At 41.4% G+C, this 72,089-nt stretch overlaps 1 protein-coding gene across 1 annotated transcript; it reads right to left on the bottom strand.

Annotated features, from left to right (window-relative positions):
* Window positions 1-21,191: 21,191 nt before the first annotated feature.
* On the bottom strand, window positions 21,192-48,821 carry lrfn1 (leucine rich repeat and fibronectin type III domain containing 1). Its single transcript, XM_088911006.1, has 3 exons — window positions 48,764-48,821; window positions 28,460-29,849; window positions 21,192-22,844 (listed from the first exon to the last, which is right to left on the bottom strand). Exons 2-3 carry the CDS (start codon window positions 29,827-29,829, stop codon window positions 21,938-21,940), a joined length of 2,277 nt encoding a protein of 758 aa, XP_088767132.1. The 5' UTR covers window positions 29,830-29,849; window positions 48,764-48,821; the 3' UTR covers window positions 21,192-21,937.
* Window positions 48,822-72,089: the final 23,268 nt, after the last annotated feature.

Here is a 72,089-nt window from a genome sequence, read left to right as displayed (position 1 = left end):
CCACCTGGATAAAAGGAACACCTATACAAGAATGCTGTTCATTGACTTTAGCTCAGCATTTAACACCATCATACCCATAAAACTTTTTACCAAACTCAGGGCTCTAGGTTTAGATACAACCCTCTTCAGCTGGATCCTAGACTTCCTCACCAGCAGACCCCAGACTGTCAGGATTGGCAACCTCACCTCCAACACACTCACCCTTAACACCGGTGCCCCTCAAGGCTGCGTGCTCAGCCCACTGCTTTACTCCCTGTTCACCCACGACTGTACTGCCAAGTTCAGCACAAACGCCATCATCAAGTATGCTGACGATACCACAGTCGTGGGCCTGATCACTGACAATGATGAGACTGCCTACAGGGAGGAGATAAAACAACTTGCAGACTGGTGCCGAACCAACAACCTATGTCTCAACATCAGCAAAACCAAAGAGCTGATTGTTGACTTCAGAAGACAAGGAAAAGTCCACTCCCCCATCTACATAGAAGGGTCTGCGGTGGAGATGGTGAATAACTTCAAATTCCGAGGCGTTCACATCTCTAAGGACCTTACATGGACACTGAACACCTCCAGTCTCATCAAGAAGGCACAACAGCGGCTGTACTTCCTGAGAAGGCTGAAGAACATACACCTACATCCACTGATCCTCACCAACTTCTACAGATGTGCGGTGGAGAGCATACTGACCAGCTGCATCACAGTCTGGTACGGCAGCTGCACCGCATCCGACCGTAAGGCACTACAGCGGGTGGTCAAAACTGCCCAACACATCATCGGCAGTGCCTTACCATCCATCCAGGAAATCTACAACACCAGAAGTATGAAAAAAGCCACCAAGATTATGTCTGACCCCACTCACCCCAGTCATAACATGTTTGTTCCCCTACCATCTGGCAGAAGGTTCCGGTCACTCCAGTCACACACAACTAGACTCCAAAATAGCTTCTTCCCCAGAGCTGTCAAGTTGGTGATGCCCCCACTCCCTTCCACCTTATTATGATCTCTCCTAACATCCTCCTGTACCCACAATGACTGTACTCCCACACCACTACACACACGTAAGCCGAAATTGTACTGTCCCCTCAATAGCCCAGTAAAACTGTACCAGTCGTAATAATATTTAATATTTATTAATTAACCATACTATTTTTGCACTGTTCCAAGAATTACCTTGCACTGTTTTTGTCCTTGTTACGACCCCAAGTGTCTAGGGGAAAAGGGGTGTAACATTTAGGATAATTCTTTTGGAAGCAGGGGGGGTTTTGGTGAGGGACTAGGAAGCGTGATAACAAGTGTAAGGAACTAGAGTGGTGCCAAAGGAAAGAAAATAACAAACCAAATGGAGCTGGCTAGGATAGTGAGGGAAAGCTAATCTGACTACAAAAGAAAACCCGAAACACACGGTCTTCGGCGTCTTCAACACCCTAGCTAACCTGCACTGACTACCCAAAATCATACAAGACAAACGGCACTCACCCGTACTAAACTCGTGTACTAATACAAAGTCAACTAAGTGTGTAAAGTGTACCCAACAACCTAAACTAACCTTATATACAAAAGTTCACACAAAAACACAAGTGAACCAGGAAGACAAATAAGGGAAAACAAGAGTAATAAACAGGAGCAGAGTACAAAAGAACACAAAAGTTGACCATGTAACACTGGGGCAAGGTAATGACAAAACAAGGATGAACACACAAACAAACGAAAGTACAAAGAAACTAACGTAAAACCAACAAAACAACAAAGCCGAAGCTATACGAAAATACACACACACAAAGCAAAACAAACCAACAAACGAACGAACGAAGCCGAAGCAATAACCAGGAGCGGAGCGAAGCGAAGCGATAACCAAAACCAAACAGGACCGAAGTCAAACGAAAGGCCTCTTCTTGCTGAAAACCTCCATGTTATATGCTGAATAAGATGTGTTCTGATTGGCTGAGAGCTAATTGATGATGACGTCATACTGAAAGTGTGGTGTAATGGTGGGCCAATGGGGAAGGGAGAACAATCAAGGGTCAACAGTGTGGACATAACAGAAAAAACACACACCGAACACACACTGGGACGTAACAGTCCTGTTATATTTTCTCTGTTTGCAGAATTTTGCACAGTTTTGATTACTTGATTACATGTTATTTATGTTATGTTATTACATGTTACTGTTATTGCTATTGTGTTACTGTCTATTGTCTTATCTTTTGTCCTATTTATATAATGCACCTGAGGGACTAATGAGAAACACTTTTCATTATACTATGCACCTGTGTAAGTTTAATGACAATAAAGTTGAACTGAATGTGATAACATGCTTTTGTGCATAGGGTAACTGCATGACTTTGTGTTCAGGAGCAAAACAACACACAACCACAAACAAAACACATAAAATAAAAGGTCTTCATGCTCTTGTGTATGAAAGCTGAAGTCAGTGTTCTCCCAGAATGTTCTCCCACAGGAAGGACATCTGCCTGTTTGGCCGTTGACTCAAACCCAGAGGGCTTTTCTGAGAATAAAAAGGACTATTTTTCAACATCTGTATTGGGAGAATTGGCCTGAACTGTTTTTATGATTCTTCCCAAGAACGTTAAACAGGGAACCAAATAAATAAAACATTAAAATTGCACAATGCATCATTAAGATATCATTTAGTACTATAATTCTGTACAATTCTGGTTGCCATAATACAAACATATTTCACTACTCTGAAGTCCAGGAGATAGACCATGTACATTAATGGACTTAAAGAATGGGTCAAAAGAACCGAGTCTCTCTGGTCTTGAAGAGATTAGACCTGATTCAAGTATTCAAAAAGGCACTGAGAAACTTAAGTCAGTGGTAGATTAGTAGATCCTTTACACAACGTCCTGTGGGACAAATTACCCAACCAGGTTATCAACGCTGACATCTTTCAAGAAGAGGCTAAATGAGATCCTTGAATCCATTAGCTAATGAACGAACCAAATGGCCTCCTCTTATTCATCAGCTTTCCCATGTTCTTACACACTCAAAGAGCTTTTTACACCTCTTGCGGATCCGAATCTCAAAATCCAAAACTCTGAGCTCTGTCAGATAAACATGCAAAAGAAAAAGTTACAGCATTTAAAAACCCAGGAAACTGTCCAAAGCTGCTTAAAGAGCTGAGTCTCTTGCCTCTGGGCGCCTCAGTCTAACCATGCCATTCATTATGTACTTACTGTATGAAGAAGAAGTTGCATACTGTACCTACCCTTTACTTCACCTTGTAAGATGTACCTTGTAAGGTCAGCCTCTGTCCTGTCACTAAATCATACAGACTCGTGGTTGGGAATTTAAGTTGTCACTGTTGATTCTGCCTCTTACTTGTCTTCACCCAGCGTGTGATACAGAGCGCGGAGTGGGAGATTATTACCGGGCCTGGTTCTCTTGCTGTGCCTCTCAGACAGCCGTGGTTACAGTGCAAAAGAGAAAACATAGTCTTGCACATATAACACAGCACAGGCCACAGGCGAGCTCAGGGAACAGCCACAGAGGTCTTGACCTAAATTTCAAGCAAAAAGTTTTTTCCTTCAGTTTCACGTTGATTCTCAAACCTGTACTACCTGTACTAAAGTCTGCAACTTTTTTGCAATAATTCGGTCTTGTCAAGACCCTCAAAACTTTCTCACATCTCCTAGACGTGTGGGACAGTGGTGAGCATTGCTGCCTTGCTGCTGTGGGGTCTTGGGTTATTATATGTGTGGAGTCTGTATGTTCTCCCCCTGTTCCCAATGATTTCCTCCAGGTAGCGAGGTCTTCCCACAGAAAGTCTTAATTATAGATAACTGTTTGAGTGTAATCTTGAAGTCCAGCTGGGTTTCAGCAATCACTCCTCATTTCACCATTCAAGTCTGAAAGAGAATATTTCAGGACCCAACACCGAGTTCAACCCAAAGGAATTCTCTACCAACAGAACAAACTAAAGAGAAATGCCCTGTTTAAAACCTTTCTCTCCGGTCACTGCAGAAGCACGTCCGTTTGGGGACAGCTTGTTCTCACCACCCAGTGCTGCTGGCTGTAATGAAAGCATTCTTTCAGGACCCTATGCAGACAACACAATCCAGGGATGAGTGAGGAAAACACGGGGAAAAAAGCTTGCGGGAGTCGGGAATGAAAACAGGGGGTGTGTCCTTGGTGCGCTGGTGTTCGGGGGAGGTGTGGCCGAGGCAAAAAATCCAGAAAAAAGTCCAAGGGAGAATCCAAAAGGAGGCAAAAGTCCAAAGCCGGGCGGTCCATCCAAGACAAACGGGGTTAAAAACAGGAACCGGGTCGGGACGGGCATGGGAATGGGAACAGGAACAGGAACAGGAACAGGAACTAAAAACTTGACTTCCAGGTCCCGGACTCACCTGGTACGGGAACAAATGCAGAGCCAGGAACGGAGTAAGCATCTGGCTTTTAAGGGGAACTGAAAAGGGGGCTGGAACAGGGAGCAGGTGTGGGAGATGAGTAAAAAACAAGGAAGGGCTGGAGCGTCCTTAAGAGGAGGGGTTTACGAACCTGACACTGGCTAAACCCGCCGTGAAATTCCCGAGTGTCCTTGGAGTCTCCCCACTCTCCTCGACACAGCACTCACAGCAGCGGCTGGCCCAGGTGTGCGAACATATACTGAACGGGACACACACCTCCGCTGACCTCCCTGTCACCACTTGCTTTTATTTAATGAATAGCTGAGCCACTTTCGTCCCTGGTAATGATTCAAGTCCTGCCACAACAACGTTTTCCCTCACCCTCTTTTTCCATCTTTATTTCAGCTTCCCTGCCGCTGTCTTGGCAGAGCAAGGCTGACGATTTTCTCAGGACTTTAGGACAGAGGTTCTCAAACATTTTGGACCAAGTACCACCCCTGATCAAACCAAAGCATCCAAGTACCACCTACAAGTCATCTTCTCATAGGAACCCCAGAAAATCTCGGTGACCAACATGAGCGCGCACGCACACACTCATACACACATACTGTATAATAAAAATAGCACTGAGCACTTACCATTTCAGTGAGAGGGGTGAGCCTGTTTAGTGGAACAAAGCCTTGCAATGTCAGGGATGAGGGCAGTGAGCTTCAAACGCAGATCTGGCTCAGCATCCATTTTGTTGCCGTACTTTGTCTTGATTGCGGTGAGAGCAGTGAAGCCAGTCTCACAAAGGTAGGTATTGGCAAAACGCATCAAAAACCACACAGCCTTTAATGAGAGAGCTGGGTATTCACTCTGTCTTTGGATCCAGAAATCCAACAGTGGCTGTCGTTTCAATTCTGACATCAAAGTCTCATCAGATGATGACTCGAGCAACTTCTCTTGCTCAGAACAGGTCAGATCCTTGGGTTTTCCTACGACATCAACATTAAAGGGGTTCTTGATCCACTCTGATGTGGCCTCATCTAGAAAAAACTGAGAACTGTTCTTCGAATGACAAGAGGTGCACTGCAATCACATCTCGAACAGCAGCATGAAGTGCTACACCATATGTGTGCAGACAGTTCTCCAAAGTTGGAAAAGCAGAGACATCACTTGCATTGATTTTATTAACAAAAAGCTGCAGCTTTTTCTTCTTAGCAGTGATCTTGTCAGACACATCAAAAATTATTAAAGAGGGCCCCTGCAGTCCCATATTCAGCTCATTCAAATGTGAGAATATATCAGCCAGGTAGGCCAATTTTACCAGCCACACTGGATCATCAAATAGACTTGCCAAAGGAGATTGCTTGTCGTGTAAAAACATCTGTACCTCAGAGTGCAGTTCAAAGAGCCTCATGAGCACTTTGCCCCTTGCAAACACACTGTGGTCTTGGCTCTTCCTCTGCCCCAGTGTAAGTAAATCCCACACTTAGATAATTTTGATTGTACCACCTTGTAGCCATTTTCCGGCTATCTGTGTCAGGTTCAGCAGCAGAGCTAGTGTCAGTGGCCGATGTGTAATCTTCCTCGTTCTCAACAGGTGTGCGTGATCTATCGGAGCTGGCGACAGTACTCTTGGCGTCTATTCCTTTCAGCCATGACATAATACTTGATTTTTGCAAGGTATTCATTTTTGATCAATTGTTCTGTTGGCGAATGTGGCGCTGTTGGAGAACTTTTTCCTGCGTTTCCACATAAAACACAGTCATGAGTCCTTGAGTCCTTTAAAGAAGTTTTTATTTCCTGCTCATGGGAGCAAAACACACAGAGATGCTTGGTGTATTTTCCCTCAAAGAAATTAGCCTAGACAAGTCCTAAAAATATCTTTTCTGTTATCTATCACACTTTCCTGTGCTTACAAGACTGGCAGTGTTTCAAAATCACGCACATCCTCCTACCTCCCTATTTGCTAAAGATAACTTCTTTTAATACAATTGGTCACTTACTGTAGGTTCATAGCACACATTCCTATACAATGGTATATACTGAACATACTGTAGTAGCCCTTGAGTCCACTCAGGTATTAGCACGCACTGTATCGATGTAGCTCAATACGTAGGCTGCATATTTGACACATAAACTAATTTTATTAAAATAAAAAATATGAAAACCTGTCTCAAGCTTTCTGAACCAATGAAGTAAATTATAGATGAAAAATGTACATAATTTTTCATTATTCAATTTTTAATTCCCAGTTTTTCATTGCACACAACACATTTCCAGGGTCATCTAGCGTACCACCTGGTGGCACTCCAAATACCATCATAGCCTAAAACTATGGACCTAAGCATTAATAAAAGCTCTTGCAAATGTATTGGGTTCTGTTATCTTTGGTTGCAACTTTTGATCTGACTGACTCAGTTTAGGGTTAAAACTACCGAGCGGTGCACCTCACCATCTAGGCACCGAAAGGTTTCAGACTAAAACATTTCCAGACAGGAGCACAAAATCATTCATCTTGAAGCTGACTTGGGCCCCAATATCCAGCTCTGAGCTTAAAAATGGTCTAAGTAGAGTGTGAATGCTTACCCCAACCCTAGCTGTTTTGGGTTAAAATTACCGAGCAACCCACCAACCAGTTCTACTCAAAAAGATTTCTACTACAAACTACAAGTCTTTGAGTCTTAGAATTTAAGCCTTGTGACACATGACCTTAAACTTTGCGATTATCATCCTTAAGTCATTTGCCAATACTACAGTGTGTTTCTTATAATGTTCCTCAATGGCATTTTAAACTATTAGAAAATGTTTAAATTCATTGCTTTTTAAACTATACTCACTAAGACCTTCCTAATATATCGCATGCATTAAAATATACAGTCCCTTTTTCTAAGGCTATATTAAAATCGTCATTTACATGCACAGTTTATAGATCTTAAAAGCCACGTCCCCTGAAAATAAACTCTGTTCTTTGGTTTTGTAAATATGCCCTTGTGAAGCATTGTATCACAAAGCACGTGGAATACATATATTCACTTAAACAGACAGCTTCCAAATGCTGCAGGATATAATCCTCAGGAGAGCACATTTCAGAAAGTTTATATGCATGTATATGTCCTCACTCCCCAGATAAATGCTTCCATTTTGGTAATAAGGTCATATATTTCTGCGTTACAGTGAGTAATTTGAATTCGACTGAAGGACAGTGAGGCAGTGCAGTGGGAGTTTAATAAGGCTCTTAGCAGAGCAGGCGCCTTCACTGGTTAGCGAATCTCAGGTTCACTTATTAATCTCCACAAGTCCTGTGTTGGCCTTAGGGCTGGTGTCTGGCCTCCGGAACACTGTTAAGCCCAAGCAGGACCTCGTGCCAAGACCTTCCTGCCCATTTTCCCCCTCTGCACTACTACAGTGCCCACTGCCTTTATCAATCACTGGGCAGACATGTGACAAGAATGTTTGGTCTATGTGCTCATTGAAAGTGGTCATTACTTCTTAACCTTTGCCTATTTATCTTCATTTATTCAGCTTCAGTCCTGTGAAGTCTAACAGCCTTGTTATTATTGTTGACTTAAAGAGAATGAAGTGGAGAAAAAAAATCAGTAGACTCTTATACTCTTAGTGGTTGGTGATTGACACTTTGAAAACATGGGTCATGAGCCATGGCCTGACAATGACCCAAAAGCAGTTACTGAAATTATTAGGCCAGCAGCCATAGCACCCTGCAACTCACAACCAGCAGTCCACTGAAGCTCAGTAGGTGTGAGCCTGGTCAGTACCTGGATTAGAGACCTCCTGGGAAAAACTAAGGGGGCTGCTGGAAGAAGTATTAGTGGGGCCAGCAGGGGGCACTCACCCTGAGGTCTTTGTGGGTCCTAATGCCCCAGTATAGTGTAAATAGGCTCCGTCCTCCGGATGAGACATAAAACCGAGGTCCTGACTCTCTCTGGTCATTAAAAATCCCAGGGCGTTTCTCGAAAAGAGTAGGGGTGTAACCCTGGCCAAATTTCCCATTGGTCCTTACCCATCATGGTCTCCTAATAATCCCCATCTCTGAATTGGTTCCATCACTCTGTTCTCCTCCCCACTGATAGCTAATGTGTGGTGACGGTTCTGGTGCACTATCGCTGCCTTCGCATCATCCAGGTGGGGCTGCACATTGGTGGTGGTGGAGGGGATCCCCATTTCCTGTAAAGCGCTTTGAGTGGGATGTCCAGAAAAGTGCTATACAGTATAAGTGTAAGAAATTATTATTATGGGCGCATGTTTGATTTTTAAAATACATTCACAGGCTCCACAGTAATAAATGTACCAAGCTAAGTGAAAAAAACAAAAACAATTCTGTGTTAAGGTTGTGCTTTGTTTTTACGGCAGCAATTCAACTGAGAAGCTTAAAAAAGCATTAGAGCTGCCTTTGCATTAGCCATCTTAGAGGTTGAGCTTGGCTGTTTTCACACTAGTGATTATGTTGAGAATTCTGTAACAAAAAGATGTTTTCTGCATTAGCAATTTGCTTGCTGAAAGTTAGGGTGACACTTCCACATGAATTATGCATGAGCATTGTTTCTGACTAGCGTGTCAGTTGTTGAGGGGCTGTTGAAAATGTAATGCACTGCACAACTTTAAAGGTGTCACCACAACACTTGATTGCCCTGATGTACTGTATGTATTCACCGATTTAAAACACACTGGACTCTCAAGGAGGTATGGTGGTGAGCACTGCATAGGCAGTGATGAACACAGAGCTATGTGACAAGGGTACGTTCCAGAGAGCTGTCTGAGATGGAGGAGCAGACTCGCTTCATTTGCAGCTTAGTTAAGCGAAAAGATTACTTTCGCTAATGCATACTTTCCATCCTCGTTTACCCTCGCTTCAGGTTCATACCACAGCTGCAAGAATGGCTGGGTCACTGAGGGTGAAATTCTCTCACTGAAAAATGGGCTTTGATTGTTCCCTTTTTTACAGGCTTTGTGTTCCCCTGGTGAACAACCACCAGGGTGTTGGTTGGTAAAACATGAAAACAAATAAATTACCCCTCACACCTCCATTTACAAATCTCACACTTCAATGAGTAGCTGTCAGATAAAACACTGTGATAATTAGAAGTCAAAAACAGTGAACTATACAGTACCTGCGCAGCATTGAAATTTGATGTCCTTTAAAGTGATCTGTTCTGTTCTTAACAGCTCTGTTCTCTTTACTGGTTTGTTGACTTAAGCTGGCTGAGACTTTGCCAGTAAAAGCAGATTCTTAAAAAACCTCATATCACCCCAGCCCTTATAAAATCACTACTTGTGCATCAGTTTCCTTGTTTATAAAAGTATCCTATGCTACTAACAAACAGTAATCTCTGGCACAGTATTTTAAAGCTTCATAAACCTAAAGATCTCTTGTAATCCTAAGTAGACAAAGCCAAAATCAAGATCTGTAAAGGAAGCAAAACGGTCATATTTCCACAAAATACAAACTCCAAGTAAATACGGCGTGAAAGACATTTCTACATTTTCCACCAGCCTCCCTCAAATGACCCATGCTGTACATACTGTAGAAATGGATTTATTTTTGTATGCGCTGCAGTACATAAGAATTCCACCACCACAGTACAAAGAAATCGAAAGTTCCCAAACAAAACCCATAAGCACAGGCTATAATGTGATTTCCTTCACACTGTCCCCAGAGGTTCCACAGCCAGCTCAGCCTGTAAAGCCATCGGTCTTTGGCCAATCGTCTCAAGACTATTACCAAAGCTGCCCAAGGCTCTGAGCGGCACTCGCACATTTTAGCACCCCAGTAAATGCGAAAGAGCCTTTATTAGTGCAGTCTGACTCAGCTGCAGTTATCAAGCTCGGAAATGTGGCCCTTGGGTGGCTGACAGACTGTGCATGGCATACAGATTGCTAAGCATTAAAAGGAAGAAAGATGAAAGGATTTAGAACTCACTTCTAAAAACGTACTGTATGTGTCGCTATTGCATGTACAGTATGGTACCCTCTGATTTAGTCATTAAACCGGCTTACAAGGACATTCTTTGGGATAATTAACAAGGCTTTAACAGAGAGGTCCTTTTTTTCTTTATTTCTTACCAGGTGCTGTCCATTGGCTGTTATTCACAATTCTTGTGAAATATGTTTAGTTTCTGGGGGCCTGAAGAGGGAATGTACAAGCTGCTGGGGCAATTTACTCACCTCTGAGAGACGCCAGGCCCTGGAGAGCCCAAAACCATGTATTCAGTAAGAAGAGTAAGACAAAAATCTACAATAAATGGAGAGCTATATTTAAGTCAGCTATATTTAAGTTGTTGCTAACTGTTGCTGAAAAGCTGGTCAACACTTTTGTCTTCACACAAATTGGTTACTGTAATGTCCTACTGGCTGGGGTACCTCAATCCACACTGGACAAATTTCAGCATGTCTAGAATTCAGTAGCCAGAATTGTTACCAGATCTTGTGAAAGTAATCACATTACACTTGTCTTGGAGGCCTTGAACTGGCTTCCTGTCGGGTTTCGTGTCAACTTCAAAATCCTCAAGCTCACCTATAAGGATGTGCAGGCCTTGGCACCTCAGTGTCACTATCAGTGTCACCATCAGTCACTATCAGTGTCACTATGGCACTATCTCACTACCCGCCACCTCGCAACCTTAGTTTTTCTAATCCTGTTCCTCGGTCTGTGCCCCCAGCTTGTCTTCACTCTGTGGGTGACAGGGCATTTTCCTGCTATTCCCCGGAGCTCTGGAATTCAAGCCCTAACAATATCAGAGAGTCACCTTCCCTGAGCACTTCCAAATCAAGACTCAAAACCTTCTATTTAGGGTCCTTATTTAACTGGTCCTGTGTCGGCTCTTTGCTTTCCTTTCTGTATTCCAAACCCATATTGTACAGTAATTGTAACATTGTACTGTCTCCCTCGCTTTTTTCCTTACTTCAAAGCACATTGAGAAGCCACTTCTAAAGGTGCTATTTAAAATAAAATGATGATGATATTATTATTAGTTCATTGATGATGTGTCCAGTTGAATCTGAGGATTATTTTTCAATGATTAAAAATATTAATTTGATAAAGTGACAGTAAACTCACTTCAAATGGTAACTAAGAGAACCTTTGACCCAGCACAGCCAAAAGCTGGAGCAGTACAGCATGTTGTCTCAATGTCCCTGAAGGGCTTCAGCTCACTTCTTCTCTCACAGCAGTTGATGAAGAAGCACAATTTCTCCTGCCTGCATCAGCAGCACAGCCTGGACACTTCTCACCCCTATCCCGCCCCTTCCTGCTTGGACAGCTCCACCACCAACAGCCTGGAAATGATAACCTTGACCTTGGATCTGCTGCCATGCTGCGGGGACACAAGATCTACATTTCAGAGATGCAAGGTGTGCCAGTCTCTGACATCCCAGCTTATCCAGCGGAAAGGCAAGATGTTTATGTGCTCTCCACTCAGAGAGGCGCACAGGCTTCTAAATCCCAATTTAGAAAGGCTCTACCTGGATGACTAATTGCAAAAACACTAAGCTGTGTGTCTCTTCACTCTATACCCTCTTTAAGGACCTGCTATTTTTAACTGGGAAGATATGTAGTAAAATGCCATTAACAGAACGAGGTGTCATGCAATATCCAATACTACTCCTCTCACGAAGAGTCAAATTAGTCAGCAAAAAGGTCGAAGCTTTGCAGCTGATCACATTCCAAACAGCATTAGGACAACTGTCCTGAGCCTAATTTGAGCCCTACCCGACAAGCCCCAGGTGCATATTTCAGACAGAAATTTCTGCGCTGTCCGTTTTATAATAAAACCCTCAAACAGCTTATCCCAAAGAGGTTAGATGTGAATCAAGTCAGCTCCTTGATCGCCACTATCCATGATGATTGCCCAAGCTTGCAATGACTGTAAAGAGCTGAGCTTTGCCATGATGGTAAAGCCAGGTGCCCCATAAAGAAGCTATTAAGTAAAGCTTCAGAGTCTTGTGCAATGACATATGTTGTTGTTTTAAGAAAATCCAACGTATGCAAATGGCACGAAGCGGCAGCATTTAAAACCAACTCAGAATAATCAGTGTACATTTCAAACTGCTGTCTTTTGACACAAAAGATGAATGAGCTATACATCAGTACTAAAATAAACAACTGTGACAAAGTAAACCTAGTCAGAAAACAATTTCCACATACATAAATAAAAACTAGAACGGTTTTTAGAAGCATAACTGAAATCCTGTCCCCAGCCATATCTAATCTTGACATTAGGCGCCTCAATTGCGATGCACATGACTGACAAGCAATCTGGAGGTTAAACACACCCTTCCCATCTCTGATCAACTGCCCTGAAAGAGCATAAACTCTATATTTATCGACAGAGCACTGCACACTCAAGGTTATTACACATACCATACCATAGATATCGTTGACATCTCTGAATAAACATGCCATATACTGGCATGATTTATCATCACCATAATGGTGAGACATAGGATTTACACCGTGTCCATTTACACGACGTTAACACTGGAATCTGAAATAACTCACTATGACATTAAATAATATAATGTACTTGTACTTGTATTTTAATTGCGATTCATCTCGTCAAGAAAATTACATTTTTATGGCGATCGTTTGATGACAATAAAGTTCTTAAACATAAAAAAGATGAAAGGAGGGGCAGGCACCACGCTGGGTAGCTGCAATATGTGTTGTCTAAACCAGGGGATTTGGGGGTGTGGGTTGAATTATCCTGTTTACATTTTCTTCTTCTACTTTAGTTTGGAAAAAAACGTTTCTACCCGATTCGCACAGTTAGGTAATCCGACAGAGCCAACAACAGTTATGTATGGAAGTTACTAAATTAGTTTCTATCAGAATACATGAACGATTTTTCTCTAAACTCAGTTCCATGGCAACATTGGCACGGAACCAATTGGCACGGTTTCCTAGGGACCTGGCAACCCATTGGCTAATTAGGGCTACATAAGGGTCTGGATAGATAGCGTACTTCCGGGAACTCGGCGCATACTGTTCATCTGAGCTAGGGTAAATGAGCTGTATATGAACATTTTTATTGTTTACTGGACGTGAGTCGTACTGTATCCTGTTCCTCCACATATAAAATGTATTATATGTAACACATAAGGGCTAAAGATCTCTTGGTGTGCTTTATTATGGGCTCCCCTGCCGTGTGTAAAGATAACTTTCATTCAGGCTTCAGGCGGTGGCGGTGGTACACGCATTGAACGTACCAAGAAACCGAGATAAACGCGCACAAACAACTGCATACTTTTTATCCATATCGTTATAAGCAAAGGTACAAACATTCACGCAAGAAGTGCCTATATCTTGAAAAATCTTCAAAAGTCTAGAGAAGCGACTCAGCAATGGGGGGAATACAGATTTTCAGGGGAAACTGAACTGGATACGACACCGGACACCCTGATACTATCCGACTGGGAGTCGGTTTATACAGTAATTTAACTCGCCGTTGAGCACCATTCAAACGGGATTTACAGCTGCCCTGAACTGAAGACATCCTTAGAAGTAAGACATTTAACCCACCTTTTTCGTGTGAAGGTCACTTCACGGTTCCCAGCCGCAGTCGGGTTTCTGCTGCTACTCCGGAGAACTGGCAGCTGCGCAGCCGTCTGCGGATTCTGCGCAGCAGCGTTACGCTGCTCGATTGCTAAAGGATGAATCGTTCCTCTCGATATGCAGCTGACGCCTTTATACAAGGCTCTTCACGATCAAAAATGACACCTTCATTTCACAGTTGTCTACGGACGACAAAGAGTTGTTCTTTTTCATTTAGCGATTCTCCCCTTGAACTAATTTGCTATTTTATTAGAGGTAGTGGAACTGAAAAAAGAAGTAGTCCAGGTCGTTAAAAGGTATGTGTAGTGAAAAAACAAATAAAAGATAATAAAAGGCTACGGAGGAGAAAATATAGGGCATATGAGCTTAACTTATTTAAAAATACCATTTAGCTGACGTTTCATCTGTAAACCATTAGTTGCACGCTTATTTTAGAAAGGTGAAGAAACGCTCCGAGTCATCTGAGCTCTTGTAAATATTGAGAAAACTGACAGTTCGAGTGAGAACTAAATGTGTACTCCAAAATGTCGGGTTGCTATTAATACGTTTCTTCCTTCCGACTGCTTCTGCATTCCTCTACTTCTAAAAACCTTATATAATAGCTACTGCTGCTAAAATCATTAATAATCAGTCTTTTCCTTTGAATCACAAAGTCTCTTGGCATTCAAGTCTTTGAAGTTCAAACCTGTTATATTAATAAAAAAAAAATTACGATAACATAACTAGATATGACATTAATTGTAACTGTTCAGAATTAATTAATAATGATGTTTCTATAGGACGATTCGACCTGCGTGTTCTCATATAGATACATAAAGGTTCTTCTATCGGAGGGGACTCATATCGCCTCAACGAAGCCCAGCCTCTGCGAATCACAGCAGGAAGAGAGAGAGGAATTACTTTACTAACTGAACTGAGTCTGTAAGATTGGAAAATAGGAACAAGTAAAGGTTTATTCCACGCTGAAAAAAAGAAGAAAAATACAACATTTCAGCTGTGGAGTCTTCTTTGGGTGTGAGTAGAAAGTCAGAAAGTTGTGAGAAAGAGGAAAGACTGGAAATGAGTGGGATGACAGCGATAACACCCCTTTGCTTATGAACAATGTCCTACTTAGGACCTTAATAATGCCAAACATTATTTGATTAAATAATCACAGTTAATGAATTAAAAAAAAAGTTTATAAAGAGAGACGATTAAATATTCCTTATTGCTGCATTACAAACTCTCCAACTTTGGCATACTACAGTAGTTGCAGCAGCAACTAGTGTTAATATCTTCAAATAAGAATAGAAAGAAAGAGGCTGTTGGAACAGACAGGTAGGAAAGTCTTTGTTAGCTGTAGGTAGATTTAAAAGACCAAATATATTTTTAATTGAGCCGCCTTCTGTTCTGAGAGAAAAGACGCACTGTACCTTACAAAGCATTATTTTAATCAGCTGTCTGAATTAATCTGCTTAATTAAAGTAAAAGATATACCTGACATGAGCCGTGTGGGCAAAAAAAATGCTGATTCAAGTCAAACATTAATTAGACTAATCATTGCTAATGAATCGTTAAGAAAAAACTGTCAGTGAAAGTGGCATATTAAATATTATATTTTTTCACATGGCAAGCTCTTATCTGCTGGAAACTATTGGAAGATACCTCCTTCTTTTATGGGCTTGGTTCTGTGCAGAATACCAGTGGGTCAGTTACCTGAGAGACTCTTTTCTTGGACCTGTCTTCTGTGCTTTCCTGCTGGCTTCCGTTGTTGTCTGACAGTGTGTGATCTGTGTGTCTGGTTAAACGGAAACTGCAGTCCCAATTTCTCAGACCGGTTATTGAATGTCAGTAGCAAAATAAATTAATTGACGTTTTAGAAAAAATTTACGAATTTCGAATTACGCACAAAACTTTGTGAACTTTGTGAGTACTGTAAGTCGTCATGTTGTCACAAACTCACATCTGAGTTCATGTGAACTGCAACATGAAGCCCTTCCTGCTCTCTAGTCCCTGTACTGACTAATGTAGTGTAATGTATGAGCGAATACATCCAGGTTGTGCAGGAGACATTTCACCACAGAAATGTTCCAATGTGATCTTCATGCAGAGTTAACAAGCAAATAGTATTTGTCGGCAAAACCATCTGAAGGTCGAAAGCAATATTTCTATTGGATTAAAAAAGCCGTTTTCACATGCCTGCTTGTTTACAATGTCAGGACTGCAACACGTCACCAGAAGTCTTGTTGACTCATTTTGAATTGCAGAACATAGCGCTATGCATACCTGGAACTTTTGTCTGTTTTGTGGTGTATATTGGAGATTTTCCACATTACTGTGTACATTTTATTTTCATTGTGGTTTGAAATGCACTCATCAATGCTGATTCTTTCTAAACCCCAAAATATAGAGTGTTGCAGTTCCCCTTTAAGTGGAAACAGCAATACCAAACAGAGCAAATTCCTTATTGTTATTTCATCTTCTGCAGGGACACTCAGCTGGGTAGTTCTGTACCCTGAAGGACACACAGCTTTAAAACAACTCTCAAACCACATCCATATAAACAACATCCCTCTGTTTGACACAAGAACTACAAGAAATAAACTCCAATACTGTCATAAGAACATGAAGTTTGAAACAAATGGAGGCCACTTTTATCTGAAGATCTCATCCAGCCATTTCCTAAAAGAAGCCAAGGGCTCAGCTTCTGTAACACAGCTGGGTAGCTTGTTCCACACTACCACAAGACTGTGTGAAGAAGAGTATTAAATGCACTTCCACTCATGGCCTCAGGTGCGTGTCTCACTGTCCATTCTGAAGAATCTTGTCAATTTCTTTGAGGATTTTGAATAATTTTAGAATCATATCATTTCCACTAATTTCTTTGTCACCTGTAGAGTCACCTTCATTCTAGTTTTACAATTTTGAACTCGGACATTGAACTCATTATAGATTTGCCACTAGTTTTATAATTCTGGGAAATAAGAAGTGCCTGTTTAAAAAGAAGGAAAAAATGAAAAAATGGGGAAAAGAGGGTAAAAATGAAACACAACCACTGAAGTGTTTTTCAAGACACAAACACACACACTCAATGTACTGTTACTGCCATTTCTTACAACGAATTTGGTGTAATTCTGCTATGCTAGTGGTGTTTGTTAGATCTGCAAACAGACTGTACACCTTCCCTGTTTGAAAGTCTTAATACTTGTGTTGTGCAAACAGCACAGATTTCATATGCATGCTAAAGTAATATTCAACAGCCAGCCCTGTAATCTCTGTTTGATGATCTGAACTGGCAAACATGTATGCCTGCTTTCAAAACGAAGGCTTTCATCAGCTGCATTGCGCGCAACCCTTTCTGCACACGCTTCAAAGCCAGGGTCACATTTCTCATCGTGCCATGACGTTCAGCGTCAGTGCATCAAGACCCTCCAGACTGAAGACCCTCGCAGTCTGGGATACAGATTCTGGCTTGAATTACACAGGCAGGACTTCAGTCTTTTCTATGAAATGCTACGGTCTGGCCGGTTCTGCTTGTACAATAGTTGAGGATGATGCCCAACAACGAGAGCTTGACAAGCATTGAACAGAAATAAATCTGTGGATAAAAACCATAAGTGCATGTGGAAGGCAGCCTTCCCTTATTGTCCGTAAAGCCATTTCAAATGAGGTTTGTTCTACTTCCAGTGTAAAGCACTGATTGACAGATGTGGGGCTCTGTAGTGAAATCCCAGCTGTGTGAAATCTGGGCTGACTTCATGTCTGCCCACGAAACACAGTGCTGTATGTTACCACCTTCAGCCCCCTGACTTTGAATCAATTATTCATACATTCATCCTCCCAGGATGCATCAACCAAGAAAAATTACATGCCTTGGAATCTCCTCACATAGAGTGCGATGAATTTTAACCCGTGGGAAGCACAGCATAAACCCTTTTGAATTTTTGATGCGTACTCCTGCTTTGATCCTCACTTGAGTGGGAGTGAGGACTGGCTTTTGGTCATCACTTTGGATAGGCCACTACTACCCGAAAGGAGACAGAATCACTCCAAGCTGCTAAAAGATAATAGTTTAATTAGAAACGCACCCATCACGGGGCTGGAGCAAAAATCCAATATTTTTCATTGCTATGACTACGCTCCCCCATGCAGCCTAAATATACCTTAAAAATAAATATACTAAAATAACAAAACACAATTAAAACTAATCAGACCCGACCCGAGTCCGATACTACTGTACGTGTGACTCTCACAAAATTAGATTCATGAAGGATCAGATTGGATTTCGCATTGGTAATCTGTGTCAAGCCCTCTCTGCTCCCTCTGCAATCTTTTTTTCTTTTGTCATTTCTGCAACTCATCTTGACATTTCCATGTTCATGTACTGGAAGTGAAATCTTGACATGATGTTTCTTACAGTGTTGTTTTTATAAGGCCTGAGTCAAGCCACCTCTCTGCTGCCCATTTACAGCATGATGGATCACTGACCTTTCGCTCTCTCATCACAGAAAAGCCTCCTCCTTACCCTGTTAAAGAATGAGCACTCCAGTCTTGACACCAGTCCCTGAAAATGAGTACTAATTGTTCATTAGCTGGTGCTTATTTAGAATCAAACACGGAGAAAGTGATTAAAACAGCGATTCTAGAACACACATCATTAAAAAGTACCAGAAGTGCCAAGAAACTAACTGAACCCTTTGTTCGTTGATTTGACCCGCAGACACATTGTTGCTAGTGAAAAGGAACTGTGTCTAAAAACTCTACATTTTGACAGTGCAAATGATCAAAACCCTTGCCTTTCTTGGTGAAACAAGCAGCTCACACTGTTTATTTTAGCCTAGGGTCTGTGAGGATGGTTTATCACGGCCCTTCTGTATACGTGCCATGATCGTAGTCTCCCATACTTTGCAGATGGCTCCACCTGTAAAAGTTGCTATGATTTTCTTGTTATGCTAAATAATGCTTTTATCATGGCATAAACCACAGCAAACGTCCACAACAGGTGCTGTACACTTTGTATGGGGCGTCTTCTGGTGGTGATGTTGTTGCCTATGTAGTTTTTGTGTTCTACAAATTGTCAGTAGCTGCAGTCGGCAGGTTTTGGTCCTCTGCTGCCCATTTCTCTTGACTGTCAGTTAAACAAGCTGAACATTTAGATGCCAATCAAGTAAAATTCATCATGCTGCTATGGCATGGACAGATAGGAAGTGATGGATGGGAGATGGTGAGACAAGCACTGCACTCTAGAGCTACAGGTGCCCCATTTAAATGCTCTAATAATTTCAGGACTTTTCCATTTATTATGATGAAAAGTGTCACCAGAGCAAAGTCGCACACAGAAGGATAAACTGTTCTGCTTTTAATTTGGTGCTCACCTTGTAATCTTCATTATGGGTTAAAAAAACAACTCACCCCCTGGAAACATTTGCACTCTTTTTACACAGAGGACCTTAATAATGGTATTAATAATGAAATTACATATCAGGGAACTACTCAGTGTTATGGACCCTTGATACAGCACCTAAAATAAAATAAATCCTGGAATGAGAACACAACTAATTCAAGCATTCTGTAAAAAAAAAATAAGCTGTTTATGTTATTTAGCGCCGTGCAAAACCAATCGCAGCCTCGTTCAGCAAAATGCATTTTCACAGCGCTGAGAATTCCTGTACAAACAGCTGCTCACTCCAGTTTGTTTTGCTGTGCATCACTAGTGACAGATCTCTAGGCTCACCCCCAGCAAACAAATGCAAGTCAGAGGAGGTGTTAACCGGGGCACAGTACCTCTTCTCCACATAAGGGAAGAGGTTCAGTAACACACATTACATAACTGTACTGTCGGACGTCTTTCAGAATTGGATTACAAACAAGCTCCAAGGTGTCGGGGATGACAGCAGACCTCTGGCAGCGTACCAGTCAGTGAGCACAAGCCCGGCAGAGAGAAAACGGATCACATTCGTTCAACAGAGTAGACAAGAGGAATATTTATGGGTGGTTATCAATAAATCAGTAGAAGCTGTCAACTCGTGGCTGATCACTTTAACACAAGTTTTGTGATCAGGAAGATACTAGCTCAATGTTCCACTTATCCTTTGTGCCATTTTAACAATAATAGCATAATACTGTAAGCTTCATCCCACTTCTGTCATCAATCTTAAACATCCTAATGCCCTAAAAAATCTTTTGTAAGTTTGTCAATACAGCAGAATTCCGCCATTTGAGACGTTGCAGAAGGACTGGCTGAACAGCAATGTGATTTTAATCACCACAGAGTTGCTGTGAATGCCCCTGTGGTGCAGGCATCAACAGCATAGGAGACTATTAATAACTAAATTCCCAGTCTTTTTGAAGTTCTTCACAGTCAAATTCCAGTATCCATTACTCACTTACTGTACATGTTTAAACAGCACTTTTCAGTTTCCAAGAGCACGCAGGGCGTTTGCACGGAATACGCTGTCAATGGATTTCCCCTGATACATAGAATTGCCGTGAAATAAAACATCAACTAAGACTGAATTATTAATGTCGTTTGCGTTTGTGGGTCCACAACTGTGTGCTTTTTTGCACAAACCATCCTTTAAAATGCAGCTTTCTAGCAGGGCAAATGAACATCTTAATTTTTCCCCGTTTTCACAAGAGGTTAGAATTCATGGCGTCTCAGAAATCACGAAGTGTAAAATCTTCCCGTCTTGCCTGTAAATAGAACCTGGGTGACAAAACAAGGGATTTTGCTTTGGCACTTCCTACAGAGGTTGTAACCCCCCTTATTTCTGCTCTCCCGCACTCAGAGTGGGTGCGTGCTATCAACCAGTCACGCAATGTGATGGAATCTTGTACAGTATAACGCTGTGAATCGGATTGTGAAAAACAAGACGGGGAGATTACTGCGCTCATCTCCCTCTATGTGATCAGCCACAGCCTGTGGATTAAGAGCATGCGAAACTGCCCTGGAGAGATACCAGCTATGCTGGGACAGTTCATTATACCTACTGCTGGAAAAACTCCATTATGTCAGATTCATAATTGATAATGTCACAGAGAACGAACTAAATTACATTTTCTTTTTACAAATTAGACTGTGCTTTACCTTTCAGTGATTCAGGGCATTTTTAATTCACATCAGTCAGAGTCCTCCTTCAAAAAGAAATCATTTTCTGAGATATCAAAACCTTTGGACCCAATCTCATTATACTAAAACTGGGCATTCCGGCATGTTACAGTACATGTGGTACTTAGTTTACAAACAACCTGTAGTGTAGAAAACAAAAAGAAATAATGCAGACTGCGGGTAACCCACACAAAATCTTTTAATACCCCTTTTCAAGGTAGAGGTGGTTCAAACTTTCAAATATTAAATAAAAGGGGAAAATGTGATGGCACAGGTTTTTAATGTAAAAACTTGTGATCAACACTCAAATGCCTTTTTAAAAGTCATGTGCCTTATGACTTATATATATATTTAATACACGTACACAGATATTTTTATATATAGATTTTTTGTTGTTTTTTTATCTAGACCAGCCAGATACAAGATCCATCGGTATCTTACAGTAGCAGTTGAGAACGCAATGTCCAGCGTTTTTCATAATCCTTCTCTCCTTTTCTAAAATCAATTTGTGTCGGTATGTGTATCGAATTAGTAGAATGATTTACTCTCTTTTTTTGTCTAGACTGGTGTAATACTTGTCCTTGGTATGTCGTGTCTTCTGTGCATGGGTCCAGAAAGAATTTCACGGGGGGGATCACAATTTCATTATGCTCACCGGGTGCAGCTTGGGTACTTTGTGTGTGTGTGTGTTTTTTTTTCCATACATAAAAGGGGAAACAGTCATTTCCGTTCACCACAAGCCTTTGTTGTGGTTGTACAAAGAGAAACAAAATCCCCAAAACTCATGTGAAAAGGAACAAGTAGACCAAACTTAGCAGCATCCCCATTGGTACATCTGTGTGAATAAGGCACCGCTGCATGATGAGTTGGCATTGGCCTGTGAGCCTCCTCCACTGACCAGAAGGAGCTGGATTATTGGGGGAGCCTTCAAACTGTGCTCTCCAACATCCACTCTGTGCTGCTGAAGGTCACCCTGCGGTTGGCCAGGGGCGAGGAGTCCACGTTTAGCTGGGTGGAGGACATGTGTCTCCTCGTCCGTGCCCTCCGGGGGTAACTGTGACTCTGAAACAGGGAGTAGTCCCCGTCGAAGGAGAACCTGTGCCGAGTTCTTGCAATGTCTCCGGGGAGGAGGCCCATGTTGGCCAGCGCACTCTTTCTGTCCCTGATCCGGGGGGCCTCCTTGCTCCCCGCGTTGGGGCCGATCAGGCAGAGGGACATGGTGGAGCCCATCTGGCTGCTGTCTGTGTGGGCCTCCTCTGAGGACAGCACGGCTGCTGTGGAGTGCTGCACGTCCAGGCTGGTGCGTCGCTTCTTCTGGTCGGGGGGGAGAGGAGGCAGCTCCACCTCCAGGGTGGCCGTAGTTGGCTGGGGGCCCTCGCGCGTCTCGCAGTCCACCTTTAGCACCAACATCTTACACTCTTTGGCCTCCTTGGCACACAGCTCAAGGCCGTCCTCCGCTTGCTTGGAGGCCGAACGCTGTATGGCATTCTGGCTGCCATTGGTCTGTGAGCAGACGTTGCTGACCTTGGCTTTGCAGTGGTCATCCTGGTTGCTGTAGACCTTGTAGCGGATCATGAGGATGATGATGAAGACCAGCACGGAGGCCACAATGATGCCCCCTATGATGATGATCATGGTCCCTCCCAGGAACTGGCTATGGATGAAGCGACACTGGCTGGTCTCACTGGTGGTGCTGAACTGCACGCAGCCCACCACCCTTGTGGCCGTCAGGGAGGTGATCCCATCATCGTAGACCGCCAGCACACACAGGTCATACTCCCGGCCCGCCGCCAAGTCGTTCACTAGGAATGTCTTGTTGGTTGGTGGGATCATCCTGCAGGAGAGAAAAAACAAAACAAAACACACAAATATGAGGAGCGTCTTCTGGTCCAGGGGTCCAGACCCAGTCCTACAAAGCCAGACTCTATGTTACAGGGCTTCTTTTAATAATCGGCTGCCACAGACGTGTAACATGCTTATATTAGCTAAGATCCAGAATATATTTAAACAACAAGCACCAGGCCAACTGCAAATGACAAACCCTGTACTGATTACCATTAGGTAGAATCCTCTCACAAACAAAAATGAATTCTATTCACACTATAAATCAGGGCTGGAGTATATTAAAAACAATTTTATAAACAGAACCAGATATAATGCATTGAGAACTATTGTATGGTTAATAGGGCATATGAGAGTTTTTTTTCACAGCAGATCTAGGGACAGGCTAGTAACACAAAATGTTCTGAATATCAAGGAAACACAAGGGATGGAAACCAAAGAGAACTTGAAGTGCAATGTGACCGCAGGTCTTTGAAGTAAAAAAGGTTACAGTGAAAATTGGAGATAAGAACTACTGACCCTTTCCAAAGGAGAATAGAGACCTGCGGATCTGACTGTACAGCAACACACATTTTAATGTCAGAAGACATTATTGCAGAAGACGTCTGGGTAAATGTCAGCACAAGACAGTGGCATGCTCAGCCGCTTAAGGATGGCTTGAAAAAAACATGAGACTAGGAAGTGAGACCACCACTTCCTTCTCATCACCGTCTGCAGGTGAACAAGTGAGATGGTCTGGTGAGGAGGTCTACAGCCAGGCCGTGAAGGTGGAAAAAGAATGACAGCAAACGAGACCCCCCCTGACATGCACAGGACATCACACCAGATGGTAGAATAAGTGCACCCCCACAGTGAGGGAGGGAGCACCGACACAAACAGGAAAGGACTGAAACGACAGAAACAGGAGATGAGAATTTCAGATCAGGACCCCCCCAAAACTCCTGCCCCCCACCCCCACCATCCCAATTTCCATCCCGAACTCCTAATTTTGAACACTGCACAGGCGGAGACATGGGACAGCCGCTGTGCAAGCTGTGAGGAGGAGGGGGCGTTGAGTAGGGTGCTGCGTGACAGGCTTTGTTGGTGGGGGAGTGAGAAGGGAGAGGCAGTGGGCTGCCAGCTGTGAAGTCATCTCTGCTTGTATCTATTGCAGTGTAATAGATAAATAGAAGGTATCCTCTGTATACCCTAGGCATTCAGCAGGTCTGACCTCACCTCCTCATGCCTGGGTCTCAGATTCTAAGGCAGGCAGCCCTGGTCCTGGAGGACCTCTCCCCTGGTTTTCTTTCTGACTCCGTTCAATCAGCTCATTACAAGCTTAATGGGACCAGATCAACAGCTGGCGATGCCGCCAGCAGCTGAGGCTTTGAAGAGATCTAGAAAACCCAGAGAGACACTGCTCCTCCAGTACCAGGATTACACGCCCCTGTTCGTAGGGAAAATGTGTGGAATTTATTTGGAACAAGTGAAAGAACACAACAGGGGGAAATACAGATGGGATTTACATGATCTGTGATGCAACATCTTGTATTTCTCATTACAAAATGTTCCTGGTGTTTTTTTTTACCCTGAATACCATTTGAAAATCCTAATAAAATAATAATAAAATCCCCATCTTTAAGAACAGGGAATACGCACCTTGTAGCACCCTGAAGCATATCTATGGTATATAAAAATTATACTTGATGGGGACTTGTTTTTCTCTTAGCTTTTTAAGTGCAATGATGGCACAAACTTGTCTTCTAAAATGTTCTTTCTCCCAAAAGCAACTTGCTGATTGATTTTTTTAGCTACATTTTAGCTACCTAGGATCTCCCACAGACTCTTCATTACCGATCCTGAGGCATAAGCTTCTATCACACGAGCAGGCTTCATGTAAAAAATGCCTCCTCCATTTTAATGGACCTTTCCCTACATTTCCACCTTGTAAATGCCCTCTCATTTGTACTTCAACTTCATTCGTCGTTGATCCCAAAGAAGTCCATGTGATTGGTTTTTGACAGCTGCTAAAGACATTGCCAACTCTGTTCAAGACTGAAGGGATTCAGTTCTCTTAACCTCTTGATGTAGAATGTAGTAGGCCGTGGTTCGTGTTTGTGACATGGCAAGGAAACCTGCACATGGACCACAGCTTGGGAACTGCTGCTTTAGAGGAAGTGGGAGACCTATGTTCTGCAGTCAGGCTTATTCTTGGCAAGTTTCTATTTGTGTTATATACATCTTTGTACACAGAAACATATGTACATAGAGATTCAGAAGCAACAAGGGCACTTTTATGAAAAACAGAACAAGTCTCTAAATCCAGACCATACTGAACCATTCTATAATTTCCTCCCATCCCACATCAGGTAGGAGAAATCTGTTCTATTTTCTTGCTGCTCCGAGGTCTATGAGCAGGCAGATGGCAGGCTCTGTAACCCCCAGCAGTCTGCAGCGCCGTGGCAACGAGCTGTGAGCCTGCTTGATGGATAGATGCCGAGGGTCTGCTGAAATGCAGGAGCAGATGGGCCTGTCCCACACCAGGAGCAGCGGCTGGAACTCATCGCCGTGCCTCGTGGAGCCATACAGACGCCGCCAGCCGCAAGAAAGCAAGAGGAGAGGCTGCGGCCTACTTCCACAGCAGCGGGGGGAGCAACGTGCAGCCGCCGTGGCATCGGGACATCTGGACAGCGGGGAGGCAGGAGCTATTTCGGCTCTCTCCTCTGCCCTGCACCCCACTGCCGGGAGGCACCTGGTTTGGTTGCTCTTTAGTAGCGTGGGTGTAGGCACACAGACTGTACAGTTGTGGAAATGAGTACTGGCGCTCGGGCTGTTCTGTGATTTATGGAGTGTAGTAAATATTGTTTGCTAAGCTGTTTATCAGAAGACATCTCTTTTAGGTTTATTGAGCACTCATTTGTGCTAGGAAGCTGTAGTCTGGACACTCTCTTGAACAAACTACCTCAAGATACTGGGTGTCAGTACTCAGGTCTGTATGTCTCAGTGGTGTTGACATGAATAAAACAATGGTATAGTATAACAAAATCAAGCGGATAGTAGTCTACTATTTAAGATGTGTAATTTCTCTAAACTGACCCTCCACATACTGTAGATCTAAGAGTTGAATGGATCTGAGCAGACATTGTTTCTTTGAATCTGTTCTTCTAGGTTTCTAAGTTTTACAATACTTTAACACACAACATCACTGGGTCGCTGTCAGTCCTAATTGTGTATTCTGTATGGTCTTGGCTGCTGTACACCCACCTAGATAGCTGCACTTCCGTTCAGAAGTACTGATACTCTACAGCAATGTGCAGAAAAAGTGGGCTGGATTACAAGAAGACCTCCTGGTCCTATCAACACCATGATACTGTGAAAAGCATTCACTGAATTAACTTCACAAACCCTGTTACCCTAACCTCCCCCGCTGTCTGTTCATGCAAATGACAGACTAAATCAGATGAACGGGGGAATTAAATTAGCAGACACGGTCATCCATGCTGTCATGTGCTTTTATTAATAGCTAAGAAACAACAAACCAATTTGAAATAGAGGATTACTGGCTCCACAGTATGCCTAATGCCGTCTATACACTTAAAGGGATTTGTTCATAAGCTTTGGGGACAACAAAAATGCCAAAGGCAGATTAAAAATAAAATACTATTTGTGATGGTTATCCAATCAGGAAGTGAGGGATACCTCTTTCTGCCGGATTAATGCATTTGCTCAATGTTCACATCCTCTAAACGCTAAAACCGTTGGGAGAACAAGCTGATTAGTGTCACCTGCAGGAGATGCAAGCCAAAGTCTGGCCAACAGACCTCAGGTGCCAAGCAAAGGGACAGCTCAAACATTTGTCCCCTGCAACCTGAAGGGGACTACTGTATGCAAATAGTCAAATACAGCACGTTTGACTGTACGTCCCTCTGAACTTCTTATTGAATTATTCAGTTCAGGATGTATTAATACAATAGCAATACTTCAGTATACCTCACACTAATTGCATCCATTTGTAAGATAATGGAAATTATATTATATCATATTCGTGCATCCGTCTTTCGGATGAGATGTTAAACCAAGGTCCTGACTCTCAGTGGTCATTAAAGATCCCCAGGCATTTCTTGATAAGAGTAGGGAGTTATCTCAGTGTCCGGGCCAAATTTCACCCCTTGGCCTTTACCGTGGCCTCCAAATTGCCCCCATGTATGATTGGCTTGCACTTGCCCTGCGCTGGACTGGCGCCCCGTCCAGGGTGTACCCTGACTTACGCTCGCTGCTTGCCGAGTAGGCTCCGGCTTCGTATGGTATAAAGCGGTTTGGTAAATGACATGGCATGGCATACAGTATTCATGCATATTTGCATGGCATGACATTGGCAATACTTAGGTGTTTGTAATGTGAGACATCATTTTCATGCTCTGGACAATGTGGGAAAGCAATAAAAAGGGAAAAACATGTAATTATAGTCAAAACTGTAGAGATTAAATCACGGGCTACTAAGTTCAAACTGCACAATGCACTAGTTAGGCTTTATGTAAGATTTTGGTCATCATGTTCCAGGGAAGAGCAATCTGTTTAATTCTGTTTAATTCCTACACTGTCAGGCCAAAGGAAATTAATCCTTTTAGAGAAGAATATGACAGAACTTTATACAAGTATTCAAAATCCTCAAAGCCATTGACAAAGTCAACCTAGCTGACTTCTTCTGAATTGACAGTGAAACGCAAACAGGAGACAACTGAAAACTATTGGAAATACATTTCGAACTGTCTTTACACAGCCCAGGTACCCAGATGTGCTGAAGCAGATAAACTGGCTGCCTTCAACAAACATCTGGTTGAAGTCCTTAGATCAATTTAACTACTAGCTACCAAATGGCTTCCTCTTGTTTGCAACCTTTCTTATGTTCCTATGAAAATCTGTCATCAAGTACTGGATTTGTAAATTAAATGTTTCTAAGTGAGACTGAGAAACAAAAGCTGTGAAGTGCTCAACACACTCAAGGCCAAGGCAAAATTGGGAACCACAGCTCAGAAAGCAGCCTGTTCACATTTAGCAGGTGATGTACTGTAGCACAGGACATGAGTTTGCTTCTTCTAATCATTTTGCGCTTTAACACGTGTGATTTGGCTTTTTTTATCTGAGCCCTAGGAGTTTAACAGGAGCTTCTGGATCCTGAGCTGGAGTGTTGTAACACAATTTCAACTCTGATTTTTATTTAAAACAATATGGCATTCATGTACTCCATGCTGTATATGACACAATCCACCTTTCACACCTAATTGATTGAGCTCCTTCTACCACTACCATGTTAATGCATTAAAGGTGTTGATGGGCTTGCCGTTCCAATTTAATATTTTAAGGTGACTATTTAATTGAAATGTCTTCCTTTAGTTACTGAATAATTTTTACTTTCACAAACTTGCTATGTTTTTGGCAACTCACTGATACCACACAATATTCAATATTGATAAAACTCTATGAATGGTATTGATGCAGAATTTCAGATTTCAGTAAAAGTCCAAATGTGAACATGATGGCTTCATATTCTCACTGGAATTAGATCAATAGATGCTACACTGAACAAAGCAGGAAAGAAACCATGCTATAGCAGAACCCCAGTCTCACCTGTACACCAACGTATCATCAGAGGAGCTGTTGTATTGGATCTGGTACATGCGGATACCAGGAATGTGGCGCTCAGAGGGCCACCGGATGACAGCGGAAGATGAGGTCAGCTCAGCAGCTACCACTCTCTTGTCCTGGTTCTTGGTGTCATTGGAGGACTTGGAGGAGGTGGTGATATCGGACAAGCCGGGATCGGGCTCCTTCATGTGGCTGGTGTTGTTGACGAAGAGGGGGAGAGGCACCATTTTGACCTCCACGGAGGCAGTGGCTATCCCTGCAGCATTGGATGCCACACAATTGAAGTGCCCACTGTCCTTCAGGGTAGTGATCAGGATGTCCAGGGTGCCGTTATCATAAAGGATGGTCCTGGAGTTGTTGTGGACAAGTTTGCCATCGGGGGAGCGCCAGTGGATGGTAGGGTCAGGATCCCCCACCGCTTTGCACTTCAGTGTCACCCCCTGGCCCTCTGTAACAAAGGGCTTGGAGGCATAGTGCTTGGTGATCAGAGGAGCTTCGCAGATAAACTCCTCCTCCTGGATAGACCAGAAGTACTTGTCCATGAGGTGCTCAGGGGAAGCACATGTCTCCAAGTCATCCTCCCTAGTGAGCCTGCGTAGCCACAGCAGCTCACAATTGCAGTGCAGGGGGTTTCCCCCAAAGCTCACTGCCAACGAGGAAGGGTTGGAGCCCTTGGCGTCTGTCAGGACTTGAGCGTTCTGGAACAGGCTGTCTGGAGGCAGCTTCCGGAGCCTGTTGGAGGTCATGTCCAGGCGCACCAGCTTGCTGAGCAGGGTGAACGTCCCAGCCTCTATGTGGTCGATGAGGTTGTGGTCTAACGTAAGCGTGTTGATGTTGGTCATCCTGGCAATGGCCTCCCAAGGCAGAGTCTGCAGGTTATTGTAGGACAGGTCCAGGTCTTCAATCGTGCCCAGGAACTCATCAAACGAAGCAGGTGCCACGTGGTGGATTTGATTGTTCCCCAGGATGAGGTGGCGGAGGTTGATGAGACCCTTGAAGTGATCGTTCTTGATGGTGCTCAAGCGGTTGCCATCCATGTGCAAGGCACGCAGGGATCTGAGGCCCATAAAGGCATGGGGCATAATCTGGCTGATGGTGTTTCTGGACAGGGTGAGGTGCACCAGGCTAGTCATGTTAAAGAAGTCTTTCCTGCGGATGACGGTGATAAAGTTGTCTGTCAGCCGCAGCTCCACTGTTTTGCGGTCAATCGTGGGGGGCACAAACAGGAGCCCCGTTTTGGCACAGAGTAAGGTCAGAGTTGGGGAGATATTCTGGCAGATGCAGCGGCCGGGACAGTTATGTGCCTTCACCAACACTCCGAACACCAGCATACAGAAGACAAGCCTTTCCATGGTATATCAGCTTACTGTTCCTGTAGAGAGATGAAGAGAGGGTCAACCATCACACTAAATGCCATCTGATTTACATATGCATAGCAAGCTGGACATATGATATTTAAAATGTATCTCAGAACATTGTAAAAACAGCGGCAGGTGTTGGTCTCAGTCTGTTAGGTAACTGATGAAAACTGACTGAAGAGAAAGAACAGAGAATATAAAGACGTACTGTAACTTCAATAGCTTAGTGAGTCCTACTATAAAAAAATAAATCTTGGCCCTGTTGCACTTCTCTGTTCAATCATTCATGGGTCAAACAGGCCACAGTTATTATGATAATCCATTTTAATCAAGGTAAGAACAAGATAAAGATAAATTATCAGCAGAAGTTATTAAGCATTTATACAGGGCTTAGAGTGCTGATTAAAAATTTTGTCATTCCTCAGTGGCCTCGGTTTAGGAGCACTATCTCACACATATCTCACGACACCTTCCCTTTCTCTGATGCACATCTGGGATAGATGCTTGGTATATCACCTCCTTAACTATTAATTTAAAAACATCCTTCATCAGATTCCATTAAACATCAAACAGAGCTGTACCTGTTTTAATGAAGTCACGTAGGTCATGAGTAATGGTCACCTTTGAAAAATGGCCATCTGAATACCGGTTAGAACTGGACTGCCACCACCTTACGTGTGCAAAGAACTTAACATTGCATATCTGTACACTGCTTGGGTAGTTTAACAGTACCCAATATATGTACCCAATGTATATTTAACAGTGTGCGGTATACTTTATGGTGACATCTTTAAGAATAACAGTTTTGTAAAATATCACACTTGAAAAGAATTGGCCATAATGGGAAAAGAAAGCAAAGGAATCAATTAAATTTAAAATTCAGGTTCCTTTTGGAATAAATTAATTAAATGACGAAGTATCACAGTTGGTAAAGAGTCCTTCTCACCGCCAGTCATGGAAATTTCCTAAATTACATGTTCATGTGCTACCCATTTACTGTAATTACAGTAAGCCATTGACAATTAATTATCTTTTGTGTAAAGTTTTAATTTATGTATATTAAAACATTCTTCCCAGCATGCACACTGAAGAAGAAAGCACAAGTGTTTTTTTTTATGTTTGCACTGCAAAGATTCCCCTTTTAAGCTTACTGTGGTGTATCACAGTAAAAACAGACTAAAATGTAGTAAAGACATGCTAAAGCACAGAGCTAATAATAATTGCTTACACTTATATAGCGCTTATCTGGACACTCCACTCAAAGCCCTTTACAGGTAATGGGGATCCCCTCCACCCCCACCAGTGTGCAGCCCCACCTGGATGATGCGACAACTGCCAGAGTGCACCAGTACTCTCCCCACACACCAGCTCTCAGTGGGGAGGAGAACAGACTGATGAAGCCAGTTCAGAGATGGGGATTATTAGGAAGCCATGATTGGTAAAGTCTGGGAGAAATTTGGCCAGAATGCCTGGGTAACACCCCAGGGATTTTAAGTGACCACAGAGAGTCAGGACCTCTGTCTCATCTGAAGGACGGCGTCTTTTTACAGTCTAGTGTCCCATCACTATACTGGGGCATTAGGACCCACACAGACCGCAGGGTGAGCGCCCCCTACTGGCCCCACTAACACCTCTTCTAGCAGCAACCTTAGCTTTCCAGGAGGTCTCACATCCAGGTACTGACCAGGCTCACACCATCTTAGCTTCAGTGGATTGCCAGTTGTGAGTTGCAGGGTGATATATCTTGTGGTTTAAGCCCATTAAAAATAAAACTGTACTTTAATCATGTTGAACCTTCTAAAGTATCACTTTCTAGTATTAAAGGATGTGCTAAAAATGGAAATGCTGATGTTACTGTATGTTGTTGGTAGACAGTAAGACAGGTACGTGGGCTCATGTAGAATGGATGTACTGTATCTGTTAGCATGCAGAATTCTGCTCCTTGGGCGTCAGAGGCAACAACCATCAGATTAAGAAAGATGCAAATCAGCACTGCTGCTCATATCTGCGATTAAATTATGTATTGCGGTCAAGCACAGTCAAATTAATGGCAGTCAACAACACAAATATAGGGCTCGTATTAAAAAAACTCAAAACAGATCTAATTAAACAGCTCGAAGTCTCTGCTGTATATCCAATGGAAGTGCTTCATTTTCATGACTTGTCTTTTCGCTCTTCCCTGGTTTCACAGACAGTTCCAGCAGCCAGAGGACTGTGGTTTGACAGCTCTTAATTGCACAAACTGTCCTAGAAACCCATCGCACGGTATGGCCTGTGTGAAACACAATAAGGTGCCTCGTTCTGCATCAGTTACAAATCCCCAGATGGACTGGAACATGTAGAAACTTTTTTTTATTTTCAAAAAGTCAGAAAAAAACATATGCCTTTTTTTTAAAGGAAAATGAAGTTAGGCATCTAAATGACTACAAATCAGCAGGAAAAAGCAGGTTTAAGAATAGCTGTCTCGAAAGCCATTCAATGGACCTGTCGATTGATTGAAAGCCAAATCACTGAGCAGAGCCCCTCCCCACTGTGGGGCCTGGCAACCTGGCTGATGCAAAGCAATCCAATTGCACTGTGAAGACTGGCAGGTCTTGGGAAAAATAAATACATCTTTACTCAGGTGCCTATGATGAAGACAGCACATGAAATGCAAGAATTAAAAACAGGACTGATCCACGCACAAGAAATTCTCTGCAATGCCTAGGCCCGGAACAGGTTTGTTAAAACATCAATGCTTAACTGATAAACAAGTAAAGAAATAATACCTAGGTAATACAGTTTCACATTCTAACCCCTTTTTCTAATGATTGCTGAATTGGTAGGTTGCATAAACGCCTAGAAACTACTGATGCAGAAGAAATGAATCCTGGAACATTTGCACGCCTGTGAAGTACTGTAGGCAGTAATAAATAAAAGCTTGTGTAGTACACAGTCTTGAAACCAATCTACCTGGAGCTTTAGGGGCTCTAGTTTCTGAATATTTTTCAACTTCGTATTATTTATAACTACAAGTACTAATTACAGCTTGATTTGTAACCTTTCTTGCTAAAATGTGGCAATTAAAATGAAGAATTACTCAGGGACGGCTCATTTGTGACTAGAATAGTATTTCAAAGTTTTCTTTCCCAGGTGATCTCTCTGTCCTTTCCGCCTTGGAACAGAGCCTCGCTTCTGCTTATTGCCTCAGGCTCGTGTTTCCGCGCCGACTTGTGCGCGAAGAAAATCCCCAGTAGACACGCAGGGCTCCTCTGCTTTCCTATGTGAAAAGACGTCTTATTTTACTGTCATTACCTTTTCAAGCTGTTGGCTGATGTTTGACTTCGGAATGAGCCGTGGTATTCAGTGAGCATGGCAGACTCGTGGCTTGGAAATTAAAATTGGAAATGGGAGAGAGAGGAAAAAACCTACAACAGCTTAGCTTCCACAATGCTCAACTGTGGGATTCTTTGATGAGTCTCCCTTGTCCTGTAGGAGGTTCCGGCTCTTCTCTTGCCATTTAATTGGAGTGATCTCCTCTTCCTTTTGTACAATGGAATCTGTTATTCCGGAAATTAGACCATTGTGCCAGGAATCTGTCTGTTCTCAATCCTATTTTTGAAAGTACAGTATGTCAGTGAGTCAGCTTCAAACAGCTGGTAAGGGAGTATGGACTGGATATCCCATGACTGTTTGGGAAGAAGTAGCTCCTGTGTTCTATCAGGAACGGAACTAAACCTATTTAGCCCATGCGTACCTGGGTGCTTGTGCCATTGTTGACTTAGAAGGCATGCCTTGGATCAACTTTGCCAACTTTGGCAGTTCAGAATTCCCAGTACTTGAACAAAGTGCCCCACGTTCACAATGTGACAATGCTGGACAGCAGGATGGTACTTACTGTACCATCACCTTGTAAGCAAATAACAATAATAATGCTGATGACTGAATTTGGCTTCATGTAGTGTGCTCCTAGTGCAAAGCTCTGATTCGGAAAAGCACCAAGTTCTCCAAACATGAATATGCTAATGAGGCCACTGGCTCAAACACTTTCAGATGGTGGGGATCCAGCTCCTGCATCCTCTCCCACTATCCCATAGAGACTGGCTATTGATCTTACAGCCTCCCTGTGAAGAACTTCGTTACCATGGAAACCCTTTTGTAGAATTTAGGTCTTTGAAGTGCATTCAGACATTGCTCTCGTTCCCAAGAAAATAAGATCTTTTTTCTTGATAGAGACCGGACATGTTATGAATATTAACAGGGCTTGTTTCTTTTTTTAATTTGTCCACACTTAACCCGAGGCTCGACCCGGATTTGATTACGAGCTAGCCAAGAGGGGAAGACTTCCCCTCTACAGCGCATCTGTATTCGATAAGGACGGTGGGGTTTCAGGAATTGGTTTCTGTGGATCCCTGCCTGCAAGATTTGTGCAACACTTATGAGCAGTTGACCACCTAGCGCAGAAAAAAATCAGCAATGATGAGTGTATTTCAAACCACAGTGAAAGTAAAATGTAGACAGTATCGTGTAAAACCTCCAAGTTACAAGTTAAGAAAATAGATTAAATTTCCAGATATGCCCCATATTCTGTGATTCTGTGATTCGGAATGATGCAACAATACTTCCAGTGAGGTGAAGCAGCCATATTACATTGTAAACAAGCAGGCTTGTGAATCCATCTCTTTTAATCCAATAGAAATATTGCTCTCAACTTTGAGACAGTTTTACTGACAAATAATACCTACTTGTTAACTCTGCATGCAGATCACACTGGAACATTTCTGCAGTGAAATGTTTGTTGCACAACCTCTACGTATTTGCTCGTACATGGCATTACATTAGTCACTATAGGGACACTATACTGTAAACAAGCACCACCCTTCAGATGAGATGTACTGGGGTGTTACCCCGGTGTCCAGGCCAAATTTTCCCCTGCCCTTTACCAATCATGGCCTCCTAATAATCCCCATCTCTGAACTGGCTTCATCACTCTGCTCTCCTGCTGAGAGCTGGTGTGTGGGGAGTGTACTGGTGCACTCTGGCTGCTGTTGCATCATCAAGGTGGGGCTGCACACTGGTGGGGGTGGAGGGGATCCCCATTACCTGTAAACAGCTTTGAGTGGAGTGTCCAGAACAGCGCTATATACAGGTAAGTGTAAGAAGTTCTTATTAGTCAGTAAAGTGACTAGCGAGCAGGAAAACCCGCTTCACGTCACAATTCTCATTAAACTCTCGCTCTTGCTTGTGGTGAGACCAGCAGTTTGCAACAACATGGCATCTTACCGTACTTTCACAAAGTGCAGAGTTTGAAACATGTTTCAATACTGTCAATTAATTTATTTTGTTACAGAGGCTTAATAACCTGTTGTGACTACAGTTCCCCTTTAAATGTATATATACAGTATATATATTTTGGCCTGGTTTTATGAATAAGCAAATAGCACACTACTGCAAACTCTTTGAAGCAGTGCTGAACAGAAGAGACCTAACGACAGAGCAGAGCTCTGTGTCTGACAGTTCCTAGCCAAGGTGCTGTCTACTGTGGAAGTGAGGGAATTAGCACTGTGAACATGATATATTGTAGGTCAAAACAGTCATCACGGCATTCACCTTGCAACAGAGGACACGCCTCTTGACACAGGCCCACCTTGCAAAACCCAGCAGAAAGAGAAAGGATTTTCAGAAACATTTATTTTTATGTTTTGATTGATGGTGGCAGATAATGGATGCCAAACAAACAAAAAAAAACACGTACAGAATGCAGGCTGCTTATTTAATGTCAAAAGTAATATTTTCCTCATGTATTACAGCTCCAAAAATTAATTTACTAGCTTCCCACCATATGACAGTATTCCTGTTGAACCTCCAGCAAGCTTAAGCATTTTTCAACATAAAAAGCAAAAAAAAAAAGAAACCATTATGCAGAGCATCTGAAAGACTGAGATATAAGAATACACTTTGTGAAACTGTCACTCCCCTGGCGTAACGTCCAGAATGAAAATGCAGTGTTGAGGCCCTGTCTCATGGTAGCAGAGGGCTTTAGCATTCGGGAACAGACAGCTGATGAAATAAGAATGGAGAAAATCAGGAGAAAGGAATATTTATTCTTTCTAGAGTAAACCTGTCTCTGTCATCACTGTTTCTTTGCTGGCTATGTTGGAACACTAAAAAGAGACACTTAAGGTTTCTAAAATGCAAGATTTAGTACAAAGCAAATATTTCAAGCAATTTTCTCTAATATACTGTATATCCATTCTGCCGTTATCAGGAAACCACATCTTCCTGATGAAGGTCATGGTGACCTAGACCCTAATACTAAAGCATAGGGCCAATTCACCTAGCTAGCATGTCTTTGACACCCCCAAATCACAAATGGACATGGGCTGGGAGAACATGCAAACCCCACATGGAAGGATCTCAAGCCTGTAACTGATTCCAGGACTCAAGAGTTGACAGGCAGTGATACTAAATGTAATGCCACCGTGCAGTCCTGCTCAATGTTTTTAAAATGTGTTGTAAGGCAACAACAATAAAATTACTCATCTAAAACAAATCACACACAAAAACTATTTTTAAGTGCTGAAGGGCTCCTATGTTGATTTTGTGAGTAGCCAGCAAAATATTAAATTGCTCCTGGCCCATTCATGGTGTATCTCAGCAGAAATACGTTTCACTACAGTGTGCAGCATTTGATGTGCGGGAGCTACAGAAAACACCCATACTGTATGACTTGCAGTGGGTTCCCTCCACTTTTTTTAACTCAAGGATTTGAAAAAGTCAAGCTTGGCTCCTGCAAATCCCTCCACAACAAACCACCCCACTAGAACCATCAAGACATCCAAACCTTTATATCCAGTCCAGCCTGCAAACAGCACTGACTTCTGAAAACTGACAGCTCACCAATACCACTGAAGGCATAAAGGCCTTATGGAATTCTCTGTACGATCTTTTTCCACTGATATCTACTACCAACTTGATGGTACTCTTCCTATCCCCAAACAAGTTGATGGGCTTCATTAAAACGTGCCTGATTACATTGTTCTGATTACTTTATCGACTGCGTGCTTTCTGGCACTCTCATCTTTGAATCCATAAGAAGATCGAACATTCAATTCCTGTAGCATTTGAGACACTAATGCTATGTGGAAGAAATTCAGCGGTGCAGTAGCTATTAAGGGCATTTATATACTTTAAAGAAGTGCTCACCAAACTATTTGTCCTCCATGCTGTTATGAAATGTTTGATTTTTTTCAGCATTTATCACAAAAGAACCCTATAAATTTATTTTTTTAATCATGGCCTCATCTAATGCTTGGGGTTGTGGCTTCATAAGAAAAATGAGGTTTTTAATTTGCGGCTTAATTACATTTGGTACCCCAGAGACGAAACGTGACTTGAATTGCAGGGATTGGAGTATGGTGCGAAGAACACTGATGGTACAGGCCACAGAGCAGGAATTTGGTCTCTAGCAGTGACCTTTGGACTCTTAAAATTAACTTGTAAGATTTCTCTAGCAAAAAAAAAAATCCTCATCCAGCTGTTTCCTAAATCAAGCAGGCTTCAGCAGGTCTAGGTAGGTTAGGTCCACTGTAATTCTTTTTCATGAGTAGCCTTTTCTTGTGCTGATGCTCCTATTTGGAACGGAATGAGTTTATGTTTTTGCTACCAGCACGCAAAACTCCACACTTGCCTACCTTAAACGTCATCTTTAATTGAAGAGATCATTAACTTGAAATTCAAAATGGGGAACGCTGAGCTAGAAGAAGTAAAAGACTTAGGGGTTTACGGTGATTCACCATTTGCATCCTCTAGACAAAGTGCAAAAGCAATTAAAAAGGCCAACAAAATGTACACAGTTAAAAACTCAGAATTTATACAAAAGGGTGTTATGTTTAAAATGTATAAATGCAGAAAGGCCTAATTTAGAATATTTTATGTTATAGAAAAGATATTGCTTAGAATCTAGAATCTGTTCAGAAAAGAGAAAATGTATACATTCTGGGGCTCAGGGGAATATCCTACACAAGCTGAAGAAACAACATTTCTAGTCTGAACCAAGGAGACAAAGAGGGAACTTTATACAAGTATTCAGAATTCTCAAAGGCATTTACAGAGGCAATGTGGATTTAAATACCCCAGCTAGTAGGGTGTTGCAGAAATCAATTTGAGAGAAAGGGAAAGTGTTGACCGGCTTTACTGTTAGACTCTAAAGCAAGACAGGGTGCAGTCTGTCAATGTTTCAGAGATGGAAGAATGAAGATTTTCAAATATTCTGCAGGGTCATGAGGTCCAAAAGTCAATCCAGGATCGAATATCAGTTTGAAGTATAGTGATATTCACAAACAGGGTTACTGCATTGGCTTTATGTAAGTAATGGTGCAGAGTAGCATGACCTTGGTCTTGCTAAAGTGTAAGAGAAGGTGAATTTGAGTTATCCAGAGATGCAGTCAGAAAGTGCAGAGACAGCTGTTTCAGTGTCAGGTTTAGTATGGACATAGATTTGGGTATAATCACCATAGAAATGATAATTCAGACCATGTGATTTTAATATTTGACCAAGTAGGAACAGGGTGATGTGGAATAGCAGGTGCCCAGTACCAGTAGCCTTGGGGAATCTTGTAGTCTACCAGAACACTAAAATTTCACAATCTATTTTCTCTTAAGCAGTAAACTGGTTAGACAAGATAGAAAGAGTTCAGGCTGTGTCTTCTTGTTGTTAAAGCAACAATTCTGCTTTAAATTCAGATTGGGGCCGGTTAACAAAACTAGCCTTCACAGGAGTTGCACAGTCCTCCAGTTTCACATTCTCTTTAGAGTTGTAGTTGTGGGGGGTAGGAGGTGGTAGCTTCACAAGCAACATTAAAAGCTGCCTATGGCATTGCTTGAAGCATCACTTAGGCCACAGACCAGCTGGCCTGGGTTCTCATCAGTGCTGAGACCTCTCTGTCTAGCCTCCAGTGCACAGGAGTTTATTTCAGAAGGCCAACACACAGCTCAGCCAGGTAGTTTAGCTTGAGGGAAGACTTGAGGAAGAGTGGCAGTACAGTAGGTCTGTTAGCTGAGGCCAGAGTGAACAATCTTATCTGTATGTTTTGGATCTGCACGCTATTATGCTTATATATAGTGTCATGACTGCTGAACCTCGCAAAGCAATGTAATCAGAAAGATTTTAATGCAAAACTCAATTCATCCTTCATATCCAGCTGGCTTTCATGCAACAGCTTCTTATCAGCAACGACCTTTCTTTGGAAAAAAGTCCACATCAGTGCAGCTTCTATTTTATTTTTTGCATTACCCTGTCAATCTCCTTGAATGTTAACAATTGCAAACTACAGAAAAATGTTGGTGAGAAAATTATAGCTACAAACATGTAACGGCAGCCAGTCTCAGGTATGTAAATTATAAGTGTTTTAAAACAGGAGTACAATGCGATGTATCTTTTAATTGATATGTACTACTGCAACTGTCACTGGGACACCTGGCATGAAGACAAAAAGGGCTATGACTGGGAGATTTTATTAAACTGTTTGAAAATATTCTTGTACTATTTACCTTTGTAATTATTGGAACTCACAAGTTGCAAATAATTATTGAATTTGCCCCATTATTAGGCACTTTACTGTGTATATTCTTATGCTTATTATTTTACAGTACTGCATATTGTAGGTTTGTGACTTATTGTCTTCATTGCCTCATCGTGTTTTCTGTTTTGAATTCAGAATTGCTGTTCTGATTGCAGGCAGCTGTAATTAGCCAATGAAAACAAGTATTAGCATGATAATGAAGTGTTGAAACACTCAGAACAGAATGCAAAAAATACTTCTTAACCCAGGGAGTTGTACGAGTCTGGTCCAAACTCCATAGTGCCATTAGCGGAAGGGGCTATGTGAGATTCTTCATAAAAAAGCCTGTTGGTATTGTGGGATCATTAACTATTAAGTAGATAGTTGGTAACACTACTAACAAGGTACAGTACATACTTTTTTAACTTAAAAAAATGAAAATAAATTTGTAAAAAATCAGTAACAGAGCCACACCGGTATTATTTGTGTATAGAACTGTTTAGTTCACAAAAAGAGAGAAAAGTGTCATGTTGTGAAAGTTTGTGTGTGTTCTTTTATTTGTATGAGAGAGAGCTTAAAGAGAAAAAAGGTTTGGTTTACCCTGTTTTGGTTTACAATACTATACAATATACTATTGTTATAGGAGCAATAAACTCAATGTTGGGCATACAACAGGGCATCATCAGTGAACAATCAAAACTGCTACTCCTGTTAGATTTACTTAACGGGAAAGGTAATATCTGGGTTAATTAAAGTCTTCCTGTTGAGTTCAATAGTAAGATGGGTTCCTTAAATGATGAAACTGAGAGGGGAGTTACAAAACCTGCTTTACAAGCCTTTGAGGTTTTCCAACAATGTTGTTGTTTTTGTATTTTTAAACCTAAGAGGAGCCAGTTAATTAAGAGCCAACATTTAGATCCTGCCAAAGCTTTCATGCACTAATGGGTGCAAAGAGTCTCCATTTATCCCAGGCAGCTTCTTTAATTAGCTTAATAATCAATTCAACACATTATCCTCACATTTGAGATGTTGTGTTGTCCATTTTAGTGTCGCCGTGTGAAGATGCTTGAAAAAGTGCAAATTAAGATTTAGTAAAGAGTTTTCAGAAATAAAATAATGTTTTTTCAACAATTATGTTGATTTTTTCCACAAACAGTACAGCTCATGTTTTTGAAGTTATGTTATTGTTGTTTTACTTTTTCATTTGGTTAACACAAATTAAATCAATACTAAACTGGGCAATAATTTCTTACTCAGAAGTAATTTAGGGACAAAATCTCTTTTTTTCCATGTTGAGAAAAATAATAATCTCAAAAATAACAGTGAAAAAAAACTAAATAAGGTAGAGAGAACTGTACATAAAATAAACAGCAATCATTATCTCAACTCTGGAGTTAGTAGCTTGGGTATCATTCAGAGAAAATTGGATGTATTGACTGTGTCCTTGCTGGGTTTTGTGTCTGGAGACTTTCATGGCTTAATATAATTATTCAATTCATTTTAAATACAAACAGTTCTTGCTTCTTATGTAACAGAGGTTGTATCCAGTGCAAGCATACAGCAGTTCACTGTACCCTGAATGTGATGAAATCTATTCTATAGGCACAGTTCGATGTCCCCAAACGTGTCCCAACCACTTTGCTCACAGACTGCTATGAACACTGTCCATAAGTCATGTTACACATGGAAAACATTCAGTATCGTTTGAAAGGGTGTGGAGCCCTTTCATTAGAACCATCCCTGGAAGTAGGACAGATAATAGGACATAAACTTAATGTTTAATACAATTTGGATTTATGATATACAATTAATTGCTGTTGGGGTACTGACAAGAAAGCAAAAGAAAAATAAATATTAGTAGGCATGTCATGTATTTATGTGCTTATGCATGTGTGGGAGGAGCTCTATGTAAAATGCAACTGTATTTTTCCTTACTAATGCATGCCTGTAAGACACGAATGTAGTTTTTTTCATTTCACATTTTTTTTTTGCAGTGGCTTTAAAAAAAAACTATTGTAGCTCATTTTCCCTGCCTGAGGATGATGATGATGATGATAAGAGGAAAAGGAGAGCCCTGAGGTTACAGGTATACAGACAGATGCTTTAACACACTCATTAAAATACCTCCTGACTTACTTTGGGTGTCTTTAAGGTCACTGACTGTGATGAGATCACAGGGAGGCATGGGAGGTGTCGCATTATCACCTCGTATGAAAAGAATTGCTTATGTTGCGGAGATAATTGCTTACAGATGGTGCCTTCCACAAATCAAAGCAGCTCCTCTACCCTGCCCCAGATTTAACTCTTTTGCTGCTGCAACCTTCTCTTAAAGGACAAAAACTGAAGATCAATGGGAGTCCAGGTGGCTAAATTACCACTAGCTCTCTGTCACGACCATCATCCTTCCTCTTAAAGGCGCTCCAACCTTTTCCTATTTTAGTTCATTATGTGCACCTGTCCCTTGTTTTCCTTGTTATTATTTAAGCCTGGTGGTCCCGCTATTTCCCGGAAATCCTATGTCCAGGAGAGACCCGACGGCATAGGCTTCACCACGGCGTCCTGACCGCCTGAGTCCAGGGCTCGGAGAGCTTGGCCTCGTTACTGTTTTTATCCTCCTGGTTCCCTGTGCCTGTTCCCGTTCCGGTTTTAATCTTGTCTGTCTCGGATTGGATCTCCCGGCTCCTGGACTCTGGACTGCGCCCCGCTTTTCCCCTTTGGAATACCTCAGGACTTGATCGCCTGCGCCACGCCCCCTGAGCGCCAGATCACAGCCGTCACGCCCCCCTGTCTGTCATCCCCTCCTGCTCCTGCTGGGTTTCCCTTGAAGTCTTATTCCAGTCACTTCTGGATTATATCGTCTGCATAGGGTCCAAAATACACACTACTTGGGAGTCAGGACCGGCTCCCGTGACACTCTCCTCTTTTCAACAGGTGTGTACTGCACGTCATCAGCAGAAGCAGAACAGAGAGACCAACTCAGGCTGTGGCTCCCTATTCCCTCAGGGAGACCCCATCATCACTCGAGCTTTTTCCCTGGCATTTATCTCTCCTATGGTCCGCCAAGCGCAGCATGAAAGACAGCCTGCTTTCATCACCTGCCTCACCCAAGGATAACTGCAGAACAGAAAAAGAAGAGCTCTTCTCACCAGCAAACGTGCAAATATGAAAGGAAGGTCATGCGGAATAGGAAAGCAGTGACTGTGAACGGGGGGTGCTGAGCGAGACCGTGGGGATGTCTGTTTTATTATTAAAGGAAGAGCACGGTCTCTGCACTGTGCTTCAGACCTTTTTCTTGTCCAGATGACCTGCATTAACGAGACCTGCTCTGTTCCCAGCCACCGGGAAATAGAGCTGTTCGGCTACAGGCGCCAACACAGACCGTTTTTATATTTATTAATTCATCTGTGTAACTGCACTGCTTTCTTTGAACTATGCCTGTTGCGGGGGGAGGGGGTTGAAGCAGAATACCTTAAAAGCAAACTTTTAACGTGATGTTCTGAGATCTGAGAGCACAGAAAGCCCAGCTTCTCTGTGTACATATTCACAGCCATGCAAAACAAACAATTCAACTAAAATGACATCTGTACAGAGGCAACAGCACTTCTAGGATCCCATGCATCAGGCCATGGTGGGATTTTCCTGTTTTTTGTCCTTCCTATTGCTCTGTATTCTTTCACTTCTGTTACTTCTCAAATCGAAGGCTATTGTTCATGGCTTTAGAACATACTGTACTGTGCAATAAAGCATCTCACTGAAAGATCCGTGAGTTTTTTCCAAATTTCAACGTAATGTTACAAAACAGTTCTAAGGTTAATTGAGAACTGCAGGTGCTTAGAGGGGATTTTCATGTCGAGTGCCTGCACAGCCACATTTCCTTAAGAGTCAATTACCTCAGCATGAATGGAAATGGCTCACTTGGAAAAGATCTTTTAAAAACATTTCTCTGTGGATAACTGCAGTACCCCTACAAGCAATTGTTACATAATGAGGAGGTTATCACTGAAGCAATGCCAGCAGTTATCCTGTTAAAGAACTGTTGAAAAAATATACTTTCCTATCTATTAATACAAGAGTTCTCAATTCTGGTCCTGCAGGACCCCTGTGTCTCATTGTTTTTTATTCAAACTGGACCTTTAAATTACCACGGCTAATTAGTGCCTGTTACTCATCTGCATGTTTAGAGTTGGGCTTTATTTCCAACGATTTCTGCAAGCAGACTTTTATGCTGGCTCTCTTCAACTTGCTAATTAACAATTAAGAAACCATATTTCTGGCTTAACCACTCTTGATAAAAGGTCAACTAATGATGAAGACACAGGTAGGAATGACACTGTGTCAGACACAGCCACTGTGAGTCCCTGCTTTTCCTCCTGCTCAAGTCACACTGGTTATATTTAATAATAATAATTAATAATTGCTTACACTTATATAGCGCTTTTCTGGACACTCCACTCAAAGCGCTTTACAGGTAATGGGGACTCCCCTCCACCACCACCAATGTGCAGCATCCATATTTCATCTCACACACCTGAAATATGGGTCCCGACACTCTGAAATTTAATTATCACAGGGATCACAATACCCATCCCTATTACAAATCTCCTTCAACATTTTAAGCACTGAAAGCAAACCGTGAACAAAAGGTCTTGGAAAACCCAAATAAATCAGCCTGTGATAAATAACCTGGAGAAAAAACCAGCATACAGTGTTTGCCCAGGACTGGGACTGAGTAGCTCTATACCAGGAAATTTTCTGAGACTAGGGCCTGAGTGCAAGTAATAAAGAAGCTATACAAGCAGAGAGATCACACATACTATATATAGTGTTTGAGAGTTAGACGAGCTTTGAGACAAGTGATCACCATCATTCACATGCTTCTTGGTTCAAATCAGGGGAAAAAAAATTAGTTGGTTGGTTTGTAGTGAACAGATACAAAATGTCACTTTAGTCACTCAAATTTAAAGGGACGTCAACAATAACTGCAGAAAACTGGAAGCCCGAGTAAAAAAAATTCTGTAGACAACATTTTAATCACCAGTGCATTGGTGCTTGCAGTGACCACAGAGTTCAATCCAGGCTGCCTTGGGATCATGAACTGCACAGTCAAATCAATTAATTCAGTTCAAGTCTCAACCCTTCTGGTTATTTTTTACAGGAAGTACAGGAATCGTTTCAGTTGTTTGAAGACAAAACTGAGCATAATACTGCAGGAGACTAAAGAGTCAAAAACCTAGGGATTCCATGATAAGATCCCACCTATGCTAATGGGACAGGAATTCTGCAGTGCATTGGAGTTACTGGTCAAATCTGTCATTGCCTGCTTGTAACACCCATGCAAATATCAGCTCGCACCCCTGTATCTCCACGCAGTCTGACATAGCCACTGGGCTGTCCGCAGACAGTATGGGCGACATACAGTACACCCCTGCCCCTGAATAAATGGGCAATCACTGTCTTAAGGTCTGTGATTTTTAAGTCCTGACTAACCCTGCTCCAGCCCTCTGTCATTCTTGATTTTCTTCCTGCAGAGTCCCATCATTTGCTGTGCTTTACTACACGACACTGTGCTTTCGCTTTGCTGGCCTGCTAGCTTTGCTTGCTTGCCTTCTCAGCTTACCGTTTACTGACCTCCTGCTTGTCTCCTGACTGCGATCCTGGATCGTCCGTTGCTTTCTCTACCCCGAGATTCCCCGGCTAAGAACCTCAACCCACCTGACTCCGTGTTTTCTGAAGCCCCTTGGATTCTGAAGTGTAATCTCCACTTACACCAGCCTGGCCTCTTACTCCAGCAACTGCCTGGAAATCACCGGTCCTCTCCTTGAGTGCTGGTTCACTACACTGGTCTCAAAACCGAACATCTTTCAAGTCTTTAACTGTCTTTAAGCTTTTATCTTCCATTCCAAAGTCAACCGGCTACAGGATTCGAAAGCAGTCAAGTGTGCTTCCCACATCTGACGCATCAGAAAATGTGATCAATAATTTGAAAGCTGATTCAATCTCCTCGCCTGCTCTAGTGAAACAGACAACAATACCAGTCCCAAATAATTTCCACGCACATCCTAGCTTCTTTGACATTTCCTAGCAATGAACACAGAAAAACAAATTCCTTATGAAAACATCTCCAAAATTGTAGCTATATATCACATTTACAGTCAAGAACAGGAAAGTGCGTCCCCAGAATAAAAAGCAAACTGCTCAGTATCCTGGTTAGAACCTACAAACTGGCATCTCCCACAGCACAGACAGACAACAAGCCAGAGAAACAGCAGTACAACCCATAGAGTTCCCCTTCGGCCAGACAGCTCAGAATAGGCCCTCTGTGTTCCATCTGTGCTGACATGTGACAGAACAGTCCATTAACTTCAGTTTACATTCTCTGTGCTTTTTTACTGTCATTTAGTTTTTATATCAATTAGCAATTTGCCTGCAGAAAGAGAACATCAGAACCATTAAAAAACAAGCTGAACAGTGAAAAGCCGCTAGTAGCGTGAATAAGTATATGCTACACATGCAGAGATATGCACACATACAGTACATTTATAAACAGTACCTACAGTTTTCAGAAAGTGTCAATACTTGTAAATGCTGGCTGTTTTATTATTTGTGCTCTTTGAAACGTCAGAAATTGGGAACTCCGAAAAGCAACTCCTGTGTGAGCGACAGGCAAAATCCCACATGCTGCGTTAGCGGAAGGGAATGCATATCGCAGAAGGTTGAAGACATGTTGCCGAACGCTGAGTGGCGGGATTGCAGTCACATTCGGCAGCATGGCACTGCAGTGTTTCTGTGGCTCACCGCAAGGCGGGTTTTGGGGAATGATAACACCAGGCCCAAATATTACTGACGTGCCCCAGCGAGTGTGTGAGGTGACAGCTCCCGCAACTGCAACACAGAAACGGCTGTACTAAATCCAGGAAGAGACACAACTGGCAGAGTTGTGATAGAGCAACGTGGCATGAAAACAGAATACAGATGGGGAAAACGAAGATGAGTAAAAGATAAAATGGTTCTTAGATTCAGCTCCCCATGACATGCCGAGCCCTTAAAGATATTAAGATTGTCATGTAGACCAGGATCAAGAGACTTCACAATCAAGAAACACCCTCTAATTGACGACACCTTTGCTGCTTTTCTCCAGGAGCTCTGGAATTTTCCGGGCCTCTCATCAGGAGAGACTCTGATCCAGGCGCAGGCCCCTCCCTCGCGCCCCGCTATTTAATCAAGGCACCGCGTGCGCCCGCAGATGGGAATCGGCACTTCATTCAGCGGCCGCAAGCTTATTATCATCCACTGCCCCTTGTCCCCCCACCCTGCCTCCGCTGTCAGAGGCGGAAAAAACGAATGTAAATGGCGGGATTAAAGGGAGAGCCGGGACGTGACCGCCCTTGCAAGCAGCGGGGCCGGATCCCCGCTCCGCCGGCAGGTGTGTGCGCTCGACTGGCGGGGGGGGGGGGGAGGGGGCGCTTGCACGCCAGAGCCAGACAGCAGCCGATTGAGGGAAGCCAGGATTGTTTAGAGTGGTTTCCTGTGACAGGAGCCGATGGACGGTTGCCAGCGTTCTTCTGAACAGCGTACTATATCCCTAACTTCCTGGGCATCAGGAACCTTGGCCAGCAGTTTATTTGCTTTGTGTGTGCCACTTGGTACTGTGATGTATGATTGAGAAGAGGGTCTAAGTGGGGTTCTAACTGCCCCATTGATCACATTGATCAGGGGGCTTCGACCTCATATCCTTAATCACATTCTGCTATAGCCTCCTTGACCTGGGACAGCTTCGTAGCAGGTGGATACTTTAATCACTGTCAACCAGTGCACAACATCCCACATGAATCCTCTGTTGTCCTTTTTGTACAAATTTAGGGAATTGTTTTTTCCTTAATTAAGACAGTACACATTTCAAAAGAAAGGTATCCATCTTAATCTGACATTTTTCAATTTAAATGCACACTGCGTTTCTCTCCATGAAGATGCATTCAAGCAAACGCATTTAAAAGTCAATTAAGCACCTAATTGTGATTGACATTTTCGAGGTTAAAATGCTGTTTAACAGCAGAAAGGCTCTGCGAGACAGATGAGGAAAAAAAATCACAGGTAATACAGGAAAGCCCTTTCCTTTTCTTTTTACTAAAACAAATTTTATTAAAAGGCTTAATATCTGCCTCGACACTGCTCTATGGTCTTAACCTCTTCTCCCATCATTATTGGTCTTCTGTCTTTCAGTAGGTTGGTGTGAAAATATTACATAATTCTCAATGGGCCAAGAAAAACCTGGCGATAAAACCAGGCAATTGAAAAGTGACTTTAACTTGATTCTCAGAATACAGCAGGCTTCTGGGCTAGATTTTAGCCACTCATTAAGAATTATGCTTTTACCTGTATATACAGTAAATAGCCCATTTGCAGGAAAAACAGCATTTGATGCAAATAAATGAACAGAAACAAAAGCTCAGTTTGCGGCTCTCGCAGCTGTCAACCTCCCACTGCAAGATTAACATTGGAATAAGGTTACATTCATATAGTACTTTTTATCCCAAAGGAGCTGTCCTCGCCACTGATGTGCAGTACCCACCTTAGCCATTCTGTGCCAGCAGATCAGGTAGTTTTGTTTTATAAGAGCTTTTCTACTTGTCAGAGCATTTCAAAAAGATATTTTGTTTTTTAAAAAATGAGGAGATCGTTATTGCACTCTGTATGATTTTAATAAGTCCTAAAATGCCCAGGCTGACGATTGAAGAGTGGAAGGAGATTTCCCTCTTACTTTGTTAAAATAACAGGCATTTGAGCACCATTAGGCAACAGAATGGGAAACTAATGGCAGTGCTCACAGCCAATCCAGCATGCTTCTGCGTGAGAAATGAAAAAAACCGAAGTAATTAGAGTTTAATCTGGCTCCCTCCATAAAACGATAAATCAGCCTTAGTTTTTTAATATTATGAGCAACAGTAGCTGATGTCTTGCTCATAATTACATTGGGGAAAAAGAGACCCAACACACTATCTGCTGAGCAAATGATAGGCTTGAAAGTACTAAATATACTGTAACAGCATCTACGCCAGGGGTGAGGGGAGCACTAGAGATACGAATGCGCCCAGGTCTGGACTTGATGGGGGCCCAGTGGATGAACTGAAGGACAGAGGCAGTTGGGGTTGATCCCCAGACCTGCTTCTTCCTGAAAACCAGAAGTACACTTCTCTCCTGCTGCCAGAAAAGCAAATACAATCCAGCCCCCCCATTACCACCAGCATCCTTGGAAATTTAGAAATATGCAAGAGGGGATTCATGCAAACCATTCATGGAAATGTGGCGCCAGTCTTGAATGGAGTCTGGGAAGATTGCACCCACTTTTTAAAACAAATGGCATTGAAAGTTAATGAATAAATACATACTTTATGAGAAGCAGTATCAAATCAAGTCCGCAACATGCTATTCTTGCAAGTCAGCAGCCTGCAGAAAAAAAACATCACAACATTAGGAAGGCTGCAGATGGGGCGAGACTTTACTTCCAGAATGGCTCATGTAGTTACTGTACACTACTTCCAAAAGACTCACCGCAGTGGATCAGCTTCTACAGCATGATTTAGGGATGCTTTTCAAAATCTGAAATTACTTTTGGATGCATACTGTATACAGTATACAGTCTTACATTCCGAGAGAGAATGCACACCAGATTGATATCCTGGGAAAACTTTTGTAACATGAAGTATTGCTGTTATATAACAAGCATATTAACTGAGTTGATTTGGAATAAAGTATCGACCCCAAGCCTGTTGTAACTTTGATATCACTGCCTGTTTTAGCTACGCAAGATCAATGTTGATGAGTCAGTGATTGGAGTGAGACTGGTAGACAGGAAAGAGGTCAGGCCAGCTACAGAATATGCCAAGATGTTTATTTTATCTGTGGTTTGCAGTCCTGTGTTGTGTTGACAATGCACTGGCTATAACAGAAACAACTGAGAAAGGTGTAAATAATACAGTATATCGCTGTCTTATTACTGAAAAACATTCTTGCTAACATCTCGTTGGCAAGTTTGATTCATCAGTGTTGGGAACCCTCCAATTACATTATCATGGTGAATCTGCATAGTATTTTTGCAGTTTACCATATTTATAAGACAAAATATTCAGTTTGTCATTTGCTATTGTTTTGTAAATCAAGCTTTTAACACGATTTAACATTGGCTGTACTACCCTATATTTTACTCTGCTACTATTATTCTATATCTACTGTACATAAAATTTCACAAAGGAACTACAGTATGAGCTCAATGAGACCCTGCCTACAAAGAAATCAATCCCTGGCAGCTACCTTAATCAAAGCAAACTTTGCTTAAACGTACTATTTAAACTTTCAGTGAGCTTCTATGTGTTGCATATTTAACTAAAAAAAGCAAGCAAATGCCATTCTGATTTCAACTTTACCCCAGAATCAGGCCAGGCTGAAGAACTCTTCTATCCACACTGCAGGCAAGACTGAAATAAAACTTGTATTTTTTTGGCAATGGAGACTAAAAGTAGAAAATAAACCCTGGTAAACAGTCTCAGTGACATTGAATGGGAGCATAGGCGACAACTGACATTAAACTGCTAATTAAGGGATCGAGTTTTTATAAGGTATTAGCATGCTTGTCAAGCACCTAACTGTCATGTGTCTACTGCAATTCTAGCGCTTCAGTACAATGACCTTTTCAGTGCTGAGCAACATTAATAATGAAAATGTAACATTTTAGTATGTCGGTAATAAAATGCATGCTGACAATGGATCTGTCTAGTTCATCAGAACGAAGGAGAATGCTAATTGCATTCTTTTTACAGCTCAATCAGCTAATCACTCGCTGAAGGCCTAGTGACCTCAATCTAATGTACACAGGAATGTAAACACAGTATGCAATACCGAAATATATTATTTAGATGTGGTGTTCACATTTGCATGGATGAATATACAGTAGGCCTGCACCATTGCAGAATAAACTAAATTGCGTGGTTGCAGCCAAACTGAAAAAGGAATTCTTGCATGTAAATTTGAACTTGGAGAACACAGTGATGCTAAAGTTCTTGCTTAATGCAGACCGGCAGGGCAAAAAGATAAGCAAAACTCAGCTCGCATCAGTGAAACATGCAGAAAAACCCATTTAGAATTAATTTAGAATCAAAGCTTGAAAGCGATTAGCAGAACAGTGAATATGCAGTTGTGCATGTTCTTCAGAAACAGAAATTTGAAGAGTGACTTAATGGGTTCAGTACATGGAAATGTTTTTTTTAATTAAGCAATTTTCCCATGCTTTGGAATGCTGTGTAGACCTTTTTTTTGTGCTTAAAAATAGTACTAAAGCAATGTCCAGTCTTCCCACAAACTACAGTATGTGTTCTTGGCATAAATACTGTACCACCCTTTTTAACACTGAGATGAACATCTTGCTGCATGGGTCAGGCTTCCAAATACTGCAGTTTGTTGTATTGTGCTGCTTGAATACTAAATCAACAGGTGCACCGTGTCTATAAAAATTACATGCATTGTTAAACAAGCCTGAAGTTTCTTACAACTGGGACACGAGTCAAAGCATAGCCATACCATGCTGATCAGCCCTAGTAAGGCCAAAAATACAGTATGTTTCCAGTTTCTAAAACATCTCTCTAACAAAGGCGGCACAGAATTTAGATGATTTATGATGTCATAAAAGCAATGTTACCTGATTAAAACTAAAGTATGAGTGAATAAACGTGTGTCACACAAGTCAAAAACATTTTTTTACCAAGGGAATGTACTGAAGTCACAGAATCTTGCATGTCGATAGTTCTCACAGCTATGGTACTGATGATACAGCATCAATCATGTTTCTTACCACCCCACTGTTCAGAAAAGAATACATGTGAGTTGCTTTGGCTAAAAGCAATAAGTGTTGTTTCCAACACAAAGGTTCCTTTCTCCCCATGAAAACTGACCTCCAGCTTCACATGCACAGAATGCAGGTGAGGTCATGTCCGATCACATGTCTTCTGCCTCCTACTGACTGTGAGTATTGATGGGAGCAGTGTGTCTAAGTGCTTAAGGGAACCTAACAGATCACATTTCAATTGGAACGCTTGTGGTGAGTGGCTGGTAATGAAATGAAGCAGCTTTTCCGAGTAATTTTAAATGTATTTTAGTAAACGCTGTCCTTTTCACAGCACTCAACAAGAAACGGGGCTGTTAATTTGATTGACGTGTTATCAGCCACATTTTTTTTCCGGGAAGAAAAGCAGAATGGCAGTTATTAAAGGAGGAGTTGAATATCCTTCCCACACAGATAGAGCATGTCCTACATACTGTACGTAATCATTTTCTGCTTCACGTGTGAAACTGTCTTTAGCTGGGTCTTCAGCTGCAGGTTGAGGTGTTTGAACACTATCAGATACCAGGACATTCACTAATTCATTAAGTTTCAATGATATTATTTTGGTGGTGCTTATATGACGCCTGTTTAGACTTTATTTAGCTCTCACACATCCTGCCATACGGTCCCAGTAGAAAAGATGTAAATTAATTCCGGTAAAATAATAAATTTAAGATCTGCCTGTACTTCTGCAGATGATTTACATTGTGTTCGGTGATCTGCAGTAGAAGAGGTACAGTATCAGTACAGATATTCAGTGAGAGTTTTTTTATATGTTTATACTGTACATACTGTACTTACCCCCTTGCCTATCCTTTTGTGAGCAGCTCACCTATATATCTCTCATTCTCTCAGCTGTCCATTAGCTGACCACTATGTAAAAATACTGTATGCAATTGTACTCAAAGGAATACCATGGAATTTCAGTTTGCCTGACATGACAATGGCATTAATCACACTGCTGAATGCATCACAATCCATGAGTCAGTGATATAGAAACTAAGATACAACACATTATCCAGCATAGTCCAGAGTCACCTTAGAAAGGAAACTGTCTGGACTTTGGAATCTCTTGGAATGGTATATCACTGTAACATCATTAATACTTTTTACGCTGAAGTTTTAAACAAGATTACTGCACTGTGGTCACATTACTTTAACGTCTGAGTAGAGAGCACTGTCCGAAACATCATGAAACAACAAATTTTAGTCATTTACATCTACTCATGAGTAATGCAGCAGTGAGAGGAACCGGAAATTCTTTCATCCGTCAAGTTTATCAAAAGGCCACATCTTACCTTTTCTGTCTGTGAGAGGCTCTGAGTGGAATACTGATGAGTGCGCTATTTTAGAGAAGAGCTCCGACACCACAGATGGAGTACGAATTTAAATGCCCTAATTTGGAGAAGGGTGCAGTGTAGACATCAGGACAGGAGACAATGCAAATAATGGCATGGAGGAAAAAAATTAGACAATTATTAAAAGATCCAGGTGGAATGAGGTCTAATAGGCTCACTCAAAAGACTTATTTTAGCCATGAAGTGCTTTCCTCCAAGCAAACTACTTCAGACACCAAGAGAATAAAATAAATGTCTAAGTGTCAAAAGCTGTATGGTTTAAATGTGATGTTTAAAGAACAAAAAAATAAAAACAAGTGCGCTACTCATTAAAAGCGAATGAGAACCTCCTTTCACTGTCTCGCTGTCCTGGACATTTTTTCTCTTTTTGCTTCTGGGTTGTGGAAAACAAAGAAATAGGGTAAAGGAAATAATCAAACTTACTAGTGTAATCACACATCCAATGCAACAGCTGGGCTGCATTTTACTGAGCTTGAGAGAGAGATGTCTAATGGAATTTGAATGGGATAATTGCCTTTTTGGCAAACATGATGCAACAGTGACAGAGACAGAAATGAGCCTGGCTACACTGTTAAGCATTTGGCTTTTCGCTCTTTGGTCTGTGAATATTAGCATTTCTTGCCACACACCGACATTCTGAAGTGCTCTTAGCAAGGACATGATCAGACACACCATAAACGCGAATACCACATTGCTCAAAACCCTCACTTACTGCCAGGGCTTGCAGTTACTATGTGCATTTTATCTAGGCCTTCTGACTCAGCTGTTGACCTCTGGACAGTCTCACCTGAGGACATGGATGAAGGTGCTCATCAACTGCACAAACATCTCAGACCCCAGTGTTACAGCTGTGGATAGTTTCTGCCAGCACCACATTCCTTTTCTAAACATTCAGAATAATACCAATGTACAGAGCTAAGACCAAGGGCCTCTTGCATACGGCTAGTGTAAGGAGGCCAAATGCACTACTTGGCTTCATGGCTTTTAATCTAGGGGAGTGTGTTTGCTCCAGTGAAAGCAAAAGCCACAGATAACACAAAATCCAATGAAAAGCCTCTGCCTGAAATAACCGCCTTGGCATCCGGCCAAGAAGAAGAGGTCTCATTTCTCTCAGGCAGCTCTGCAACGGCCTTTAGGAAACGAATCAGTGACTTTGAAGGTCACTCATTGGGACCTCACTCAGACAGAGAGGGCACGGCACACTTATCGAGCAGGACGACTGCAGTGTGCAGACAGTTTGTTGGACACGAGAAGCTGTTAAAAATGTCTCCAAGACTGAAATATTGCAGTTCAATACCAGGTCTTTGTGCACACAGAACACATAATAAATTCACTCTGCTTAAACCAAAACAGAAAAGAAAGAAATGTGATGAACCTCTTTAAGAATTTCCCTTCGCTTCTTACAGCGAGCCACCTTACTAGTAAATTATAGGGATTTCTTGACACGATACACAGTTGAAGTCTCTCAGTCTTACTTACAATCCCCACTTGACTTCTTCAGCAAGCAAAATTGCTTTCCAAAGCATTTTGTGTGGGATGCAAATAACCGAAAAAGTCTAATCAAGCCGGCTATCAACAGCTGCAAAAGAGTCACGCTGTTTTAATTTCCGAGGGCTGAACAGAACAAGAGAATTCCACAGAGCCAGGGACTGTAGGTGCTCTTCGACAGTGTAGCACCAGGATAACACCGACGCCTCCTCACAGCCGAGTGCGAAAAGAATGGCGTTTCATTCTCTTTTCGGTTGAAATTTGGAATTGGTCATTCTTTTTTCCTTTTTTTATAGTGCCCTTTTTACAGTGCTCTTTAAAAAGCTTACATTTCTATTATTTCTATAAAGCACTGTAAAAAGGGCACTATAAAAAAGGAGGAAAAAAGTCTCCTAGACCTTCAGCCTGGGAGATAACAGAGACAACTCTTATGCCCAAAGTGTCTGATCTTCTGGTAAACTGCACAGCGACCACTGCAGAGTTAGCACTAGATAGAGGAGTGACAAAGCTCCATCTGGTTACACTGTTAGATCATGTGTCCATCATACTACAGCCAATAAGCCAAGGATAACCTTTCCAGCTACATCCAGCCCAGCTGTGATTATGCTATTCCAGCGGTGTGCCACAGCTTTCAGAATCCCAGTCTAGGCCCATTGGAAGAGTCATTGGCTCATGTGCCCATTGCAGACACCTCTCTTGTCTGCTTGAGTACTTCAGAATCAAGCCAGTCCTATTAATAGGAGCTTTGGTGATGACCTAGCATCTCTTTCAGGGGGAAGCTCTGCATTCCTGGTGCACAGAGGACACCAGTAGAAACTACGTGCAAGTGGATTTTGAAACAGAGAATATACATACAGAGAGTATGGAACAAGCTGATGGACCACTGTTCTTGAAGCCAACACCCTCGTTTCTTTCAAGAAACTGCTGGATGAGATCCTTAGATTAACTAACTACTACGTACCAAATGAGCTAGATGGGACAAATAGCTGCCTCATGTCTGTAATCTTTGTTATGTTCTTAAGTCTACAGGTCTATGATGACCACAAGCCCTGGAAACAGCACAGGCTGTTGAATGATGACACAGACCTGCAGGTATATTTAGAAGGTTTTGATTGAATTTACTGCAATTACATTTAAACAAAGAGGAGCAAAACCAATTAACAGGTTCTAAGAAAAAAACATTCCAAGTGACACCAGGTCAAAAGCAATATTCCTGCCTTTCCTCACTCACAGACCTATCCAAGGGTTATTAATCACCATCATCACAGTTATTAACTCTTTCAGGACATCAGCACTGCAGTTGGGTGTTTTCTATGGCATGTGTGTACAGGTTGTTAATGAGACAATGATATTTTGTTTTTTTTTTATTTTAAGAAGTCTTATGATTCAGTAGGCGTATTCCAGTTATGCTGTCCACACTATACAAGAGATACTGTTCTTACTAATGCTGTTCCTTTGCTGTGCTTTGCTTTTCGTTCATGCATTAACAACACCAATCAACATTGGACAAAACTACAAATCTTTGGAAAGAAAGAAATAATAGCACACAAAGAAGAAACGCCTGTGATAACATGCTCTTGAGCTTTTGAGGACTGGTAATCAATATTAAAAATGCTAAGTTTGAGGAACATTGCTGATGACTAAGGTGGGGTGAGAGGAGTCAGAGATTGTGTTTGTGTTTATTTCTTTTAAGTCGCAAATGTTTAAAGATCTGGGTGAAAGTGCCAATTAACCTCAAAGAAATGTTGAATTGACTCATAATTTGACTTTCACTGACAAAGATAGCCTGCAGCCTGATTAGTTGTGTACTGTATGTTACTTGGCTTTTTTATAATCATACTGTATGTGTTGTTTAGAGGGTTATAAGCATATGCCAAGGTCTCTACCATTGTGTGCACTCCTGCACATGACAGAAAGAGAGCTATGACTCCCACACACAATTCAGTAGCTCAAGCTACTGTTTCAGGGTGAGAACAGAGGGATAAAAAGGGGTTCTCTACCTCCTCTGAACTTCCATCTATCATTTGTTTTTCTTACAGAAAATCTTTGCACTGAAAAAAACAACACACGTTTCACACCCAGTTCCTTGCTTTCTTGTGCACTGGATTATTTAATATACAATCAGTAACAGCCTTCAGAGATAGCAGTGTTATTTACCCCACCCTATAGAAATCTGCAGGAAGACAGCTAAGACTTAAATGAATAATCAAAAACATTCCTGCAGCCAGCGACATACTGCATGACACTATATGAAGTCAGACTGGCCATCAGCTTGGCTCTGAGACAAGACTTCAATCACAGTCAAGCTTGATGGAGCTGAAATCTGCTACAGAGCTTTGTCATAAATATTTAAAGAGCTCAATTACGGACTTGCCCAGTGGACTTTCTGTAATATGAACTGGAGACAACGCCCCCGATAGTATCCTACACTCCACTTGGCCAAATGTTTCCTCACTAACAATTTTTCATTTTGTCACACATCATCTGCATGGACTGAATACCACATTAACACGGGCAACATTCCCTAAAAATATTAATTGACTCCTCTTTCAGAAAAGCACTTACACATTAAAGCCTAGACAAGCTTAAAAGTCAACTTTCAAGTCCCTTCTAGTTTCTTGAATATCTGCTTATGTTTATTTAGGCATTATATTGCAAAGGCTTTATATTAACGATACATTCTTCTGCCTCCACTGTTTCTCATAATAAAAAAACAGGAGATTTATGTCCCTTGTTTTCTGAAGTGAAAAGGTAGTTTGTATTTGTAATATAATCCCTGGCCAAGAGGATTCTGATGTGCTGCCAAGTAAATAACCTTAATAAAATTTTAGTTTAAATCATAAAACAAACAAGAATGAAGCTGGTTTAATTACCAGTGTCTTATAGCTCTTCTTGCTACTGTTATGTCTCCTGCTTTTTGTTCCAGCTGAGCTCTCATGGTTTAATTAATCTAATTATTTGCCTAATTAGAACATTTAAATTATTTTCAGATCTTGAAACTGTTGGAAATTTTGAAGTTGGTTGTATTTTTTTTATTATAAAGCAACTTTAAAATTGTGGCTTTTCAGCAGCTCACGACAATTAATTGGGTTTAATTAAAGCAAGCTGTTTGTTCAATTAAGAGTTCAATCAAGTTAGCAGAGAGCTCAGCAGGGACTAAAACCCAGAGGCCTGCTTTTAATGTGGCACTCATTTCACCACTATTGCAGCAGCAACTTCTAAGCCACAATACACACGGGGTGCATAAGGACTGAACAGGCTGGTACAGGGTGTACCATTACCACACAGGTAGCATATTCCTGAGCTGGACAGATACAATGTCCCAGGACTGGATAGACCCTCCAGTTCCAGCTGCACAGAGCTGCAGCATCATAGATTTTTTTCCTAGTATTTAAGTCCTCTTATCAGTGAGACATTCTGACTGCAATTGTATAACACTTTGTGAAAAGTAGAAACATTGTCCTAATATGTAAACAAGTAAGTAACCACTGCACATTATAAAATGTATAAGGCAGCCACTGTGTAGACAAGTCCGTTTGTGACTCAGAAACAAAATGTGAACATAAAGGAACTACATAAAAGGATAAGTTCAAGAACATTTAGAACTGGCTATGCGTCACTCAGCTGCACAGCCAGTTCTGCTACTCAAACTACAGTACACTTTCCAAAGATTAGCACTAACTTCTCTTTAAGGACATTTCAATATTCAGCTGGTGGTGGTTTTCTAAAATGCTGTTCAACAGCAAGGAAAGGAACAGTATCTTTCTAAATGCCTCATTGTGTTCTGAAGCAAAGGGGAAAAAATTGACTGATTAGACAGCACTTTATCACTTTATCACTTTTTCACTTTATAACAGTCAACTAGTAACAATAGAAAATAATAATAAAGATGAAAAGCACAATATTCCCTAAACGCTGAGGTAATAAATACATCTAATTATATTGTGACACAGTATTCCAAATGCTTCTTATAAAAAATGACAAAAACATGAATGGTAGATTGAAAAAACGACCTACTGTATTGATTTAAGATTAAATTTAAGATCAGTTTTAAAGTGTTCAAAAAACTGAATAAAATACAAACAAGGAGATACAGACAAAATTTCCCTCATCCCAGCGTCTTTTTAGCTGTAGTCACACAAGCCAACCAGTTTTCTGCTGGTGCTAGTGACTGAAATTAGACTAAATTATCATTTCGTAAAAGCACCTGGTGAGAGGAAAGAGTGTGCTTGTTAATGATAGTGGACAAAGATAAAGAAACCTGTTTACAACACTTAAGCACATTTAGTAATACCCAAAACATTAAAAAGGTGTCCATGGCCCCTTCTGTTTATACAGACCGAGTGATATACAGGGAGACCCCAATTCAAGGTTTAGGAGCTAGAAAGTCAGAAGTACAGTATAACCAAAGAATGTAGGTACTGTAGGTAGGGAACTTTTTGTAAATATAGGGGGTGAGGGACAGTAAAAGTGTAAATTTGCCCATGTGACTCAAACCTGGGAGTCTTTTCCTGTTGGGGACCAAGTGTGTTTCACTTGTAGCTTTCCAAATACAAACATAACATTTCTAAACAATTTTTACTGTAACCTACTGAATCACTCAGATTTATCATGGCCCACCAATTATTTTGACATAACATCGTTTTAAGTGACATTTTAAACAGACTTCTCTTAACTGAACACTCGTTTATATGATCTTACCCGGAGAAGTGGGCGAGTTGTGCTTGATTCTCAACACTGCTATGATTCTTCGTGCGTTCATCACCTCACTTGGAAGGGATGTGAAGATACTGTAAATTACGATTAAAGCTGTCGCCAGCGATCACTGGCAGCTACGCAAAACGCGACATTCCGGGTCTTTGTTTCTAAACTAAAATCACTCTAAAGTGATTTAGTGAAGTGCAGGGAATGTTTCAATATTTCATATGCGTCCCCAATATACTGACGAAGTTAGTGCGAGTGAAACTTATATCAAAGCAACTTACTGTATGACGGTACCCCTGTACTCTATCCACCTCAACATACTGTACGCATTAGTACACTACCGATTCCACAGATAGTTCGATTACGGTCATGGGATTCCCATTTCTATTTTTGAGATGTACAACCACAATCTTAAAATGCCTTTCCGAAACAACTGTGACAAATATGTATAGCTTCAAAGCTTCTTTATACTTTCCACTCCAACATTGCAGTTAACACGCGCCTGGCTGCCTAACAAAACCAGCGCGCCGAAGACGAACGTGTCACACTGCGTGTGTGCGTCTCTTTCCTCCTGCTGGCATTGATCTCCGCTAACAGAAATCTCAAAACCCCAAACCATCTTTTATTAACGCCCTCATTCTGTAACTGAGATGCGCTGAGATGCGATTGCTATTTTTGTGTACTGGGAAAAAAAGAGGGAGAAAATAAACCTTCTCTATGTGAATGAGGAAGCCGGGTGTGCGATTGCTCGCTTCCCTGTTTGGCTGTGGATGGTTCTGGGAGATCTGCAGTGCTGGCATGACACCCTGCTGCTGCTTTGGAGATAAGGAGCACTAGATCTCAGTACAGCTTTCTGTAAAATTGCCAGCTTGTGTGAGAGAGACTTGTGAGGGAAGAAACTTTGACCCTGAACTCGGCAAAGTGAGAAGACGAGTTCCTTATTCTAGTTGTATAGTGCACTGAATGATATATATATATTTGTAGAATGTTCAAAAAGCTTTGTAACCATTCCACATCAGTTATGCCTGCTTACTGTATCCGTGTTGGGCCATGTCTGCTGAGCACTGCAGAGACAAAGCTCTTATTACAGCACTCAGTGATATGCAATAACTACAGTATATGTTTAGGCTTGGCACACAAAAGTACTTACTTTTATTGTCCTGATAGGAAATTTGCTTTGCAGACATAATAGAATACATAATACATTTAACACAACAGGGACCCATTAACAAATAAAAGACACACACATTTGATAAGAAATTTATATACCGATGCAAAGACTGTTTATACATCATAAATGTTGTAACAAAAGCTACTCTTAACTGCTTTTTGAGACATAAAATAAACAAGATCAATCTACATCCAGAGAATGGACTTTCTCTTTCTTTTCCACCTCCAAAATTCCTCAGATCCTCATCTCCTATTATTTAATTGATCACCTTCTAGGTCAGGATGAAGTGAAGTTTTTGGTTCATGCATTGTTCTCATATCTGAAATGTGTTTCTTGATGGTGTGTTCTGGTTTGTCAAAGCCCTCTTGTGTTTGCCCAATACTAAGCCTTTATCAGGTTCTGGGTTTAGAATTTGTATGTGGCTGGTGGATCAAAGCTCTGATTTAATGCAGGCCTTTCCCAGCTCCTCCACAGTCCTGGCATGTGACAGGCTAGAATAAAGTTCTGCATACCTGATGCAGCTGGACTGATGTCCACACTTCAGCATCTGTGTATTGCAGGGTAAGGTTCACTTGCAGAACCATATCAGCTGTGGAAATGTCCAGATGTACCCAAATTGATATAGACATAATGGATCAAAGGTAAACTTGGTTCTATCAGAATCACGAAATAATCTGAGGTACTATACAGTGGTACAGTGAAAGTCTCTAATTGTAGGTAGAACTTAAACTTTTTACGGGTATTAGTTTGTAGTCTGAAACCCCATCAATTTCATCATGGTGCCACATCATGTAATTCAAGTGTCTTTTCTGCCAGGATACTCATTGTTTCATGGTATACTCAGCTGTACTGGTTTAGCAATTATACATACTGTATGTACAATCACTGCACATGCAAGCATATATATTAGCTGTAGGCTCAACTAATGCAGGCACCACGAGTATAGAAAAAAAGGGGGAAAAACAGTGCAATAACATAACTTGGCTAATTAGTTGCCCTGTCTTGGTCTGTGATGAGCACAAGTGAACAAGAGGAGAAAATGTGATAGAACATGATATCTCAGCTGTGTGCCACCTCTGAACCAGAGAAATAAGTGCAGAAATTAAGACAGCAGGAGACTGTAACTGAATGGAGCCAACAGCTTATTAAACATTAACCAGCTAGAACCCAACCCTACTGTATGCTCATCTCTGGAGATGTTAGAATTTAGTGAGGTGACTATTTCAGTAGAAAATGCATGACATTTGCCAGAAAGCTTCGAAGGTTTGTTGTCTGTTTGAGTATTATTTCTCAATAGCTCAGAGCTAACATCACCAAAATGGGTCATTTAAAATTATTTAGAAATAAGCCAGCCAAAAACAAACCAGAGGACACAAGAGGAGACCATGGGACAGTGCTTTTACAATTGAGAACAGAAGGAATTTCTTTATACTATGGGTTGTGGGATAGAAGTATGAAACAAGCTGTTTGTTATACTATACTGACACCCTGGCTTCTTTCAAAAATAACATTGTAAGGTCAATTAGCTCATAAAAATCAAATTGACTAGATGGGACAATTTGCTTTCTTATTTGTAACCTTGCTTACATCACTTTCTCATACTCCATGCATCAGTACACCACCTGATACTTCTCTTCTTCTTATACTCTGTCAAAATGAAATCTTCATGATTTCATTTTCACAGTGTCACATTCTATACTGACAATTTAACATGAATCTTTAATCTGTTTTTTTGTTAAGATTTTCTGTGTTTAGAATGTTTGATGACACCCATCAGACCTGAGTCTTGCATTTCTTTTGTGTATCAGTATCTGCTGTACAGTATATTCAAAAGTGCAATATGTCAGAAATACAAATGAGAAATGAGACATAATCAATAATGTGCATGATCACTGGAACTAAAAAAAAACATCAAAGGAAAGATTTAGTATTAGAAAAAAACAAGGAAAGTTAAAAAATGTAATTTAAAATGCCAATAACTTCAAGGCCTCTGATTACCACAGGGAGGTGTGGCTTCCGCAGTCCTGCTGCAGGATAACAGAAAAGCTGATCTACTAGCTTTTAAAGCTTAAAGCTGATCAACACATTTGTGTTCTCTCAAATTGACTACTGTAATGCTCTACTCGCTGGGGTATCTAAATCTACTCTGAACAAACTGCAGTATGTCCAAAATTCAGCAGCCAGAATCCTGACCAGGTCTAGTGCAAGTGTTCACATTACTCCTATCCTGGAGTCCTTGCACTGGCTTCCGGTCAAATTCCGTGTTGACTTTAAAATCCTCATGGTCACCTATAAGGCTCTGCATGGCTTGGCACCTCAGTACCTGTCTGAACTATTATCGCCCCACTCCCCACCTCGCAACCTTCATTCTTCTAATTCTGCTCTCCTTACTGTCCCCCAAGCCCGTCTACATTGTATGGGTGACAGGGCCTTCTCCTGTTATGATCCCAAGCTCTGGAACTCTCTCCCCAAGGATATCAGAGAGTCACCTTCTCTAAACTCTTTCAAATCCAGACTCAAAACCCTCTTCTTCAGAAAAGCCTTTACTTACCTGGTTCCATTCTTCACCCCTCTGCTTTTCTTAGTACCACCATCCATGGTCTCCTCAATATATTGTAACTGTGTTTTATCTTGTGTATTCTTCTTATTTATTGTTGTTGTCATCCTGTAAAGTGCTTTGAGAAGCCACCTTTAAAGGTGCTATATAAAATAAAGTTTATTATTATTATTATTATTCTTACTACTACTATATAACACTTGTCTAATCAATCAAAGATTTCGTAATCCCCAGGTCATCTACTCCGAGTTTCCTGGGTTACAGTAATATAAATAGTCTGAAATAAGCTTCTCTTTGATTTTCTCCTAATTGCGATCATGGACACAGCATTATCTGTCAAGACACAAGACAGTAGTAAGGTCTCAGCCCTCCTAGGCTCTGCTTGAGAAAATTAGACAGGACAGAAACAGGCTAGATTGATAGAGGCTGTTTATAGTTTGAAATGAGTCAAAATGACTGTCCTTAAATATCAATGAAACAGATAGTTAGAAAAAAGATAGGCGGACAACATCCCTGTACCAAAGGCTAAGTGTGTGAATCCTAGAATAATGAATTCACCCACCAGAATGCAGGCTGGGACTTCTACAGTTCATTTCACATTGGCATGTCAGCCTCACTCTGAACAGAGCTCTGGGAATGGACTGGTAGACGTTCTGTGAACTGTACCACCTATAAAAGGAGAGACAAAGGAAAAAAGATTTTGCAGGCTTTAAATAACATTAGAGTAAAAATACAGAGTTTTTTGTTAAAGTGAAAATAGACATACTGTACAGTACATACTCAATACATAGCACCATGTTGTAAAGCGCAGTAAAATCACATGAAAAGCATACAGTAGTAAAGAATAGAGATACATGACAAAGCATTATCTACATATGGGGAAACCTCTATGAAACAATGTAAAAATAAAGTTGTGGTGAACTACAAAACTGTCAGGCACATATACTTTTGTAAGAGGGCATGTGAAGTGTCTGTGACTGCACACAGCATCTGGGATGTTGACTTAAGCCCTTCTCCACTACAATTATCAGAATCTTAATAAGCAGCTGTAATGAAAAGCCTGTAGTTTAATAGGGCTGGAATTGTCTTTAATGACCAGTGCCACAAAACAGCTTAGGTCACATTTCTCCTTAAGCTTCACCTTACAGATATCCTTGAGTGTAGCACAAAGCAGCTGAATGCTGAGGTCAATAACCTAGTACAGGCAGAATATATCCATATTTAGTACTTAAGGTATTTATTACTTAGAAGGTTTTATGCCTTTTAGATTTTGGTGCTGTCTCAGGAGAGTTTGCAAGGATATTTCATCACAGCAGAGAGCATGATGACTGCTTTACAAGACAGTCTAGTCCAGCAAAATAAAAATTCCATTACATTCATGATCGAACTGTTTTCAGCTTTGACTTAAGCTGCCTTTCTAACCCAGAGGCGGAACTCCCAGAGGTCTTCGGTAAATTAGTCTACCAAACCTGCCAGCCCCTCGCCGACAGTTTACAAATGAAATCATGTTGAAATCAACGCACCGGGGAACTGGAATCCTTTTGTCTAGTTTGTAGTTGTGGATGTAACACATTTTAACACATTCCGAAACGATGAGACTTCTTAATTATAAAATGAAATGAGGAGCCGTGACTGAAGTCAGACTCCAATTATTTATGCTTCATAGCTGGAAGGAGCTTTTTTTAGTGATATATAAAAAAGGCAGCCAAATGAGGTGTTTGCAAGGTGATTGTGCCATTTAATCATAGCCATGTCTTTATTTTTCAATTTATTTTCTAGGCTTCCATCTTAAGATGTGGGAGTATCAGCAAAAACAGCAAAATTTTACAGGCAATACACAAAACGTCCAACAGGCCCTTGTCTAATCAGTTCCACAGAAGCTCTACTAAAATCATTAACAGCAGACATCTATATTTTACAACATGCTCTTTCAGGCGGTCTAATGACTGGTGATTATAGCTACTAAAATGAGGCGAACAGGTCAGAAATTCATGTTGAATATCAAGAGCCCCTCCATGTAATCCAGCACTGCAGTTTCTATTTAAGAAAAAAAGCTGTACAGTTGAGACACTACCGCGGCTGGAAGAGTTGTATGTTTGTATGACATAAAAAAAAACACGTAGCTGAACTGAGTGTCAAACAGTTCGTCCTTCGATCAATATTTCATTATGGCAGTGAGGTGGCAGAAGCAAATAAGTGCAAATGGAACACATTATCAAAGAGTTTATTCGGAAACCATCTTGGATTATAACTTGGAAGCCAGGAGAGAGAATAAGGTTCCAGCATCACCTGAATACTGCTTTTGAAGATGTGTGTGTAGACAGAGCTTACCTCAGGCTTACAGATTCCAGTCCAGTTCAACTGCAGTTTGCAGCCATGAGCTTCGAGCTGACTACACCATCATCGCAAAATGCCCAACCCTGAAGCCTGCAGTGCTTCTGGGAGATGTGGGAATTATTTTTAACCCCCAAAGCATTTGAAGGTTCACACACTCACAACTGCTTTAATCTACTTAATTATAAATTAATAATAATTCCTTACACTCAAACAGCGTTTTTCTGGACACTCCACTCAAAGCGTTTTACAGGTAATGGGGATCCCCTCCACCACCACCAGTGTGCAGCCCAACCTGGATGATGCAACAGCAGCCATAGTGCGCCAGTATGCTGCCCAAACACCAGCTCTCAGTCGGGAAGCCAGTTCAGAGATGGGGATTATTAGTAGGCAATGATTGGTAGGAGGGGGACAACACCCTCTTTGAAAAAAGCTCTGGGACCTTTTAATAACCACAGAGAGTCAGTACCTCAGTTTTACGTCACCTTATTTTTTTTACACTATATGATCCTCATCACTACACTGGGGCATTAGGACCCACTCAGAGCACAGTGTGAGCACCCCCTATGGGTCCCACTAACACTTCCTCCAGCAGCAACCTCAGCTTTCCCAGGAGTCTCCCATCCAGGTACTGGCCAGGCTCACCTGCTGAGCTTCAGTGGGCTACCTTCTTGCTCGCTAGCAGAAACACTTCCAACTGGCAGAAACAAGAATGGCTTGAAAAGTATATAACCATGCTTTTAAAAATAAAAAAAAATATCTAATCTTAAGATTACATTTCCTAAGAAAATGACCAGGAGAAAAAAAAGGCAGCAAATCAGATTTTTATGGCTACTGTATGTGTTCATCATTCTTTGCTGGCTTTTCCAGAGGGAATATCCCCCAGAGCTAATTACACCAGTTGTTCACACTGCCAAATGAAAATTGCATCTTGCAAACCAAGAAAAACAGGATTTAGGCAGTAGGACTGGGAATTGGAATTATGCTCCCAGTATTGCTGGAATTACTTAAAGTCCTTTCCAGCTGAAACACATTCATTTGGCTTGCCTAGTGTTGTTACTTAGTATCTAATGTTAACATCCTGAATGTCACGCCTACCTAACAGGCTCCCTACACTAGCTATATCACACTAGCCAGAGATTTCCAGTCCTGGTCCTGGAGGAATGCTGTGTCTTTTGGTTGTGGCTTGAGTTCACAATAAAAGGCAAAATGATTTCAGTTTTCTATCTGGGGAATATTTGTAACCTTGCTTTGAGCTCTCACAAGGTCAGATGGGATTTGTAATTGGTATCAATCCAATTTTAAGAACTGCCCTCATTCAGGCCATCTGCCTGCAATGTAACCAATTTGATTTCTGCAGAAGGAAGAAACCCTTTGTGGGGGTCTGATACAGCATCCTTCCCACCTGTGTTCAGCACAAAGTGATCAACCAACAAGAGCCCTTTAGTGAGAAATAACCACGCTGAGAAGCTGCATAAAGTGCCATGTGCTGAAGTTACTAGGAACAGTTCTCTTGAAGAGGGGTATTTTTGATATTCAAGATTCCCATTAGGGTTGGAAAGAACAAGTCTGTTTACTCAGTCATAAATTAATTTTAAGAAATGTGTTTGCCGACACATTTCACCTGAATTTTCTTTAACAGTAGTTAAAGTACGTTTCTAATCACCTGCTAGTTAATGTTGCAGGTGAGCTTTCAATTATCCCATTGATCCCTTTACGGAACTAACAGTTTGATTAATAAGCCCTATTTATTGTTTTTTTTAGCTTCCAGATTTCACACTATTTAATTTCAGAAGCAAATAAATACAGGTACCTGCAACATTTGGCAGCAGAAAGCGATGAAAGAAAATTCTGTTTAGTCAAATTATCGGTTGAATTGTGGTTTCGATTAAGTAGACAACAGCTCAGCTAGACTTAAATACAGAAGGCACAGCGGTCATATCCAGGACTGGGATTCACTGTAATAGAGCCACATGCACCCAGAAGACCCTCAAGATCATTAGAAGCAAATAAAGCTTCTTTTTAACCTTTGGCATTAAAAGAAGAAGAGCGGGAGTTTTTTTAAACACAAGGCTCATTGATCCCTCACTTTTTAAATGTCAAGACTGGGTAAATCGAGGGATATCTGAAAGATAGACAGCCACTTAGGTTCATAAAAAGTTCATTTCCCACTAGATTTTTTCTCTCTGCCTTTGCTTTCTCTCTCTTTTTTTGGATGCAGCTAGTTTCGGAAAAGAAAATAATCAGGTGAACTGAAAAGATTAATCGATGTCGCTTGGCTCTTTCAGGGTAACGGAGGACCGCTGTCATGGGTACTATTTATCACAGGTACAAGCTTTCTTCCCATCTACCCTCCTCACCTCCTCACCTCTTCCCACAGAGCAGCATCCTACTTACTGTGAAGGCCCAGATCTATCCTCCCATGAATTAGCATACAGGAAAGTGCATAATGTGATTTCTCTTGTCTGGACATGAAGCCGTCCCCCAGGTGATCATGCCTTTCTGATCTCTCCAGCTGAGAGGTGTAAGGCACAGGCCTGGTGAATCCCTGTTCCATGTCCTTTGCTAAACCAGAGGGGTACAAGTTATGACTGGGTGGGACACTGCTGTGTGTTAACGGAAGTCAAGGGCAGGTATGTTAAGGCACTGTTCAAAAAGGTTACAAAAGGGACTTCAGCTGCAAAGTCACAGCCATTTGGAAGAGGAATGAAGTAGGCTTTAGCGTGTTTAGAGAACTGTGCACCTAATCTTTTGTTCAAGCGCCAGTGCCAACCTGTGACCACGAGGACTGCGAGGAGATGGTCTCAGGACGCTATGGATGATCTACGTGGCGCTCTGGAAGTAACCGACTGGGATGTGCAGTGCGAGCCACATGTGAAGATAGTTGACTCGTACAAGTACCTGGGCGTTCACATTGATGATAGACTGGAATGGACTAAGAGCACTGAGACCATGTACATGAAGGGCCAGAGGTGACTTTACTACTTTCCTGTTGCTGGGGATCTGTGCAATATATTTATAATGTGCAATACATCTTCTTGTGTACTTTACATTCTGGTTTGTTTTGTACTGTATCTTCTATACTGTGTGCAATTCTGTATACTCCATTTTTTACTTTTTTACTGCACTTCTCACTGACTTACAGTATTGTATTGTAGTATTATTGTATCATTTCGTTACACTGTGCTGTGTTGACTGTGCCAGGCTGCTGTTGCACTGCAATTTCCCTTACGGGATCAATAAAGTATCTATCTATCATCTATCTATCAAAGTTCATCTGTCTAAGATTTCACTTGTGATTTAGTGATGGTTTGTTAAGACCTAACATTGAATATTATTAATTTCCTTACTTTTCCCATTGTCAGCTAAAATGCCAAAATTATGTTTTGGTGATTGGATGGGCTATGATGTTAAAACAAACTAGGTTAGACTTTCTTGACTGCAAAACTGGAAAACTATGTCTCACCGAGCCTGAAGAAGGCTCCGCAGTCAAAACATTGTGTTTCTTCTCTTTACCCTTCAGCATGGAATGAAACTTCAGCTGTTCCTTACAATTGTCTCATTGTGTAGTGGAACTCAGCTTTAGAAAACAGCTTTACAAAATTGAGCAGATGAAAGCACCATTTCCTGTTCTACAATAAAGACAGGGCATTTCTATAAAAGCATTAATTAATAAATGCATCAGCCTGGGGAGAGGGGGTTTCATAATGATCCTATCTGTTCTGATGGGAGAAGAAGAAAAACAAGAGGAGAAACCTGAAGAACCGAAAACAATGCCTTGTCTATAAAAACAGCACACAGGAAAAGGAACAGGTTTTAATAGGCTCCTTTAAAGCATGCTCCCAGTGCCTTGTGTATTAATAAATCATGTCACTTCGTTATAATGATACAAAGTATTGTAAAAGAGCTGCCCATGGACTGGCACTGCCAATATTAACTGGACGCCTCTGGTCAGGTGCATTGAACATTTCCCAGTGATCCATAAATGTACAGTATTATGTGCCTCAAGTAGCTATTTTGTTTTCACATATATTTGAAATGCTGCCCACTTTGGAAGTGGCATTTGCACTGCAGCATGCATATTCTTTATTCATCATTATAAGACGCTAAGGTGTGAAAACCGGGGGTCACAGTTCTTTGTGAAAATACAGTATGGAGCAAGGGGATATTTAATGAGGCTGGAGTTAAGCAATGCAGCACCAGGTCCCGTGACTGATAGAACTGGTCCAATTACACCTTATTCAGACAAATGTAACCCTCTTCCTTGGGTAATAAGCTACTAGGGATCTCAAAGGAGTTGCTTGTATGTGGAATGTGAGGAGTGGTGGACCAACCAAGGTGGTCAAATGTACTGCAAAGTATCAGTGTACGCTAACAGTCTGTACCCTTTGAATCTTGATAGATGCCACTATAAGTCACTTTTCATAAAGGTGCCTGACAATTGAATAAGTCTAAATGGTTCTCAAACTCCAAACCCCAATCCACTCCATTCCTGTTCTTTTGATCCTGTTAATCCTCAGGGAATCGAAGAGCTGGTTGCAATAAAATAATGGAACTGGAGTAGTTTGGAATGGCAGCAGTCTGAGAACCCCTGCTCAGCAATGTTACATTAGTTTGAATTTTTCTTTCAGAAGTAAACAGTGTAACAGTGAACACACTGCCTACATTCCTTGATCTCCCTGACAGCCTGCCCATCTCAGTATCGTCTGGGCAAAAAGCCTACTGCAGAGATTCTAGGATAGTGGATAAGAACAGGATCTAACCCTAGCTGGCGTAACTGCAGGTACTAATGGAAGTTAATATTGGAGTGAATTCCCAAGGCTATTAATCAGAAAGGCGTAATTAATTTGGGAAGTACTGCACTGCTGCAGCGTGGTCAGAGCTCACCAGGCATTGTTGCATGGGTCTTCATACTGCGTCAAGAGTGGTGAGCTGATCTAATGTGGAATGAAAGCATGGAAGGTGACATTATAGAAGACATTTTCAGGACCATTATGACTCAATAATAGAGATGGAATGGGATTCTTGATCAGTGAACAATAAATGTTCTGAGGTATTTAGTGCTGCTTAATAGCTGTAGTTTCACTGTAATGGCACTATAACCATGGTTGGGTCACAGACTATTGACTGATAGTCATAGTTCCCGAAGGATTAAAATGTGTTCTTGTCATTTCTCATCGTTGTGGTGTTTTTTTTCTCTCCTCCATTTTTCTTTTAAATTCCATATGTTAATATGTTAGATGTCTGTGTTTATTAAAGCTTATCATCTGTAAAAGATACCCCACAGCTTCCTATACTAATTTACTCTAAATTCATATTGTACTGAGATGGATGAAATAAAAGGCAACTATTTAATACTGCTACAACAACAGTTCTGTTTTACATTCTGCTTTGCAATATACATTTCACTAACAAAAGTATTAGTTAGTGAAGTTCCAAGAAGGAGAAAAACAATACTGTGGAATACAATTATTAATAATGAAAGGCCTTCCAGTCTAGTAGGGATAGATTTGTGTAGGAAAGCCTTTCTTCAGTGCATCCCAGAATTGTAACTGTATAGTACATATTCATTGTGAAGTACTCAGAACTGGTTTGCTAACAGCTGGTGCTGCAAAAGTATTCAGAATGTTTGGTGTTTTTTTGAGCCAGATTGTGAGCTCCAATTAGGATTTTATTGATCATTAGCAGTGCAACAGTGTAGCAGTTCTGGAATACCATTAAGCCTTGCACAACCCAGTTTGCTCCCAGTGTTCCTTCACTTTGGAACTCGTTCTGCTCCACTGAGCGCAGATATCTGCACAGACACCCACCTTCCAGAAGATTCAGATCAAGTTTCACAACACAAAGACTGATACTTGGTACTGTTAGGCTCAGTGGCACAGCATGGCCTCTGATCTTTAAAGAGTTTTAATAGACAAAACTGCAAAGTCAAAAGACAAAAGTATTTTGTCAGCTCACAGAAAGCCCATTTTTCTTTTTAAATTAAGCCTAATATTCAAATTTTGAACTGAAAAGTTACCCTGATCGGTTTGCTTGTTATTTTCTTTTATCTCATGCTTACTCGGCAGTTTGTGGACACAAAGTAGGACAAGAGGAATGGTAGTTTGGAATTTAATTGTACATTTTACAGCTTTATGCACTGCATGTAAAGCCCATGACAAAAATCAGGTGACTAAGGTGCATGGGAATTTGAGAAAGCTGTCAAACAATGGTACCTTCTTTATTATTTCATCTTTTTGTGCAGATTAAAGTAAAATCTCTGTTTAAGAGTTGCGTAGGTTGCAGTTATAATCTGTGCTTCCATATTGTTTTCAGTTTGCAACAAAAAAATACCATGAGGAATTTACGGAAAATTGTACTTTTCTTTAAACAGGTGATAAAATTGACACTACAAAAGAAGCAGAACATACTGTACCTGAAACCTGTGTTTTGTTTTGTTTTTAAAGACATTCTGTGATTTGTACTGCACACCAAATGTGAATATCATTTTAACATTTGGCAAACAGGAAAAAAATCTGAGAAGTAATCGCAAAAGTCCTCCAATGATAAAGAATAGCATAAATTTGATATAACACATATAAAACTACAACAATCTATGTTCCAATATGCATGGATGCACCAAAGGCAAAGGCACAGATTCTTATAGGATCCCCTGTACTGTATGTATCCTTGTTGTTTACATGGTTTGACAACACTGACTAAAGTGCAATAAATAAAGCTGCATCATTTTACAAGGAAAGGCCCTGACAATGGAGGATTTTCTTCCTTTCAGCAAATTAAAACAACATTTCTCTTCCCTTAAAGGGTCACATTTAAAAGAATAATCTTATACAGTACCTGCTTTAGAAAAACCAATGTTTTAGGTAGTTCGAGAAAACTTCACTAAAAATCATTCCAAACTTTTTTCCAAACCTCAGTACTTATTGGCATAAGGTACAGAAGACAAAACAGTTCCATTCCTCTTTCATTATTTACAACTGTCATATACTTTCCACAAACCGAAGGTACATAGACATGTAAAAGATGGCCTTATGTCTGTTGTAAACACCACTGTGACATTAAACTTTAATTAAAGTGCACTGTGCTACTGTTAGGCACACATCTGCTCTCCTTCTCCTCAAAACTGCTTGTTCGGCGCAGGACTTAAGATTCTCCCTCTGTGCTAGAGAAGCAGGCCGACGTGAAGTGACAACTCGTCAGAAAGCAGCGGATCTAGGTTATTGATGAA

The sequence above is a fragment of the Atractosteus spatula genome, chromosome 3 (genome assembly GCF_055471065.1).
Source record: "Atractosteus spatula isolate fAtrSpa1 chromosome 3, fAtrSpa1.hap1, whole genome shotgun sequence".
Lineage (NCBI taxonomy): Eukaryota > Metazoa > Chordata > Actinopteri > Semionotiformes > Lepisosteidae > Atractosteus > Atractosteus spatula.
This window is presented reverse-complemented; position numbering and strand designations above follow the sequence as displayed.

What these genes read in the sequence shown, in the direction of transcription:
- lrfn1 (XM_088911006.1), bottom strand. Translation starts at nt 29,829, where the DNA reads ATGGAAAGGCTTGTCTTCTGTATGCTGGTGTTCGGAGTGTTGGTGAAG. An exon ending in GATGATACGTTGGTGTACAG is followed by an intron (nt 22,845 to 28,459) that starts GTGAGACTGGGG and finishes TCTCTCCTGCAG; the next exon opens with GATGATCCCACCAACCAACA.